General features: G+C 34.5%; 3 protein-coding genes and 1 long non-coding RNA gene across 6 annotated transcripts; 2 read left to right on the top strand and 2 right to left on the bottom strand.

The window, feature by feature from the left end:
* The first annotated feature begins 51 nt into the window (after nt 1–51).
* Nucleotides 52–458, top strand: LOC145820954 (uncharacterized). The gene is made up of 3 exons (XR_014362996.1): nt 52–107; nt 197–253; nt 346–458. It is a non-coding gene; the product is annotated as an uncharacterized LOC145820954 (long non-coding RNA).
* Nucleotides 459–11,586: 11,128 nt separating this feature from the next.
* Nucleotides 11,587–12,459, bottom strand: LOC145821426 (protein FAR1-RELATED SEQUENCE 5-like). Its single transcript, XM_082917941.1, has one exon. The coding sequence runs from the start codon at nt 12,457–12,459 to the stop codon at nt 11,587–11,589; it is 873 nt and encodes a 290-aa protein (XP_082774067.1).
* A 6,440-nt stretch (nt 12,460–18,899) lies between these two features.
* LOC114305699 (uncharacterized) lies at nt 18,900–23,876 on the top strand. Of its 3 annotated transcripts, none has more exons than XR_014363761.1 (7): nt 18,900–19,039; nt 20,049–20,151; nt 20,887–20,972; nt 21,111–21,195; nt 22,124–22,259; nt 22,498–22,668; nt 23,559–23,875. XR_014363761.1 is itself a non-coding variant. In XM_082919521.1 (7 exons), exons 2-5 carry the CDS (start codon nt 20,648–20,650, stop codon nt 22,148–22,150), a joined length of 324 nt encoding a protein of 107 aa, XP_082775647.1. In that variant the 5' UTR covers nt 18,900–19,039; nt 20,049–20,647; the 3' UTR covers nt 22,151–22,259; nt 22,498–22,668; nt 23,559–23,876. The 3 variants fall into 3 exon arrangements, 1 of the variants encoding a protein (XP_082775647.1); XM_082919521.1 differs by having other exon boundaries at nt 20,049–20,773; nt 23,559–23,876; XR_014363762.1 differs by lacking the exon at nt 20,049–20,151 and having other exon boundaries at nt 23,559–23,872.
* A 3,023-nt stretch (nt 23,877–26,899) lies between these two features.
* Nucleotides 26,900–49,129, bottom strand: LOC114262883 (acyl-coenzyme A oxidase 4, peroxisomal-like). The gene is made up of 13 exons (XM_082919519.1): nt 48,890–49,129; nt 46,387–46,491; nt 45,961–46,067; nt 44,979–45,056; nt 44,771–44,894; nt 44,562–44,635; nt 44,393–44,452; nt 44,128–44,237; nt 35,656–35,815; nt 35,104–35,180; nt 34,501–34,672; nt 28,264–28,356; nt 26,900–27,252 (listed from the first exon to the last, which is right to left on the bottom strand). The coding sequence occupies exons 1-13, from the start codon at nt 48,915–48,917 to the stop codon at nt 27,121–27,123; spliced, it is 1,320 nt and encodes a 439-aa protein (XP_082775645.1). The 5' UTR covers nt 48,918–49,129; the 3' UTR covers nt 26,900–27,120.
* Nucleotides 49,130–72,089: the final 22,960 nt, after the last annotated feature.

The raw sequence follows: 72,089 nt of genomic DNA, 5'->3' as shown, positions 1-72,089 counted from the left end.
TTTGTTTTGTTGTTAGAATTGAAAGTAGTTATTGATTTATTTGTGTTATGCAGAAATATAATATAACAAGCAAACAACTTGACATGTTGCCTAAATATGGACAAAAGGTAATAAATAATATTTGTACACATAACAATTTTTTTAAAAATAATTCATTACAAATGAACTTAGTCACCGACTGATTTATGTTATACAGGAAGCTACAATGAAAAATAAACAAGTTGTTGTGTTTCCTGAACAACATTCGATAAAGGTATACTTATGTTTTCTTATAGAAACTCATTTTTAGGAGAATATTCAATTACATACTTTATGAAAATGTTATTAATTATTGGTTAAAAATAGATTTCTGAGTTGTTGAGTATGCCAACTCCCATGAAAGGATTTGATTTGCCACCGCTTTCAGTTGAGGATAAATTGATAAGAGACTATTTGTTTCATCGTAGTAAATTGGAAAGGTTCTATTGCTTTCAAGAAATATTTTCTTTTATGTTTCATGTATTTATATTGTCACATTGACATGTATCACTTAATTAATATGATAGTGAAATTCTTATTAACTTTGATATTCAATGTGTGGGTGATTTTCTGACCACACTGCCCGCTTAGTAACCAGCTGGAGAGCACTGGCAGAATAGATGGCACCTGACTGACCTGCAACAGAAATATAAGAATCCCGCGGTGGTTTCGACCACCCGGGGGCACTCCGACGATCAAGTCAGTATATCTCTCAAAGATAAATCAAGTACTAAACTCACAAGCTTGAGTATCAAAAAACATACCTTAGACCCATGGGGGTGCCTCTCTTTTATAGCCAATACAATCCTAGTCCCAAAAGGAGCCTGGCCCTAATGGACGTAGGATTACTGCTAATCTGGGACTCCCAGTGGGATAAGGATAAACTCTCTAAGAGTCTTATCTTTACCCAAACTGAAGTCTTCTCCTAATTTAGGACTCTTGTCCATATCCAAGTTGAGTTCCCTCTTCATTCTAGGACTCTTGTCCTTTATCCGCTTATCTCGGATTCCGATATCTTCGGAGGCAACCTCGGCCTAGCCGAGAGGACCTCAGTACAACGACCAAGACACGTAGCACCTCGGCTGACACGTCGGCGTCACCTTGCCACGTGTTGGTACTCAGAAAATATATCCCCACAACTGCCCCCTAGGTTCTATTACCTCGGCATTCTGAGGTGATGGAACCGACACTGTTCGTTCATCTGTGCCCCTCTATCCGAGATCAAACTCGCCGACCTCAAAGTTCCCTGGACTTTACTGTCCACTGGTGTCAAGAATTAAGTTTCATGCTTTCCAAGCTGCTTGAAATCGCACCTCCTAGCCGAGGTTCTGGTTCCATTAATTCGTAAACTCCAAGAGCTTTGCAACTGCTCTACTCACACTCTCTGGTGAGTTCCCGATTCCCAGTCACCTATTTGACTCCGACAATTTTCATATCGGCGTTCATTTCACTTTGTAGGTTCATAAACTCTTACTTTTTTATTAAGCTCAATCTTTCATAACTTTTCTGATTTACTTTGAATCTGTTTATTTGCCATCTGTTGCCTTCCATTTTCGTCTGTCTTTAAGTTTTTGATTTCTTATTGCTAAAATGCCTGGAACTGTTCTTTGTCATATCCGCTTTCTGTTGCTAGCATCATGTCTGGCTCATTACTTTCTTGTTCTTCACATACTTACTTAGTGCCTGTGCACTTGGCTTTATTCTTGAACTTTGTCGTCTTCTTGACTATTTTTCTCTTTCATTTAATCCTCTGGCTTCTTCTCTTTCTAGCTCTTTTGCTTAAATCTGTCATTTGTTCCAAGCTTTCAAGCTTCTGCAACTGCCTTCGTTTCTCTCCTCCGGTAAAGCTTTACGTCATTCTGTGATTGTTGTCTGACTTCGGCAATTCTCATTCCGGCTTCCCTCTTTCTGGTAAGCCACTTTTCCTCCTGGTTTTACTTCTTATTGCTTTCCAAGAAGCTCTGCTTCATTGTTAACCACCATTGTTGTTTTACCCGTTGTTTCCAAATCATCTTCTTGAATATACACTGTTCACATATCTGTTGATTTCTGCCACTGTTCTTGGCTTGACACACTTGTACAATCTTTTTGTCTTGATTTCCTGATAGCTTCATCACCATTTTTGATTTACGAATTACATTCTTGTTTTTGTTTTCTGTGTCTTTTCCCAGAGTTTTGCTTTCAATCCTTGCTTTCAAAATGCCGAGGTGCCAATCGCCGAGAAAAGCTTTGATCAGACTCTTCAGGAGATTGATGCTGAGCTCGTGGCTGAGAAGGCTGCTGAGAAGTTCTTTCCAACTGTCTTCTGGGGGTGAGACACAACCTGCTGCTAATGCCGAGTAGTTTGCTTCTTTCTTGAAATTGATGCCGAGGTAACGGTAGAGAAGCTCCTCCGACTGACTGCCGAGGTTGAACCATCGTCGTCTGTCGAAGCAGATCAGTCCGACGTTATTGCTTTCAGTCCCTAGTTCTTTAAGGTCTTCATTTTTGTACTTGCCAACCTTCTCATCTCTTAACAAGCTAGTTGGTCATCTCAGATGATCATATCTCGGACACGTCTTTCAGTGTTTATCTCAGCTATACCAAACTTGTAAATTGCTACAAATTTCAACAAGTGGTAGACTTCATAATCTTGGGTTAACTCATATTGTAATTTGCTTAAAAATTTCAACAAGTGTTAACATTCCTTGCTCCTTAATTATCATTCCTTCCCCCTGCACCTTCTCCCTGCCCCTAATGTGAACATAAGTTGTACTAAGGATCACATTAGGGAAGTTGGCTTCGTGCCGTAGTCACAGACCTGATGTGTTCTGCTTTCACCAATGTATTAAAACTTCTGGTATTTAATGCACCCCCTTTAGACCCTCTTTCTCTTGGCCTTTGCAAACTATCATCGCTGTTTCTTGAAACATTTATTCCTTTCACAATTCTGGTCACCATTTCTGGCGTGCACTTAGTGGTTCTGTTCTAATCAAAACGACGTTTAACTCCGGCGAATCTTTTGCCGACATTTAACTTTGTGCACTCTCAGAATTTCAACAAGTGTTAAACATCATTTCGCTTTAACTTCGGTTTAAACATCATCTCGGCTTAGCTTCGGTTTAAGCATCATCTCCGTTTAACTTTTGGTTGAACATAATCTCGGCTTAACTTCGGTTAAGCATCATCTCAGTTTTTGAAGTTTTTCCTTTTTTGTCGCTTGTACTCTTGTACCTTTTTGTTTTTTTAGACAATGTAAGCTCCGCATATGGCCGATGTGCCTCCTTGTTCTTGAATATCTAATGCAACTTTCCTTCTCTGAATGCTTATGCCTTTGTCTTTTCTTGACTGCCTTTGCATGATTCTATACTTAAAATATTTTGCGTGTCTTTAGTATGCTCTTCCTTCTTTATGCAACCTTCTCGGGGTGACATACCTCGGGTATACAAACTGATGATTTACCTCAGCAATAACTTGTCTTGTAAACTTTGCATAAATTCCAACAGATATAAAACACATACTGTTTTAATTTCAACCTATAAACTTTCCTTGAGTTATAACAAGTGTTAAATAATGATCTACTTGTAAATTGCTACAAATTTCAACAAGTGTTTAAACAATATACTTAGCTTTTACTTCAACCTGTAAATTGTTGCAAATTTCAACGGATGATCATATGTCGGCTTAACGTCATCTTGTAAATTGCTACAAATTTCAACAAGTGTTAAGAATCTTCTTCGGGTTAACCAACTTGTAAATTTCTACAAGTGTTTAACCAATAACATCGGCTTTACTTCGGCTTGTAAATTGCTACAAATTTCAACAAGCGAAGAGAAACAGTAATCTCGGCTTAACTTCAACTTGTAAATTGCTACAAATTTCAACAAGTGAAGATAAGGAATCAGCTTAACTCCAACTTGTAAATTGCTATAAATTTCAACAAGTGAAGATAAGGAATAATCTCGGCTTAACTTCGACTTGTAAATTGCTACAAATTTCAACAAGTGAAAATAAGGAATAATCTCGGTTTAACTTCACTTGTAAATTGCTACAAATTTCAACAAGTGAAGATAAGGAATCAGCTTAACTCCAACTTGTAAATTGCTACAAATTTCAACAAGTGAAGATAAGGAATAATCTCAGCTTAACTTCGACTTGTAAATTGCTACAAATTTCAACAAGCGAAGATAAGGAATAATCTCGGCTTAACTTCACTTGTAAATTGCTACAAATTTCAACAAGTGAAGATAAGGAATCAGCTTAACTCCAACTTGTAAATTGCTACAAATTTCAACAAGTGAAGATAATGAATCATCTCGGCTTAACTTCGGTTAAGCATCGTCTCGGTTTAACTTCGGTTAAATATCATCTGGGCTTAACTTCGGTTAAGCATTATCTCGGCTTAACTTCAGTTAAGCATCATATTGGTTTAACCAACTTGTAAATTGCTACAAATTTCAACAAGTGGTAAACGCACTCTTCTTCTCTCTGCCTCCCAGTGTGAACTTAAAATCCACTTGGGTTCTCATCATACATGTAGCTTCGACCTTGTCGCCGAGGTTTAATTCAAGCCGAGGTTGTCGGCCTTGGTTTCTCTATTGATCTTACTTGGCTCCAACCTGAGTTTGATTTTCGGCCTCGCATCGGCGAGCCGTTTCTCTTTTCTTGTTTCGACGCCTTTGTTCCCGGCATGTCCTCCTCGGCCTTAGTATACTTCTCAATTCTGGCCAACTTTAGTCTGATCTTGTGTGTTTCCTTTTTATCTTCTGGGATCTGAGATCTGCTCATTGTGCTCTTCTCTTCTCGGACTCAGGTGCCGAGATCTTATCTTCTGGAATCTTGGATTTGCTCACTTAGGTTGAGCTCTCGTCTTCTTGGGCTTACTTGTCTAGGCTGAGATCATGTCTTCTCGGATCCGGGATCCATGATCTGGAATCCGGGATCTGCTCACTCAAGATGAGTTCTTCTATACTTGAATGTTATCTCCTTGGGAGCACTCATGCCCCCTGTCTTTGCATCTCTTCTGGAAGGGTTTTCGTTCCTCCGCAGGTATCTAACCTTCCATACCTGGAGGTCGTCTTTGTTCCTTCGATTTGTTGTCTTTGGTCACGAGTTTCTGTGTTACTATTGTCCCCTTCAACGTCGAGGTTGATAGATCTCCCATTCCCGACAGGAGCGTTGTCTCCAGTCTGATTCTTTTGTCTGTCATTGGCCATCTATTCTTCTTTCTTTCCCACAGACGGCGCCAAATTGTGTGGGTGATTTTCCGACCACACTGCCCGCTTAGTAACCAGCTGGAGAGCACTAGCAGAATAGATGGCACCTGATTGACCTGCAACAGAAATATAAGAATCCTGCGGTGGTTTCGACCACCCGGGGGTACTCCGACGATCAAGTCAGTATATCTCTCAAAGATAAATCAAGTACTAAACTCACAAGCTTGAGTATCAAAAAGCATACCTTAGACCCATGGGGGTGCCTCTCTTTTATAGCCAATACAATCCTAGTTCCAAAAGGAGCCTGGCCCTAATGGACTTAGGATTACTGCTAATCTGGGACTCCCAGTGGGATAAGGATAAACTCTCTAAGAGTCTTATCTTTACCCAAACTGAAGTCTTCTCCCAATTTAGGACTCTTGTCCATATCCAAGTTGAGTTCCCTCTTCATTCTAGGACTCTTGTCCCTTATCCGCTTATCTCGGATTCCGATATCTTCGGAGGCAACCTCGGCCTAGCCGAGAGGACCTCGGTACAACGACCAAGACACGTGGCACCTCGGCTGACACGTCGGCGTCACCTTGCCATGTGTTGGTACTCAGAAAATATATCCCCACATTCAACATGGAACGCGCAAAAACATATGGACATTAGATCATGGTTGTTGGCTTGATGGTCAAGTAAGTAGTAAACCATTGCACAAATGAATTTATAATGTACAAGATAATTGCATTTATTGATGAGTTGTTGTTTCTTAGATAATTACTTTAGTTGCTTTGCAATTTACATTAAAGCAAAAGGATTGTATCCCAGATGTGAAATATCCAGCGTGGTATCTACCTACATATTTTTCGGTAATTTACTTATGCATTTTATAATTAAAAGCATTTGACTACGTAGTTTGTGTTATTGATATTTATACTAATTTTTATGAGTTGTAGCAACATATTTTGCAACACAAGGTTCATAAGCCAAACATGCTCAAGTCTTATTTTGGAACAAAACGGTACACGGGAAAAATTGAATCATGTGAAAGGGTATTGGTTGGTTATTATCTCACTTTACTTTTGTTTAATATGTTAATGAATATGATAGTGTTGATTATTAATTTAATATAGGTGTACATTCTAATTAATGATGCGGGTGAACATTGGTATATGTGTGTGGTATACATGCGACAACAAGTGGTATATATCCTTGATCCGTATATATCAAGAAGAAGTAGAACTCGGCCAACTCAAGTAAAAAAAGTGGTATACATCCTTGTACAATGTTGTTATTTGTATTTTGTATTGCATGTTTTCCTACTAATTAGTTATGTAAATAACAGGTTGAAGTATTACATGACTTATTGGGAATTCAGTACAAGAATGCATATACAAATAAAATCACCGAGTTTCCAATTAGAACACTTGAATGGCTTCCACAACAAAGTAATGGCTATGATTGTGGAATGCACGTCATCAAGTATTTTGAATTGGTGTAATTTATTGATTTCGAAGCTTGTTTGTTTCAATTTGACTCGTGGGATGCTAGACAAAGATTAGCACTGGGCTTAGTTCGAGATGCAAACAATAAAATTGGGTCAAGAGTGATAGAATTGGCTTGCGATAGATAATTGTCATGTATCATTGATGTTGTTGCATGTTCATACTTGAATTATGTGAATTTCAACTGAATTTGTTTTGGGGAGGATGTAGAGCAAATGGATTTTAGTCGTATGATTTTTTTCATTTTTTAGTAATTTGGATTTGGATTGTACATGGGCAGGGTTTGAATTAATTATGACTGACCACTTTATTATACTTCAATGACTCCATTTACTATTTCATTATTCTTTACTTACCATTTTATTCAATCATACTTACTAGTTAAAAAGACTCTACTTACTAGTTTATTAGACTTAACTTACCACTCAAATAAGTCTCACATACTACTACTCAAATAAATTTCACTTACTACTTTATTACTCTTTGCTTACCATTTTATTCAACCATAGTTACTACTTAAAAAGACTCTACTTACTAGTTTATTAGACTTAACTTATCACTCAAATAAGCCTCACTTACTACCACTCAAATAAATTCCACTTAGTACTTTATTACTCTTTGCTTACTATTTTATTCAATCATACTTACTAGTTAAAAAGACTCTACTTACTAGTTTATTAGACTTAACTTACCATTCAAATAAGTCTCACTTACTACCACTCAAATAAATTTCACTTACTATTTTATTACTTTTGCTTACCATTTTATTCAATCATACTTACTAGTTAAAAAGACTCTACTTACTAGTTTATTAGACTTTATTACTCAAATAAGTCTCACTTACTACCATTCAAATAAACTCCACTTACTACTTTATTACTCTTTACTTACCATTTTATTTAATCTTACTTACTAGTTAAAAAGACTCTACTTACTAGTTTATTAGACTTAACTTATCACTCAAATAAGCCTCACTTACTACCACTCAAATAAACTCCACTTACTACTTTCTTACTCTTTGCTCACCATTTTATTGAATCATACTTACTAGTTAAAAAGACTCTGCTTACTAGTTTATTAGACTTAACTTATCACTCAAATAAGCCTCACTTACAACCACTCAAATAAACTCCACTTACTACTTTATTACTCTTTGCACACCATTTTATTCAATCATACTTACTAGTTAAAAAGACTCTACTTGCTAGTTTATTAGACTTAACTTTACTACTCAAATAAGTCTCACTTACTACTACTCAAATAAACTCCACTTACTACTTTCCTACTCTTTGCTCACCATTTTATTCAATCATACTTACTAGTTAAAAAGACTCTGCTTACTAGTTTATTAGACTTAACTTGCTACTCAAATAAGTCTCACTTACTACCACTCAAATAAACTCCACTTACTACTGTATTAGTCTTTGCTTACCAGTTTATTCAATCTTACTTACTAGTTAAAAAGACTCTCTACTTACTAGTTAATATTAGACTTAACTTATCACTCAAATAAGTCTCACTTATAACCATTCAAATAAACTCCACTTACTACTTTATTACTCTTTGCACACCATTTTATTCAATCATACTTACTAGTTAAAAAGACTCTACTTACTAGTTTATTAGACTTAACTTTACTACTCAAATAAGTCTCACTTACAACTACTGAAATAAACTCCACTTACTACTTTCCTACTCTTTGCTCACCATTTTATTCAATCATACTTACTAGTTAAAAGACTCTACTTACTAGTTTATTAGACTTAACTTATCACTCAAATAAGCCTCACTTACAACCATTCAAATAAATTTTACTTACTACTTTATTACTCTTTACTTATCATTTTATTCAATCATACTTACTAGTTAAAAAGACTCTGCTTACTAGTTTATTAGACTTAATTTACTACTCAAATAAGTCTCATTTACTACTTTATTAGTCTTTGCTTACCAGTTTATTCAATCTTACTTACTAGTTAAAAAGACTCTCTACTTACTAGTTTATTAGACTTAACTTATGACTCAAATAAGCCTCACTTACTACCACTCAAATAAACTCCACTTACTACTTTATTACTCTTTACTTACCATTTTATTCAATCATACTTACTAGTTTATTAGACTTAACTTACCACTCAAATAAGCCTCGCTTACTACCACTCAAATAAATTCCACTCACTACTTTATTACTCTTTGACTATTCACATGTGACTCATATAATTCACATGCGACTACTGAAAATGATTGATCATGACACTAGTACATATGACTATTGACCATTCAAATGATTGAACATGATTGACATGACATTAGTACATATGACTATTCACATGTGACTATTAACAATGATTAAAATAATACTAATAAATCACATGTGACACCCTTATTTAACCTCACTTGTATACATCACACTTCACTACAAGCCTAAGTACTCAAAATGCCTAAAGGAAAATTTGAAAATATTGCATCATTTAGCTCTACATTTAGTCATGGTAGTGATGATGATTTTCAGACACCTCCAACAATAGGTTCCTATATTGATCCATTAGGAAAGACATGGTATGGAACCAAACGTCACTTCCATAATAAACCTCTTTTCATACATGATCCATGGCAATCAAATGTGGGTCATGTAATTGTTGGTCATGCATACGATCATCCACCACACAGGGTCAATGTTGACAGAAACAACTTGCAATGGCAAGACCTCTTCGAAAAACGTTGTGAACTTGAGATATATTGTCGATGGCATGGGCTACGGGTTCCAAGGGCACGTTCAGCTGAACTATGCAGAAACAAATCATGCAATGATGCAACAGTCATATCAAGGCTACAGAGAGAGAATACACAGATGCAACGAAGATTGGATAGATTTCATTACATTGAATATGCCAAGAAAAAATCTCATTTTGATTGTGACAATGCTATCACAACAATCATTGAAGATCTATTGCTAGTTTCTGATCCAGACATTTCAGACTTCTCTGATGATAGTGATGATGACTTTGTAAACTATTTGCCAAATAGTTTATGTGTTCGTGGAAAACCATTTTGTTGTTACGAACATGGTGAATAAAATCGTAATGGTAATTATTGTGTTGATAAATGGTAAGTAGCATAAGAACAATTAGTAAGCATTGCCTTATAGATATAAGTCATACAACTTTTTACATTTCATTTACTATTCAAATAAACTTTACTTACTACCACTCAAATAAACTCCACTTACTACTTCATTACTCTTGGCTTACCATTTTATTCAATCATACTTACTAGTCAAGAAGACTCTATTTACCAGTTTGTTGGGTTTGACTTACCACTCAAATAAACCTCACTTACTACTACTTAAAATAGACTCCACTTACTACATTACTTACCATTATGTTGTTATGAATATGATCAATGAAATCATAGTGGTAAGTATTGTGTTTGAGAATAGTAAAAGTCTTACACTATCATTTGTCTTATACATATAAAAAGTTACATGCCTTATAAATATAAGTCTTACACAAACGAGTAATGTCACACAAAAAATCAAAATATAAGGCTGATTGCTTTGATTGTCTCGAAGATTGTTACAATCGCTTTGACAAGTCAATTGTCCCTCCTACGACGACACGGCCATAAATGCTGTCAGGAGTTTCTGAGCATGTACGTACCTACATAATGTAACTAATAATTAATAAATTCTGAAACATAAATTTTGTGAATACAAGTTAAATAAAAAATTATTACCACAAAGTTAGGATAGATATTGGAATCGCATCCCATTATATTGTAGTCAGTTCCAACAAAAGTAGGGTGCCCATTGGAACCATATCCCATTATATTGTAGTCACTATTAGTAAAAGTAAGGTCGACATTGAAACCACCTTCTTGGTGCAACATGCTTGCCCCTGATACATAAGTATCTTGTGTAGGAAAAGAATCAATATTCTCATTTTCTAGTTTTGGACACTTATTCCTCGTATGACCAGTACCTCTGCAACAAAACACACTACACTTAGGATATAAATTTAATTATAATTCAATACACTTACTAGATAAATTAAATTGTTAGATACCTGCAATGACCACATTTTCTTGGCTTTGAAAAATTATCATTTGCAATAGAACAACTTCCCTTCGTCTTTGTAAAGGGAGGATCACCAACACCAAAATGTAAACATGTCCCTTCAACATTGGCTTTTCCTTTTGTTCCATTTCCTTCAACATGTTGGACATACAAATCTTTCATTCGACATGTTAACTTTGTCATTGTATCTCTAGCTTCTTCGTATCCATTGGTTAAGTGCGAAGCATAATAGCACATCTCAGTACATGCACTTGACAATGCACTGAACCGTGTTGTTTGCGTAACCCATTCTGGAAAAGGGGTCTTACCAAGTAAAGTGGAAGACTTGACATTTTTTGTTCACCTTTGTAATATATAGCTAGAGGGAATTTCTTTTAAATGCTCCATTTTCATGATTGATACTATATGGGAACATGGAATTCCACATTATTCAAAATACAAACAAGAACATTTCATGGCATGATCACTTGGTCGATATTGTACATTCCATGTGGATTCTGGATGTGTATACATAGACAAATAGTATACGTGAATATTTTCTATATCAGTTTTTCTTGACATAAATAACACTTTCTCGGATTTTATTTGTTCGCGAAATTTGAAAAATATGGCACGAGTAAATATATCAGTTGCATGTCTTTCAATCCTTTTCATACCTGTAGAAAGAATAGGAATGGTATTCTCAGTTTCGGATTGTGCCTTAGCTTCGTTATGGCGAAGTCTTGCAAGTGCTCTATCATATGCCCTTACAAATTCAAAGAGCCTTAGGCGCACCTTTAGGAATCGATTCAAAAATGCATTCATACTCTCACAACGTTGCGTGCTTAGCAAAGAAATGTCCATGGAGGTATGCTTCAGCCCATAGAGTACGCTTGCAATATACATCTGCAATCCACTTGTTATTATGAAGGCCATACTCGTCTACAAGGTTCTTCCACTCTAATTCAAACATTTCTTGTGTACATTGCATTGACATGCATTTTTCAAAGCTATGAAGAAATCCCTCTATGTGGATATTGGAAAAAGCATTCATTTTAAGATGCCATTTACATAATCGATGTCGAGCAGTAGGCATAACTGTTTTGATTGCTCTACACATGGCCTTATCCCCGTCAGTGATTACGGACAGAGGCATCTTGTGATCCATCGCATCAAGAAATTTCTCTAACACCCAAATGTATGTCTCTACTGTCTCAGAAGCTAACAGTGCACACCCAAAAATAGTCGTTTGAAAGTGGTTGCTCACAACTTGTAGTATCACAAAAGGTTTGTTGCACGCATTTGTCCGATACGTAGTATCAAACATCAACACATCACCAAAATACAGATAATCTGTTCGAGATTTACCATCAATCCAAAACAAATTATTTAATCGATTTTCTTTATCTACATCATATTTATAATAAAACATTGAATCTTGCTCTTCTTTATCACATAAGTAAGCCAAAGCACCTTCTGCGTCACCATCGACAACTTGCGCTCTACGCTCAGTCCCAAAATGGTTGTACATGTCCTTCTGTATGAACCCAACATTCTCATAACCACCTGCTTGTTGTGCAACAAAGTCCATAATGTGACTTGTCCTCATACCAATATGATGCATTGCATTGCCTTGTGCCTTGTCGGCACTTGTAACATTCCGGTGTGAGCGAAGAAATTGAACACCAAGAGGCCCTATCATGGAATGATTGTGCTCCTTGAAAAATTCATTCACTTCATATTTGGAAGTACTCCGATTGTATTTGATACGAAAACATGCACGACAACCAACTCTAGTTAATTGTTTTGGTTCTCTTTTACGTTCTTCAACCTCAAGGTATTTGGATTGTCTATATCCTACTTACTACTTTATTAAACTTGACTTATCAGTCATTTAAACAACACTTACTACTTAATAAGACTCTACTTATTATTTTATCAAACTTAACTCATTTAAACCACACTTACTACTCAATGAGACTGTACTTACTACTTTATCAGAATCACACTTACTACTTAATGAAACTCTACTTACTACTTTATCAAACTTGACTTATCAGCCATTTAAACCACTCTTACTAGTCAATGAGACTGGACTTACTATTTCATCAGACTTGACTTACCACTCATTTGAATCACACTTACTACTCAATGACACTATCCTTGCTACTTTATCAGACTTGACTTACTATTCATTTAAGCCACACTTACTACTCAATAAGATTATACTTACTACTTTATCAAACTTGACTTATCACTCATTTAAACAATGCTTACTCAATTAGACTCTACTTACTGCTTTATTAGACTTGACTTATCAATCATTTAAACTAAATTTAAGACTACATTTACTATTTCATCAAACTTGATTTTTTTTTTTTTACCACTTGAATCTCATAATTTTTCTTTTAACTAATTGAAATATTATTCCAACAAAACATAAAAATTTGTAAATTCAAAATATAATGGAAGTGAAAGTAAAAAGAGAGAGACTTACCTAAGGAGTTCCAAATCAACAACAATTCTATCTTAAAATCTCATAAAGTTTTAGAAATGAACATCCTTGACTTATCAATCATTTAAATTAAACTTAAGACTACATTTACTACTTCATCAAACTTGATTTTTTTTTCCCCTTACTACTGGAATCTCATAATTTTTCTTTTAATTAGGTGAAATGTTGTTCCAACAAAACATAAAAATTTATAAATTCAAAATATAATGGAAGTGAAAGTAAAAAAGAGAGAGACTTACCTAAGGAGTTCCAAATCAACAACAATTTTATCTTAAAATCTTCGAAAGTGTTAGAAATGAACATCAAATTTTGTTTATGGAATCCTCAAATGAATTTGAAACTTTTCTATATTTTGTTAATCATATTTCTCATTAATTGCATTTATTGTGGTAGATGAAAAAGATACTAAGTTTCATTTATTGCCATTCATTGCCATTAAGTACATAAATAAATAAAAAAAATTATATTCCATAAAATGTAAAAAATTATAATAAAATTTATAAATTTCATATTTGTTTTGTATATATATATATATATATATTTTGTTTACATTCTATTTTATAAATTTTATATTTATTTTAGAGGTTAGGTGCATTTTATTAATGTTTGAATGGTAAGTGTAGTTATGTGGAATAATTACAACTATATCAAGTAGTAAATGTGTTTTGTTGTAATAAATTGAAAAACACTCATTTAAACCATACTTACTATTTTATCAGACTTACTTACCACTCATTTAAACCACATTTACTACCCAATGAGACTGTACTTATTACTTTATCAGACTTGACTTACTACTCATTTAAATAACACTTACTATTCAATGAGATTCTACTTACTACTTTATTAAACTTGACTCATCACTTAAACAACACTTACTACTCAGTTAGTCTCTACTTATTACTTTATCAAACTTGACTCATCATTTAAACAACACTTACTACTCAATGGGACTCTACTTACTATTTTAGTAGACTTGATTAATTAATCATTTAAACTAAACTTAAGATTGCACTTACTATTTCATCAAACTTGATTTTTTTTTTTTTACCACTTAAATCTCATAATTTTTCTTTTAACTAGGTGAAATGTTGTTCCAACAGAATATTAAAATTTATAAATTCAAAATATCATGGAAAGTTAATGTAAAAAAAGAGGTAGAGACGACAGAGACATAGATTCTTACCTGAGGAGTTCCAAATTAACAACAATCTTATCTTTAAATCTTCAAATATTCAAAAATTTTAAAAATAAACATAAAATTTTGTTCATGGAACCCTCAAATAAATTATAAATTTTTCTATATTTTATTACTTATATTTCTTCATTAATTGCATTTATTATTTTCAAGTGTGATAAATGAAAAGGAAATTAGGTTTCATTTATTCCTATTAAGTAGATAAATAAATAAAAAATCATATTTCATAAAATGTAATAAATTATAATAAAATGTTTAGAATTCAAATTTATTTTGTATATTTTTTTCTTAAATTCTATTTTATAAATTTTATATTTATTTTAAAGATTTTGAAAATTTATTATAACTTAATTTTTTAAGTTTACCTGTTACCTGAATAGCAGGTTAAGTGTATTTTATCAATAATTGAATGGTAAGTATAGTTATTAATAATAGTAGGTATAATCACATCAAATAGTAAGTATACTTAGTTATTGTGGTAAGTTAAAAACCACTTTTTGGTTTCAAAACCATTAAAAACTACCTTATTTTTTACGAAACTATCTAGATTTCTTAACCTGATTTTAATTATTATCAATCAATGGTTAGATTTAGTTTACTTTTAGATCTAATGGTCCAAAATTATTTATGTATAGTACATGAAAATCACCTTCATGTATCCACTACAAGAATTTACACAATTGCCGACCACTTTTGCTGACCAAAAAATTTTGGTCACAAAAAAATAACATTTGGCGACCAAATATTAATTAGTCGCGAATGATCATTATTTTTGGCGACCAAATATTATTGGTCGCAGAATGTTATATTTTGGCGACCAAAAAATGAGTTGGTCACAGAAAGTGATATACTTTTGCCGACCAACTACAAATTTGGTCGCAGAAGGTCACATTTTTTTGGCGACCAAAAATTTGGTCGCCAAAAACTTATTTTCAGTAACCAAAAAAAATTAGTCGCCAAATTAGTACTTTTAGCGACTAATATTTTAGTTGCCGTTGATTGAGATTTGGCGACTAAAAATATTTGTTGGTGAAGGTATTTTTTTTTTTGCGACTACTATGGTCCTTTGGTCGCCAAAAACTTATTTTCAGCAACCAAAAAAATTAGTCGCCAAATTAATACATTTAGCGACAAATATTTTAGTCGCCGTTGATTGAGATTTGGCGACTAAAAAGATTTGTCGGCGAAGGTACCTTTTCTGCGACTAATATTTTCGTCGCCAAATATTAATGAAATTTTTTTACTTTTGATCTTTGCCGACAAAAAATGTGGTCGGCAAAATACTTATTTTTAGGGACCAAAAAACATTTTGTCGGCAATAAAGTTAAACAATTTCAAAAACACAGATTCATGTTTTTTGTGGGAATACACTCTTACATTACCGCCCAATTTATTTTCTATCAATATGTATATAGACCCAAATAAGTTCAGTCTCTTGCTCTCTCTATTTCTCCACTACTACAAAAATAGTTAAAGATCACACTTTGATAAAAAAAAAAAGATCTCATTTTTATTGGAAGTGTGATAAAAAAAATTAGATTGATATTTTAATCACACTTAATTTGATTGAGTGTGATAATATTTATTTTTTATGTCACTTTTCAATTAAGTGTGATTATATATATATATATATATATATTTTTAATCACACATTCTAATTAAAGTGTGATTATATATACACTACTACTTTTAAATCACAATTTTTAAACAAGTGTGATTATATATATATTTTTTAATCACACATTCTAATTAAAGTGTGATTATTTATATATTTTTTAATCACACATTCTAATTAAAGTGTGATTATATATACACTACTACTTTTTAATCATACTTTTAAAATAGGTGTGATTATATATATATTTTTTACCCACACATTCTAATTAAAGTGTGATTATTTATATATTTTTTAATCACACATTCTAATTAAAGTGTGATTATATATACACTACTACTTTTTAATCACACTTTTTAAATAAGTGTGATTATATATATATTTTTTAATCACACATTTTAATTAAAGTGTGATTATATATACATTACTACTTTTTCATCACACTTTTTAAATAAGTGTAATTATATATATATATATATATATATTTAATCACACTCCCTAAATAGGTGTGATTGTATAAAATATTTTAATTTGATTTTTATATAAAATATACAATTCCCAAATCCGCGCCTCTATTCTACCCATGAATGATAGAGACAACTTACTACTAGAAAAGGAGACTTTAGACACGGAACTTTTTCACCCATTTTTTCATCTTCCTATCTCTCTGTCTCTGTCTCTCTTCTCTCTCTGTCTCTGTGTCTCTCTCTCTCTCTCATCACTCTTCTCTGTCTGTCTGTCTGTCTCTTTCTCTCTGTGTCTCTGTCTCTCTTATTTTTTTCTCTCTCACTCATCACTCTTCTCTGTCTGTCTATCTCTCTCTCTCTCTCTCTCTCTCTCTCTTTTTCTCTTTGTGTCTCTCGTCCATCTCTCTTCTGTCTATTTCTCTCATCTCTCTTCTCTCTTTGTCTCTCTTCTCTATCTCTCTTCTCTTTATCTCTCTCGCTCATCTCTCTCTGTCTCTCTCTCTCTCGTTTATCTATTTTCGCTCTTTTTTTCTCTCCTCTCTTTATCTATATCTTTTCACCCGTTTTTTCATCTTCCTCTCTCTCTCTCTTCTCTTTCTCTCTCTTACTCATCACTCTTTTCTTTCTGTCTATCTGTCTCTCTCTCTCTGTGTGTCTCTCACTCATCTATCTCTTCTCTCATCTCTTTTCTCTCCCTGTCTCTTCGCTCATCTCTCTTCTTTCTATCCCTCTCATCTCTCTTTGTCTCTCTCGCTCATCTCTCTTCTCTCTATCTCTCTCTCTCCCTCTCGTTTATCTCTCTTCTCTCTATGTCTCTCTCGCTCATCTCTCTTCTCTCTATCTCTCTTTCTGTCTCTCTCGTTCATCTCTCTTCTCTCTTTGTCTCTTTTTCTGTCTCTCACTCCCTATCTCTTTATCTTTTTGTCCTTCTCTCTCTCTTCTCTTTCTTTCTCTCTCTCTCCCACTATGTTGGCGTTGCTCACTCTTTCCATTCCGTCTTCTCTATTTACTGAGCTCCCTCTCGATTTATCTATCAACTACAAGAAAATGCACTTTTAGCGACCACTTTGTCTCTCTCTCGTTCATCACTCTGTCTTTGTCTCTCTCTCTCTCTCTCTCTCTCTCTCTCTCTTTCTCTTCTCTATCTGTCTCTCACTCATCTCTCTCTCTCTCTCACCACCCATCTCCTTTACCACCTTCACCACTACTGCAAACGCCATTCTACTACCACCATTACTACCACTGTCGCCACTTCATCTCTACGACTACCATTACTACTACCATTGCCACCACTACCACTACTACTACCATTACCTCTCCTTCACCATTGCCACTTCATCTACTCTACCACTACCACAACTTCACCACTAATCTCCTTCACCACCACCACCACCACCACCACCACCACCACCATCATCTCTTATCCACCACCTTCACCACTGCTACCACTACTACTACCATTACCTCTCCTTCACCCTTGCCACTTCATCTACTCTACCACTACCACAACTTCACCACTAATCTCCTTCGTCGCCGCTACCACCACCACTTTCACCACTACTGCCACTCCCTCTCCTCTACCACAAAAAATTAGTTCATGATTTTTAATAACAAAAAAAAAATGGGCCGTAGAAAAATATTTTTCATTGACCATAGAAAATTAACTTTTATTTTAGTGAAAAATATTTTTCATTAAAATATTACCCCTACTTCTACCAAATAAAAAATAATAATATTTTTTTCATTAAAATAAAAATGAAACAAATAAATTTTCAATCTTAGTAACTAAAAAAAAGAATTTTTTTAAAAAAATTAATTAACTACAAAAAATATATATTTTAACAAAAAATAATTTTTTTTGACGACGGCAATCCCCGTCGCAAAAAAAAAAAAAATGAAGTTAAACGACATTATTTTGTTATTTAAATTTCATTTCTGACAAAAAAAAATTTATTTTTTACCGCTACTTCTACCAAATAAAAAATAATAATATTTTTTTTTATTAAAATAAAAATGAAACAAATAAATTTTCAATCTTAGTAACTAAAAAAAAAAGATTTTTTTAAAAAAAATTCATTAACTACAACAAAATATATATTTTAACAAAAAATAATTTTTTTTGACAACAACAACCCCCGCCACAAAAAAAAATAAAAAAAGAAAATTAAACAACGTTATTTTGTTATTCAAATTTCATTTCTGACCAAAAAAAAATTATTTTTTATTTCCACCCCTTTTTGTTTTTCATTCCCGCTCCCTTCCCCACTTTTTTTTTTTTTTTTTTTTTTTTTTTTTTTTTTTCGTTCCCGCTCATTCCCCCCCCAAACAAAAAATCCCCAATCTCAAATCCCTAATCTCTTCTTACCCTCCCCTCTCTCTCTCGATCGACGACGAGCGGCGGAGGAGCAGCCGAAAGGGCAAACGAGCCCTAGCCGTTCGCCATTGCACAGCTCTTAATCTCTCTCTCTCTCTCTCTGTTCTATCCAGGTAACATTCTCTTCCGTCATTCCACTATTTCCTCTTGCCATTGACTTTTATCAGCTAAAAAATGTTCACCCGTTGTGTTGAATCCGAATACATGTCTCTGCAATGAAAATACTAATAGCTTCTACTTTTAAATTATGAATTTTTAACTAAACTACACCAAACGCTATTTATTGTATTGTTGTATCTCCAAATAGCTCTGGCTATATACAATGTAGAAAATGTGTTACTCTTGGTTCATATATCTTAACTTGTATGGATTGGTATAATGCTTGTTTATATAATCCGTAACTGTGGTGGTTTTTCTTTACATCCAAGAATCTCTGACATCAAACTATCCTAAGAGGAAGGATGGAGAGCTCTAAAAAAAAAAAAAAAAAATTCGGCAATATTATAAATTCAGAATTTATTTAAAAATAACAATTAATGATTTAAATTTATTTCACTCGTGGACCTCACACTTCATGAATTTATCTCCACCATACATCCCTATTCTGAGTAAATTCTGAGACCCTAATTATGATATCTCAAACTTCTCCAAAAACATTATAGCAGATCCTTTTTGTTAATGTGATCCACCAAGAAAAGAAACAAACCAAATGAGGAGAAACCAACAAAATACAAACTATTTGGATGGGTCATGTGATCCTTGAGACCCTGTAACAAATGATTCCACCTGCCAATAAAAGTAGGAATTTCATTCTTCTTATATATTTGCTTCCAAAACAAGCCCAAGCCTTAGCCGGAGCCGGAGTACAAGATTTTTTAAGTCATGATCTATATTATATGAATTCTTTAAAATAAATCAAAAAATTGTATCGGACACTATAGTATGAGATATGTATCCGATACTTCATTAGACACTTCTCATATATTTGTGTCTAACATTATCTTATACGTATGATGTATCATTTGTTGTGTAATTACTATAAAATATATTTTTATTTTTTTATTTTTTATATTGTAGGTTAATAGATTAAAAATATAAAAATATAATTCTTTTTTGGTTTAGAGACCAGATCCTTTACAGCAAAGTAGCTTGAGCTGGTTTTCTGTTGCTTCTGATGGTCCTGGATCTCTCTCACCTCCCATCTAGTGGCTTCTGTTGAAAGGAGGTGAAAGTTAGTTATTAATAGATGTGATTTGTCTATTTTACCTTTTGTGTTTTTTGAATTCATAAGTTTGTGCAATTAACATCGAGTTTGTAGCATGATATATACATAAAATATTTGTAAGTCTATTTTCATTTCATCCCAATTAGTTGGCAATTTTGGTTCTTGGAATGTCAAAAGGACAAATTATTATTAATGGATCTTATATTTACTTCCTTTTTTTTTTTTTTTCTACCACCTGTTATCTATGCCAATTTTGAGAATGAGAGCAGGTAGGTACCTCAGTCTATTGTGATGTATTATTGGACAATAAAAAAGATTGTCCCTTCTAGTGCTACATAATAGTGAGACTCCGTCTGGTAATTTTTTTTTTCCAATAACACTATGTAGCAACAATTTCATTGACTACCAATTGATTTAAATGATATTCTTGTGGTTTTAGGCTGATGAGCGAGAAGTACATCTAGGGTTGATATATCCTTGTTTTCTGGGTGCCAGAATGCTAGTAAGCACAGTTTTTCCATGGTTTTTCAGTGGACCATTATCTCTTCGTACTGAGGATTGCCTGGTATATGTGTTCATAGTAACGGGTTTTGTTTTGTCCATAGTGGCCTACGATTATCAAGTACTGAAACTTCTAATTATGATTGTTTGAAGAACACTCTTTCTTATTTTTACCTAATATTTTGTTTTTGAAAATTGGATTTGAACTTTTATAGTTTGTACTTGTATGTGCAGGAAATTGGAGTTCTTGTAGCACTATTCTGCTTATTTCATGCTTGTGTTGGCCTTCTTTTACCTTCACTTGCCAGATTGAGGACTATGTAAATTATACTAGTGCTTCTTTGCTTCTAATTACTAGTTGGTTGTGGCTTTTACTTGTTGGGATGTTATTGTATTCATTTATTTGTTTATTTGAGAGAAACTTTTGATATATCCTCTGCTGCTTGTTCCATACACAGGTATATACCAAATGAGTTGCGTGGAGGAATGATGAGCCTTTCTCTAGCCCCTGCAAATGCAGCAATTCTATTTGTCCTATTGCAGGTATGTACCTTTATTTGAAGTAGGAAATAAATTGAAGTTTTGGGTTTTAGAATTTCTAAAACTAAAAAGTTTTAAGGATGAGGGATTAATAGGCATAAATTTTCTTTACTTTATTTTATCATTCGATTCCCAGTTATTTCTTCAAACATGCAATGTGTTTCCATGCATCTCTATGTCATTGACACTTGTGTATCCTAAGTATCCAAAACATGTCTTTTGAAAAAAAAAATTAAAAATAATAAGATAGGACACATCTTGGGGAGTGTCGACAAGTGTCGGTGGGTGTTTCAGTGGAATGTGATGTAACGATAACTATATTAATATACTATTTTAGCTTTTTATGTTGATTGAGGGAGGACCTTGAATACTTTGTAAAGACGAAGGTTGCAATCTGTAAGTGTAGTTGTAGTAGAATGTTTTGATGATGGTTATTGAGGACATCTGATTGTTAGGATTATTATAGGATTCCACGGCAGAAATTTCAAGGAAATTATTATTTTTTCTTTCAATAAATCCTGGACTCATCCTACATCTCCGTTGGACTTAAAAAAATAGATAAAATAAAATAAACAATAGATACAAAAATTGCTTACCTGCCAACCCTTCGTTAAACCGACCCAGTTTTTGAGGTTAGGGTTCAAATAGGTGAAGACTGGTTTGAGATTATACACCCCAACTGTCAGTCAGTCGGTCAGTTAGTGTTAAATTTTCAGATCTAATGGGCCATTATGTTTTTCATTTATTAGGTTGTAATGCCATAGTACATTAATAGAGTTTACTCTGTTGACATGCCTTTTATCCTAGTTCTTTTGGAACCACACTTTTATATAGACATGGTTCACAGTCCTGCTATTCTAAATTGTTGACTAGGTTTGACATGAACAGAGTAATTTAAGGAAAATTTAATCTTGATATGATACATGACTAGGTTTCAGTACATGGCTATATCGGATGAAAGGCAAAGGATCATGCCAACGCCATAGGACCGTGAAGCTGGCCTAGTCCTTGACTACCCTGAAGCTGTTCTGTTGACAAATCCAAGCAATCCAGAGCTCACTGGGGAGGTAAGCTTGACCATTTTTCATTCACCTACTAGTTATTGCTAAGACAGTCCTATTTCCTAAGTTTTGTGGGAATGGTTTTGTGAATTGACAAAAATGCCCTTTTGTGATTCATCAAGAGTGTTAACTTCTTGATATTTTTGTTCCTTCATGAAGACTTGACAATCACAAGAGGAAAGATTGCATTTGTGTAGTTAGATATGCTAGTTTTTTTTTTCTTTTTTGATGTTGTGTTATGTAGGTGGATGATAAGTACCAATATTCATGTGATGACAAAGACAATTGGGTTCATGGGTGGATATGCTCCAACCCGGCTGTTGGATTCTGGATGATCACACCCAGCGATGAGTTCCGTACAGGTGGCCCTATCAAGCAAGATCTCACCTCGCATGTTGGCCCAACCACCTTATCTGTAAGTATCCGATATTGTTCCCTTTGCACAATCCTTTGCTATTAATCACTCAGATATCATGCTTTGCAAGAGAGCACACTTTCAAATGGCATCAATTTTACTCATTGGCCCAACACAGTGGCCCATTTACAAAATGAATTTCATGACAAGAACAAAAAAAAAAAAAAAAAACGAAGAAAGTAATATATGTAGATGCAAATTCTTGACCAATTCCCACTTCCCAAACGAAGCCTAAAAGAACAAATATCGTTTTGTATTATGATGATGACATCCATAGGAAAAACTAGATTTTAGTATGCCTCTTGCTTGTTGGATGCATATGGTTTACTTTATAAATTGCTTAAAGCATTAAACATAAATGGAGAGAAGTTATTGGAAATATAATAGAGGTTGCAAAAGTGTATAGAAAAGAATGACTATTGACTACTGCTTTCCAATTGGCCGTTTTTGCACTAATTGCTATTTCATCAATCTTACTGATTAATGTGCCCGTTGTATTTGTTTAGAGTTATTTTGTTTGGGTGAATAATTTGCTTGGAGTTATTATTTGAATCTTAAGATAGAAGCATCCAAATCTGAGGATTAGAACATTTAATTATCCAGTTTAAAAAATCTTCTACGTACAAATCAGAAAATATGGCACTAGCTTACGCTACTGTCATAGATCAGTACTCCGCAAGATTTCTGGATTTCAGAAGTTTGAATATATGGCATGTCTAGAATGACTTTTGGCGAGGCATAGTTTCGAGTTTCAACAGTTTGTATATTACAATTTTTTTCTCCAAAGTTGTTGCAAGACTATTGGCACCTTTTTTTTTTTTTTGTGTGTGTGTATATTTCTCTTTTTCCCTGTAATGTATGCTCTGAACAGACTGGACTTTTGATATCAGGTAATGACAAATCAGGAGGCAGTGGAGTGCATTAGGAACATAAAGGATGCTAAAGCAGCTGCTAAGCACCTTACTTGTTGATAGCAAATATTAGTAGTTTTATTTGTTGATAGCTGCGCATGGATAACAAATAGTTATGTTTCAAATTGTTATGCTAGATGGATGTGACTTGTGAATGAAAACTTAGAATAGTTGTATTGTGTTGAATGTTAATGAATTATGTGTTGTATCGAATGTTAATGATTCAGTTAATTTGAATGATGCTTTAAAATTATAGGTTTATTATGGATTGAATGAATTATTAGGAATTATAGGTGTATTGTTTTCTTGCTTTGGCGACCAATTTATTAGTCGCGACAAATAAATAATTTTTTTTTCGCTAAAAATGACAATTGCCGACCAAGAGTTTTGGTTGCAAAAAATACATCTATTGCCGACCAAAACAACTCTTGGTCGTGGAAACTCACTTTTGCCGACCAAAAGTTTTGGTCGCGAAAAGTAACAAATGGCGACCAAATTTTTTGGTTGTGGAATGTCACAATTGGCAACCAAACTTTTTGGTTGTTGAATGTGATAATTGGCGACACTACAACATTTTCTTAGTTTAGTGACATTTGAAAGTGCCACAAAACTATTCTTCTAATGACATTTTTTGGCCTTGTGGCATTTTGAACAAATGTCACTTCTATCGGTGCCACGGTAGATACGAGTGCCACGGTAGATACTTGCAAGTGCCACTGCACCATCATGGCTGAAAACTTTCAATGACATTTTAATGTCATGGTAGATATTATTTGTGGCACTATCAAGTGCCATTAAAAAAAGAGTTAGTGACATTTGTAAGTGTCATTACACCATCAAGACTAAAACTTTTTAATGACACTTTAATGTCATGGTAGACACTATTCGTGACGCTATCAAGTACCATTCATGACAATAATTCGTTGTAGAACAATTTGATCCGCTCTTGCGGAGACTCGAACCGCCAACCTTCCGCACCATAACCTTATACACCACACTCTTCCCACTACACCTCTATAGAACCACATGATTATATATGCAACATATATTATTTATATAGTGCATACATCCATATTAATATAAAAGTATATGTATAAACATAATTATTTTGTTGAACATAATTTATGTAAAATAAACTATTTACTACCAAAATAAAAAAAGACCACTTTTGGCGGCTAAAAATATTTTTTAGTCGCCAATTCTATACTTTTGGCTACTAATTGTTTTTTAGTTGCTAAAAAACTTAACTTTTGTCGACCAAAATCGGATTTGGTCGCCGAAGATGCACTTTCAGCTACCAAAATTTTGGTCACCAAAAAATTTTATTCCCGTCTTAGGATTTTAGTTCTCCCGCGCTAAAAATGACCACTTTTGGCGACTAAACTTATTTTTTAGTCGCCAATTGTAGACTTTTGGCTACTAAAATTTTTTTCGCACCAAAAAGCTTTACTTTTGGCTACTAAAATTTTTTTAGTCGGTAAAACCCATATAATCAGCCACCAAACTTATTTTTAGTCACCAATTGTAGACTTTTGGCCACTAAATTTTTTAGTCGCCAAAAAGCTTTACTTTGGGCTACAAAAAATTTTTTAGTCACTAAAACCCATATAATCAACGACCAAACTTAGTTTTAGTCGCCAATTGTAGACTTTTGGCTACTAAAATTGTTTAGTCGCCAAAAAGCTTTACTTTTGGCAACTAATGCTGTTTTGGCTTTCAGCGACCAAATTTTTTTGGTCAAGAAATTTAGTCACCGAATATGCTTTTTCCTGTAGTGTATATTGAGTTTAATTCATTTATTTTAAATCATTTACTGCATTTTAAAAATTTAGAAAATATATTGGCATTTTTTGTTTTTTCAAAAATGTCATTATAAGCTTGGAAAGTTTTTGGCTTAGTGGCATTTCTCAAAATGCTATAAAATATTTGTTTATGACGCTTTTCACCTAAGTGCCATAAAAAGTAATTTGCACCTACCTAGTGTCCTGACATTTTTTAAAAAATGCCATTGCAAATATTCATAAAAAAATTTTGTAGTGACATTTTTGTTGTAGTGAAGTGACACTTTTTTTAATTGAAATGCCACTAGAGCCTTGTATGTTTGTGGCTCTATGACATTTTTCTAAAAAATGCCACCAAATATTCTTTTTGTGACATTTTTTAAGAACATGCCACTAGTATGGTGTCACTAAAATATGTTTTTGTTGTAGTGTTGTGACACTTGTTCATTGAAATGTCACTAGAGCCTTTTATGTTTGTCGTTTTGTGGCATTTTTCAAAAACGTGCCACTAAATATCATTTTTTGTGGCATTTTCTAAAAACATGCCACTAGTGTAGTGCCACTAAAGTATATTTTTGTTATAGTGCGACCAAACTTTTTGGTCGCGAAATGTGTCAATTGGTGACTAAGATATTTGGTCGGGAAAATATCACTTTTCGCGACCAAAGTGTTTTAGCAACAAAATGAATTAGTCGCGGTAATTAAATATTTAGCGACCAAAAAGTTTAGTCGGCAAATCCAACTTTTGCCGACCAACCAAAATTTTGGTCGTGAATTACTTTTGCCGACCCTCAATTGGCGACCAAAGTAGCGACCAAAAAAATTGGTCGCAGATAACTTTTGCCGACCAAAAATGGGCTTTTAGCGACTAATTTTTTGGTCGGCAAAAGTGTTAATTCTTGTAGTGATCATAGAAAAATCCAAAGTTGGTACGGTCAGAATCATTTGCTTTTATTTTTGTGCACTCTTTCACCCTCTCCATGTGGATTTGTAAAAATTATTACATAGATTCAGTATATGACGTTATTGCGTGCTTGTCTAACGAGATTTTTGAGATTTTTTTCATTAAGTTTCTTATTTTTCGAACCATAGCCTCTTGTTATTTGGCAGGCAAATTGTCAACTTAAAATTATCGAAATACAGAATAATTACTCATAACTTTGAGCATCAATTAGTCTCATGCAAGAACAGTCCCAAATCCAAGGATGTTGAGTGTGCCAAGCTAATACCAAACCCACAAAACTCTCTTTGTTTATCATTGTGTTCAACACTATCTGTATAGTATAATTATGCTAAAATGATACAATTTGTTATACTTTTTCAAATTTTAGAAGTGGTGAACGTAAGTTATCCAAAAATAAATAAAATAACATAAGCATTTTAAGTCGGTGTAATCAAATGCACGTGGCCTTGTGGTATGGAGGCAGCACTTAGATACTTATAAGAGAGAAGCTGGGAGTTCAATCTCCCCCAAATTAATAATCTAACAATTGATTTTTGCTGATAAAAAAAATTAAATAAATTTAAAAAAGATAGGTGTAATCAAACAACTGTTTCTTTATTTGATTTATGTAGCTCCGCCCCTAGCAAGAAGCAAGACATTTTATTATAGCTTATTTTGGAAAGTGGGTTAAAAGTCACTAACCAACTTTTAATCCACTTCTTCTTTTACATAAAAAAGTCAAAAAGTCAAAAGACAAACTTTTAACCATCTTTTCAAAATATTTATGTATCAGCTAAAAGAAAAGTATTCTACAACATTATAGGCGACTCTGTTGGGTCAATGCGGCTACCTTGAAACTGGAAATCCCGGTGATTTCCCTGCCTGTAACCAATGTGTTGATGTCATAAGTGCCTTCGCCTGTGTAAGTCGGCTCCAAGTCACAGAATGCCTATAAAATATCCGACAATGAGACTGTTAATGTTAATGTTATAGGTCAATGGTTCGTTAAAATAGCCAACAAATTAGAATGGAGCCAAAGGCAATAGTACATAATACGAACTAAAAGCAAATATATATTGTATATATGTATATTGCTGGCCTACCAAAAGTAAGCTAGAAATGACATTTCATAGAATCATTTTGAAACCGATAAATATTATGCAATGTACGGATGTGAAGCATGTAAAGTAATAATAGATCACAGTGAATACTCAATTGTTGAAGAACGACCACATTAAAAGGAGCTGCTCTCTGAATCAATGCAACAAATCCTTCAACTAAAAAAAAAAAAAAAAAAAAACCTAATGGGAAGAGGTTAGCCATTAAGTTTTTTTTTTTTTTAATCAAGAAATTGTTGAATTCATAGGGTCCCATCATTCTTCCTCTACATTAATTGTTTAGGGAATTAGGGTTCTTTTAGGGTTATAGTTGATGGCTTCTTCTAAAATCCATCTCTATTCTCTACTATAAAATCGGGCATGAGAATTTCTTCCTATCCACCTTGTCAGGAATAAAATAACTAATATCCTCAATCCAAGGATCATTACATGATAAATTAGACAAAACTATTCTCAATCCAATGATTTGAATTATGTGCAAAGGATTCCTAAAATAAAAACACATTCTCTATACATTGCATCATTCTCCTACAATAGGTTTGGCAACATCATTTGATTTCATATTCTTGTCGGTAGTAATAAGCCAATAAGATTTAATAAACAAGTATGAATTCAGATCCTATTTCACTTTTGGATTGGATATCAATAAACACATAACTTTAGAACCTATTTCTTTTTTGTCTGTTCTTTTTTTCATGAAGTGTCTAAGATCTTATTTTTTATCATTCAAGGAATCTTAGCTATAAAAAGGCACTAAACAACACAATCTAGAAAAGTCAAAATCCAATCCTTCACAGCTCAAGTTAAAGGGAAATATATGAAATTAAGATATGTTTGAAAACCTTTGCAACATGGAAGTCCGTCAAGATTCCATTGCCACCAAGCAACTCTCGCCCAAGAGCTACAGTCTCCCTTGCTTTCAAGCTAATCCAAGACTGAACAATGTAGAAAATTTGTCACTAGTGCTAAATCAAGCAGAGTACCTCCTCAACATAAAATAGGTAAATTATACTTTTCACCCCTAGAATAATTTAGTCCCTATATTTTTAATATTGCTTCAATTTGGTCCTTATGTCAAGTTGAAGGTTCAAATTAACAATTTTAGGACATTTGTCAATCTCCTGAAGTGTATACACAAAAAAAATTAACAAAAAATTTGATGGAAGGACCAAATTGAAATTTGACTAAATGTGTAGGTGTTAGGTTTTTATTCTTGGCAACCCCGTTTGACAAAACTCCTTTCAGATGTATTTATTTTCGCACTTTTATTTCAGTAAGGCTATGAGTTTATTAGATGCGAATCCAAACCCGAATCGAACCATGCAGAGAAGTTTGTGATGTTAATGCTTTTAAGATTGCCACTTCGCTGATTATTACGGGGGTCGAGCTCGAGCCAAGGATTGCGTCGTCAGCTCGCGGCCGAAGCAAAATGCAAAATTGCATTCAAAATTGCATGTCCGTCGTTTCTCGCTCGAGCCAAGGAGTTCTCGCTCGAGCTAGGTCTCGCTCGAGCCAAGGAATGCACGCTCGAGCCAAGGATTGCGTCCATACAAAAACCTGAAAGAGTGTATTCCTCGCTCAAGCCAAGGATCCGTCGCTCGAGCCAAGGCACTAGTAGAAATCATGAAAAATACACTGCTCGCTCGAGCCAGAAAAGCTTCGCTCGAGCGAACCTCAGAATCCGGATTTCTCAAGAAGTTTGTTTTCTTCCCAATCTTGGATTACTTTTGGTTCTCTATAAATACTTGGTTTTCTCCCAAAACTAGGTGATTGATTGAAGTCCTTCAGATCTTCTTTTTTGGTTCTTAAAGTTTATATCTGGGGATATTTTGTTTGCTTTCTTTGATGTTTTTATTGAGTCTTCAACTCATGATTTAAAGAGAGTACATCAAAGGTTTGTTTGTTATATACAAAAGAGAGTGTTGTTCTTCAGTTGTGTATTCTGAAGAATTCGAGCCTGAAGCTGTGGTGGAATCCAGAGTGGCTCATCAGAAAGACAATTCCGTGGTGAAGATGGGGTTGGAAGAGGCACATAAAGGTTGGTTCAATTAGGCGTTGTGGATTCGCTGGGTAATTGAGAGTATACCTGTGTAATTCCTTTAATTCTTCTTAGTGGATTGTCTTGTGGCTGTTGCCCGTGGTTTTTGATCACAGTTGGAGGTGTCCAATTGTGGTTTTTTCCACGTTAAATCGTTGTGTCTCTTTGTCTTGATTGTTTGATTGTTTGATTGTTTGATTGGGATTGTTATATTCTGCTTAAAATTGATACATAATCACAAATCAACATCTAGGGGATTTCTAGATTTTTCAATTGGTATCAGAGCAGGTCGTTCTATTTTTTTAAAAAAAAAAAATTTCTTTTAGAACGAGATCTTGTTTGATTTGTGATAATGGATACAATTCGTGAAGGAAATTCTATGGTTCGACCACCCCTACTTGACGGATCCAATTATTCTTTTTGGAAAGCTCGGATGAGATCTTTTTTAAAATCTATTGATGAAAAAGTTTGGCAATCCGTCATGAATGGGTGGACTGAACCAACAATTACCGTTGATGGAGTTACAATCCCCAAACCAATTGATAAGTGGGACACAACTGATTACCAAAATAGTAGCTGGAATAGTAAAGCTATCAATTCTCTCTTTTGCGCTGTCACACCTGAAGAATTTAGTCGTATTTGTAATTGTGAAGTCGCAAAAGAGGCTTGGGATATCTTACAAACTATTCATGAGGGCACTCCTTCTGTTAAACGCTCAAAACTTCAAAGGCTCACTTCTAGTTTCGAAAACCTTTCAATGAAAGATAGTGAGACCTTTGATGAATTTTATGCGAAGTTGAGTGACATTGTAAATTCCAGCTTCAATTTAGGTGAAAAAATTCCAGAATCCAAAATTGTGGGAAAAATTTTGAGATCCTTGCCCGATCGGTTCCAACCAAAAGTTACGGCTATCGAGGAGGCTCAAGATGTTGACAACCTCAAGCTGGATCAGTTGGTTGGAAATCTCCAAACTTATGAGGCACATAGGAATTTCAAAAAGAAACAAAAAGATATTGCTTTTAGTAGTACTCATAAAGTGGAAGAGGATTCTGATGAGGATTGCGAGATAGATTCCAAGATTATGGCTGCTTTTGTTAAACAATTTAAAAAATCTTTTTTGAAAAAGAATCCTAATCTTTTGGAATCTACTCATTCTCATAAATCTAAAGGCAAAGATAAACTCAAAATTAATCCTATAGCCAAGAAGGAGAAAGGAAAGATACAAGGGAACTCTGAAAGTTTCCAATGCTATGAATGCCAAGGATTTGGCCACTTTGCTTCAGAATGCCCCACTCGTTTGAGGAAGAAAAAAGCCCTTGCTGTCACTTGGGATGATGAGTCAGAATCTGATGACGATGACAATGACAACGATGATCAAGGCGAAGAGGGACATAAGCAATTCCTTGCTTTCATGGCGGCTTCTGAAACTGTAGGACAAACAGAGTCTCCGAAGATGTCAGTTGAGAACACCAATGATAATGAATCCTCGGAGAGTGATCATGAAGAGCTTGAGGAAGCTTATGAAAAGCTGTACAAGGAGTCTCTTAACTTATTCAAGTTGAATGACAAACTCACAAAGAAACTCAAAGCATGTGAAAGTGAGAATGTCAAACTTAAGGAAGAGATTTCCGAGGCCAGGATTAATGCCATCAAGGCAGCTGATGATCGACAAGTTCTTTGTGGAAAATTGTTGACTTGTGAGACAAAGAGGAATGAGCTGCTGCAAACCCATGTCATGTATGAAGAAAAGATTGAATCTCTTGAGATGTCACAAGTTGCTTTGGAAGAACTAATGATCAAGAAAGAGAAAGAGCTCAAGTGTGCTATGGCTACCATTGGTCTTTGGAACAAAGGATCAAAGACTTTGGAGGATATCATTGGGTCTCAACACATGAGTTGTGACAAGAGTGGCATTGGCTTTGGTGGTAAGAAAGAGCAAAAACAGAGTGCTTCAACATCTCATGATACAAGAACTCAAGGAAAAGGGGGACAAAAGATTCAACAAGAGGAAAGACTTCTCAAACTCCCTAGGGTTGATAAGGTAAAAGAAAAGAAGGTACACCCTGTTTTTATTTGTCATCATTGTGGTATGCATGGTCATATTCGCCCTTATTGTTATAAGTTGGATGGGAGAGTGTCTCAAAAGGGTAGGAATTCGAATACTTTTTGGATTAGGAGACAACCTTACATGTCCAGGCAGAATACTAAGATTCATGAGGGTGTTCACAATGCCACGACATTTACCAAGACCGCTAGACCTAATTTTGTTAAGATCAAAAAGATTTGGGTGAGAAAACTTGATTTGTGTTAATTTGTTTATTTGTTTTAGTTTTTGGATTTTTGTGTGTTTTTTTTAAAAAAAAAAAAGTGTGCTTGTTCATTTTTTTTTTTGTCTTGCTTTGGTTAAGAAAAAAAAAAAAAAAAAAAAAATCCCAAAAGATTTTCTTAGTATGGTTTTGCAAGCTTGAAATTTTTGAGTGGTCCTTGGTACATATTGGAATTGATGAGAATATCCATTACATGTTAATATGTGTGTGCTTTCTGTGGTCATTACTCATTTTGGAGTGTGTGTTTTTTTGATTAGTATGTCTCATTCTGTACACACTCTTGGATTAGCAAATTTTGGAGTCTTCCGCCATAGTGATTATTTTTTTATGGACTTCTGGCATTGTATCTTTTGCTTTTCTAGAGGAATTGACCTATACTAGCATATCTTGGGTGATGTTGAGTCTCTTAACCACCTACCATCCTTTTGCATCTCCATGGCTTTCCCCTTAATTCTTTGTAGTCCAGCCATGAGGAAAAGGCTACCTCAGAGTCACCAACCAGGCCATCCTTATTATATCCATGCTTCTCTGGTTCGGTTTCCATACTCTTGAGCGTGTCAGCCACCAATGATTGTGCAAAAGAAAAAGAAAAAGAAAAAGAAAAAGCAAAAGCAAAAGCAAAAGAAAGAGAAGAAGACAAAATATGCAAAAGAAAAAAAAAATGTGAAAAAAAAAGAAAAGAAAAAAAAAAGGGAAAAGATTCATTGATTGAGGGGGAGCCTCCGCCTTTACTCACCAAATACCCCTTGATTCCTAGTGGTTTGACTTTCCTTTGTCATGCTTAAGATTCTCTTGTCGGAGGTCCGGCTTTCATATCACTACCAGGATTGAATCTAGTGTTTGTCGAACTCCAAGAGTCACACACACACTTTTATCATGGGATCTATGCTTTTCACATAATGCATCACTTTCTTGCATGAGGAATCTTCTACAGACTGTGCACATTGTGTTTTCTTGTAATGGTGCTTCTTGGATAATCTTATGTGTTTTAAGGTACTAATCTGAAATTCCTTGCTTGCTCCACCATATTATTTTTTATCGTTTTCTTCTTGTTCACTGTTTTCAGTGTTTGTGGTTGCTTTTAGTGAGGGAGAGTTTGGTTCATCTTGTTTTGGCTTGGTAAGGAAGTTTGGTTTCTCATTGCAAGAGTTTGTTTAGCATGAACACTTTGATATGTTTGGTAAGGGAGATTGGCTATATGTTTTGCATGTTACTATGCACTATTTGCCCTTCTTGTATGTTCATGGTATTTACATCGTCATATCATTGCTTGTGTGGTTTATGACCTTGCTTTTGTTGTTTGAGAGTTGTTTTTCATGAGTCTTAGTTTTCATCTATTCTTGCTTCAAGATAACTGTGTCATATGTCTATTGCTTTTTCATATACTCTTGTGGGACTAATAGTTGTTTTGGAGATTGTGGCACTAATGACTGTTTTGCAGATCATGACCTTGAGAAAGAAGTTTGTTTTTGTTGGATGTAATGGGTTGGGGTGATTAGGATTTTATTTGTTAGATGTGTTTTGTCACGGCATTGCCAAAGGGGGAGATTGTTAGGTTTTTATTCTTGGCAACCCCGTTTGACAAAATCCTTTCAGATGTATTTATTTTCGCACTTTTATTTCAGTAAGGCTATGAGTTTATTAGATGCGAATCCAAACCCGAATCGAACCATGCAGAGAAGTTTGTGATGTTAATGCTTTTAAGATTGCCACTTCGCTGATTATTACGGGGGTCGAGCTCGAGCCAAGGATTGCGTCGTCAGCTCGCGGCCGAAGCAAAATGCAAAATTGCATTCAAAATTGCATGTCCGTCGTTTCTCGCTCGAGCCAAGGAGTTCTCGCTCGAGCTAGGTCTCGCTCGAGCCAAGGAATGCACGCTCGAGCCAAGGATTGCGTCCATACAAAAACCTGAAAGAGTGTATTCCTCGCTCAAGCCAAGGATCCGTCGCTCGAGCCAAGGCACTAGTAGAAATCATGAAAAATACACTGCTCGCTCGAGCCAGAAAAGCTTCGCTCGAGCGAACCTCAGAATCCGGATTTCTCAAGAAGTTTGTTTTCTTCCCAATCTTGGATTACTTTTGGTTCTCTATAAATACTTGGTTTTCTCCCAAAACTAGGTGATTGATTGAAGTCCTTCAGATCTTCTTTTTTGGTTCTTAAAGTTTATATCTGGGGATATTTTGTTTGCTTTCTTTGATGTTTTTATTGAGTCTTCAACTCATGATTTAAAGAGAGTACATCAAAGGTTTGTTTGTTATATACAAAAGAGAGTGTTGTTCTTCAGTTGTGTATTCTGAAGAATTCGAGCCTGAAGCTGTGGTGGAATCCAGAGTGGCTCATCAGAAAGACAATTCCGTGGTGAAGATGGGGTTGGAAGAGGCACATAAAGGTTGGTTCAATTAGGCGTTGTGGATTCGCTGGGTAATTGAGAGTATACCTGTGTAATTCCTTTAATTCTTCTTAGTGGATTGTCTTGTGGCTGTTGCCCGTGGTTTTTGATCACAGTTGGAGGTGTCCAATTGTGGTTTTTTCCACGTTAAATCGTTGTGTCTCTTTGTCTTGATTGTTTGATTGTTTGATTGTTTGATTGGGATTGTTATATTCTGCTTAAAATTGATACATAATCACAAATCAACATCTAGGGGATTTCTAGATTTTTCAGTAGGCAAAATTTAAGTAAAAAATTTACCCTACAATAAAAATTCCTTTCTTACCTTTCCTAAGCTAACTTGACCAACAGTCATTGTTCCCTTCTCACACAACTTACAAAGGCGCCAACCCATCAGAATCATTCCTTGAATATTACCCAACATTTGAACTAGTCTCAGCTGGGAAATTTGGAAAGCTGCCAATGGTACTCCGAACTGTTTCCTCTCTTGCAAGTACCTGTCAATTACATAAAAATCGCATGGTCATAAACTGAAGGATGAAAATAAAATATAAAATAATGGGCCAAAGCTCTACTTCCACACAGATTATAAATAAGAGGTTTCTGACCGCAAAATTCTATCTTCAAATTTCACTTTTTAAAACTTAAAATGGGAGTTCTTTTGCTTGAAACTATATTGAAAAGAGGCATATATGTATACAAAGCTGCAGCGGCAGAATCAGGGGTGATAATTACCCCCAAACCATTACCGAGAGGATCACCCTATATGGAAATTTCACTTGCCACACTCCGCTGCTTTTCTCCACTAATTTTACTTGGAATTCACAATTTGATTTTAGAGAGGAGACAAAAAGGACTCAACAACCTTTTCAGTAAGGTACAACTGAAAAGCTGAACATTAGTGAGATCCCCCGATGCTATATCATACCTGTGACACATATCGTAGACGCCTATTGGAATGCCAATAAGTTGCCAAGCAACCATGAGACGTGCAGAAGCAAGGACCTGTATTCGAACAACAGTAAGTAGATGAGTAAATAGGCGCCAAGAACCACACATTGACATGAGGGAATAGAGAGCAGCCCCTTCCCCAACTAAAAACCAAAAATATAATAATATATATATATATTCTCTCTCTCTCACACAGGAGGGAGGGAGGGGAGTCAGGAGACTGATAGGACAATAATATAGAAATAATCAAATCTGAAAAAGACAAAATCGTAAAATATGAAATAAAGCTACTCAGTAATAAGCTAAAGCTAAATTACATTGATAAATTATGAGCCTATGGAACAACTTGAAGTACAACATGTATCAACGAGGACAAACAACTAACCCCAAAACCAGCAATGCCAATCTATCCACAGGATAAACTGCTAGCATGATAATGGACTAAAGCATCATACCACCAAGATTAATATAATAACGAAGGAATTGATACATGAAAATACAGTTAATAGAACCCCATTTGTTGCCATACCTTGTTTGTGTCCCGAAAAGAAGTGATACCAGGTAATTTGTCCTCATCAGGAACAAAAACTTTCTTAAGGAGAATATCTCCATTTTGGACCATCCGCAAGCCAATCTTATTTTCTATTTTAGTAGCTTGCAGTCCAGGGGCATCCTTCTTTACCAGAAATCTGAAACAGATGGAATAAGCACTGGTAATGTTTATGGGAGTTGCAAGAAAAAGAATCAAATACCTCAAAACCCAGAAAAATATAACGATAATGTAGTAAAACCTAGCACTGTTGAACATGTTAGAAAAAAAGAAAAAGAAAAATGCCCCGCAGGACACATCGGTGCTATAGAAAACACTATCCACTAATTCAGTTACTTCTGGAAAGCACTTGTTAGCCTGGGTTGGACACAATCAAGTGGAAATCAATTTAGTGTCTTCTAGTTTTGAACATTCAGAAAATAAAATAAAATAAAATAGGGTAAATTACATTTACCTCCCCTGAGATTTCTGACAAATACAAAGACCACCCCTGTAGTTTGAATAATTATAATAACCTCCCTTACTTCACCTGACAATATCAAGATTCTCCAAAAATTTGACAGCCGTTTATATACCTAATAGACCTTGCTGACATCATCTAATGTAAGCACTAAAATACCCATAATGCTCATAATGCACTAAAATGCCAATTAAAGAATTTTCCACAAAACCCAATCCAAACTCTATCTTCCGTAAACGAGATCAAACCAGACGAAGAAGACATAGAGGAACAAAAGCCCCACAAACCCAGTTCATCCCTAATTCGTTGCCGTTTTCATCGGTTCGCCCCGATTCTCGCCCTCCTCTCCATCTCTCTCTGCACTCTCTTCCTCTATTTCGGCAGAGACGACATACCCACCTCGGAAAACCTCATCTTAGCCCTAATTTTCATTGTCATCGCTCTCTTCTTCGCTGGCAAAAGCAAGGGTTTGATTCACCAAAGCTTTTTGATTCTCTCCAAGCGACTTGGGTTCTCGAGAACAACCACAAACCGGTCCAATGGTTTATCGGTGAGTCGATTTTATCGAAAAAAGACTGAAAATCGAAGCGAATTGTAAGAGAAGGGGTTGAATTTTACAGCAATGGTGATTTTATGAAGGGGAGTTTCACAAGGGGAGGTATAATGGGAGTGAAGTGTACAATTACTTTGTGAATGAGAGGTATGAGGGAGATTGGGTTGATGGGAGGTATGATGGGTATGGGATTGAGAGCTGGGCGAGAGGTAGTCGGTTTCGAGGATAGTATCGGCAAGGTCTCCGGCATGGTTATGGAGTTTATAGGTTTTATACAGGGGATGCTTAGGCAGGGGAGTGGTGTAATGGACAGAGCCATGGTGTTGGAATGCAGAGTTACTCCAATGGAAGCGGTTATGTTGGTGAATTCAAGAGTGGAGTCAAGCACGGCCTTGGTTCTTACCATTTTAGGTGAATTCTTCAACTTCGATTCGACTCTGTATTTGATCTGTTTTCTTACTATGTATAATTTTTTGTTTGGTGATCTATTTTCAAAAATTAAACTACCCTTTTTCTCAGAAAATATTATTGGAAGTTAGTTTGGAATTTTCAAAAATTTGTGTTGGCACAAAAATGAAAACGAAGAATAGAAGGGAAGATATACTATTTGGACATTGTTAATGATTAATATAACAATGGAATTTATTGTGTTATGTTCATGATTGTATATGAATCACAGAGACACCGATATATAATATTCCTTACTAGTAAGCTAGCATCTAACCGAAATCGCGTTACGGAATGAATCGAGGAATTAAAGATCACCGACGTCTAGACAAAATCCTGTGGATTTCCCCAATGAATTCCTCCATTTTCTTCTTGTGAAGGCGTTCTGCTTTGGATCTTTGAAGATCGATTCTCATGAGAAGCAGATTTATGCACCTTTTCTTACTGAAAGTATTACCAGAATATGATTGTTTTGATCTGTGTAATCTTGAGAGGAATACTATTTTTTTTTTTTTTTTGGGAATTGTTTTGTGATTTCAGATGTTGTTTTGAAATCAGTTTCATACAAAGATTTCGTCTTTGTTTAGTTCATGTCATTTGATGAAAGTTTCTTGATATATGATATGAGTTTTTAGTTTTTAATTTGTACCCAAGATTTCATTTTTCTTGATTTGATCTTGATGAATACAATGTAGACTTTTTAATTATAAAATATAAATAAAAAGAATGGAATTTCCTGTTACAAATCGATTGTGTTCATGCATTTACTTGTCATTGTATGGCATTTTAATAATCAATTTATGTCATCAAAAATATAGTTGTAGTAGTTGGTGTTAAATTTGTTGACTTTGTTCAGTTCCTTGATGTCATCGTGTTTGGAAAACTATTGAAGGAATTGAATGTTTTATATTTTTTTGACCCTATTTTAAAGCAGTTTAATAATGCACTTATGTCATCCAAAATATAGTTGTAGTAGGTGCTAATTTTGTGGATTTATGAAAAAGTAAGAGTAATATGGTCATTTTCAATAGGATACTAACGTCGTTTGTGCAAAATAGACGGAATGGGATAATCTTGACATTGTCAGGTAAAGTAAGGGAGGTTACTGTAATTACTCAAACCACAGGGGAGGTCCTTGTATTTGTCAGAAACCTCAGGGGAGGTAAATGTAATTTACCCAATAAAATAAGAAGAATGCAAGAATTTGAGAATTAGCCATTTTAGTTCTTGATAAATTTGAATTAAAAATTGCAGGTTAGACAAATACATTGAATTATCAATTATTCAAAATGTTGAACTGCAAAATGAGGCGATGCAAGAGGCCAGCTTCCTGTCTTGGAACTTAAGTTTCTAGTCAGTTTGAGCAACCTTCAATGGGTTTTATGTTTTTCCTTAGTATCGTCAGGGCTGGTAAGTTCGAATAACCATGTATATTTTTCAACATGTATCCTTCCTCAACATTTGGTTAATGTAGTTAGGGGTTCCATTTGTGCACTTTACGTGCATCCTGTTGGCTCCAGCCCACATGAAGGAGTAGTTAGAGGTTGGCTCTAAGTCAAGAAGTAGGAGGGGAGATGGCAGGTGGCAGCCCTCCCAATTACTCCTCTTTCTTGACTTTGTTCCCTCTCATTTGTGTATAAAATTGAGGTGATGAGACAATGATGAAACACAACACAAACAGAGCAAGAAAGAATCAAAGAGAGTGTGTGTAAATCTATAGAAAGTGAGTGCGAGTTCTGTAATCTCCCTCCGGGAAATTCTATAGTGAAATCTCTTTGTGGACGTAGACAATTGCCGAACCACGTAAATATTTTGTGTCTTTTCTTTGTGTGATTGATCTCTTAGTGTTAATCTTAACAAGTGGTATCAGAACCTCGTTGGTCGATATTCAAAAAAATAGGGTATGTTTTTTAGAAACTGCCAGAAATCAAGTTGCTTGAAATTCACTTTTGAGCATACTAGGTGGAAGCTCTCGACGAGAGGAGTCTAGAACTGCAAAGAAGAGCCCCAAACGAGGCTCCATGCGCTCTCACGTGCCACCTAAAGAAGGCGAATGAAGCCCAATTGTAGGCACGCGTTTTATGCGCCGTTGCCTGTGCCGGCGTGTCATTCCAATCGTGAACACTCGCCAGAAGCGCGGCTGAAGGAAGAAGGAGAGTGCTCTGCTCGTGATAGTGACGTCATCGTCAGCTCATCGCCACGTCAGCCTAGAGCAATGCCACGTGTCTGCCACGTTATCCCCCCAGCTGACCAGCCAACCGTCATGTTGACCCGATCCAACCCAGAGGCAGAGGGCTATCTGATGCTACGTAGCTAAGGTACATCCACAGATCTGAACCATCGAACTTATTTTTGCTAGATCTGAGCCATTTGAAGTCCAATTTTGGCGAGCCAATAGTGGTTTCCAACTATTTGGAGTATTTCGGAGAGATCCGTATAATTAGATTTTTGAATCAGAGTTTCTGTAAAAAGAAGAAGACGATGGAGTAATCCACATCAACTTCAGGATCAATGATAAAGTTAAATCCTTCCAATTATGCAATCTGGAAGCTGCAGATGGAAGACATCTTATATTATAAAGACCTGTTTGACCCTATTGCTCTAAAAGGGGTTAAATCGGAAGAAGTGAATAATGAAGACTGGATAAAGATGAACCAGAAGACTATTGGTTGTATCAAACAATAGATAGACCACAGTGTGTTCCACCATGTCGCCCAGGGGACAGATGCATATGTTCTTTGGACAATGTTAGAAGGAATGTACCAGTCAAAGACCGCCCGAAACAAAGCCTTGGTGATGAGAATGCTTGTAAATCTGAAGTTGAAGAATGGTGTGTCTGTCACCGAGTACACTAGTGAATTTAAAAATCTGGTGAATCAACTTATAACTGTCAAGATGCCCTTGGATGATGAAATGCAAGCCGTTCTACTGCTCAATTCTTTACCGGACAGTTGAAAGACGTTGGTGGTTTCTCTTAGTAACTCTGCACCAGAGGGGAAGCTGACCATGAGCATGGTCACAGACACCATGTACAATGAAGAGACAAGGAGGAAAGACATGGGAGGTAATCAGTCCCATGCTTTTGTTACAGAAGATAGAGGTAGAGACAAAGGTAGAGGTAGAGGTAGAGGTAGAGGTAGAGGTAGAGGAAGAGGAAGAGGAAGAAACATGAGTAGAGGCAGATGGAACAACATGAGTAAATCCAAAGACAGTAAAAGTCAAGGTAACTCTAGCTTCACTTGCTTTCACTGTGGCCAGGAGGGTCACATAAAGAGGAACTGTCCAAGCCAAAAAGATAAAAGCCAAAGTAGCAAGTCAAAGGGAGATGAGAACAAGACAGCTACAACAACTGATGAACTACTTCTTGCAGTTAGTGAAGAAGAGGATTGCCTTCATGCCGGCCCATAGCTATACAGAGTGAGTGATAGACATAACTGCATCCTATCATGTCACTTCCCACAGAGAAACTCTTTAGCTCGTACAACGTTGGAGATTTTGGCACTGTTCGAATGGGAAATTCTAGCTATTTGAAGATTGTGGGCATTGTAGACATTAGTATTCAGACTAATGTCAGACACAAGCTGGTTCTCAAAAATGTGAGGCATGTTCCAAATTTGTGCCTCAGTCTTATCTCCGGAAGCACCTTGGACCGACAGGGCTATACAAGTACATTTGGAAATGGTCGTTGGAAGCTGATAGGAGGAGCTTTGACAATCGCCAAAGGAAAGATGTCTTCAACACTGTACAAGACTCAAACGAAGATCTGTTTGAGAAGTCTTAATGCAGTAGAAGACAAGGAGTCACCAGACTTATGGCACAGAAGACTGGCTCACATGAATGAGAAAGGATTGCATCTGTTGGCAAAGCAATCCAAGATACCCTTATCCAAAGGGAGTGCCCTGAAGCCATGTGACCATTGCTTTTATGGCAAGCAGCATCGACTATCATTCAGTTCAACGAGCAAGAGGAAAACATAAGTGCTCATATGGTATAATCGGATGTTTGTGGCCCAATCGAAGTGGAGTCACTTGGCGGCCGGAAGTATTTTCTAATCTTCATTGATGATGCATCAAGGAAGTTGTGGGTGTATTTCCTGAAGACGAAGGATGAGGTATTCTAACACTTTCAGGAGTTCCATGCAATGGTGGAAAGAGAGATCGAGAAGAAGTTGAAGTGTCTTCGCACAAACAATGGTGGCGAGTACACTTCCAATGCTTTTGAAGCATATTGTGCTAGCAGAGGTGTTCGGCACGAGACAACAGTTCTTGGTACCCCACAACACAATGGTGTGGTAGAAAGGATGAACCGCACTATTGTTGAAAGAGTCAGATGTATGCTCAGAATGACAAAGTTGCCAAAGTCATTATGGGCTAAAGCCACCTGTACAGCCTGTTATCTCATCAACAGGTCGCCTTCAGTTTTGTTGAATTTTGCGATACCTGAGGAAGTCTGGTTTAGAAGAAAGATATCATATTCTCACTTGAGAGTCTTCAAGCATAAGATGTTCGCACACATCTCCAAGGAAAACAGACAGAAGCTTGATGATAAGTCCACACCATGTATATTTGTAGGCTATTCAGTTACAACATTTGGGTACAAGTTGTGGGACCCAGTGAACAAGAATATGTTCAGAAGTAGAAATATTGTGTTTCACAAAGACCAGACGGTAGCAGATTTTGAGAAGTCTGCAAAGTTTAGAGATGTCATCACTCCAGACTTGTTCCCATCTCCCGAGCCATCACAAAATGCTAGATGTGATGATGTGCAACAAGAAGTGCCAGAGTTGCAGAATCCTATGACAAAAATTAAGGATTAGAAGGAAAGAGATGAAGACTCGGATGAAAAGGGTGTTGAGCAGAGGGAGCAACCCCCTTAACTAAAGGTGACTGGGCCTCAGTTTTAGAGATCTGGAAGAGCTGTCGTGTTATCAACCAAATATCCCACTTCTCAGTATATTCTGATTGCTGATAAGAGGGAGCCTAAGAGTTTTTCGGAAGCAAAGAGTTATACAAAGGAAGATTGCTGGATGCAAGCTAGGAAGGAGGAGATGAGTTCTTTACAGAAGAACCACATTTATGAGCTTGTTTCACTTCCAAAGGACAGGAAGGCATTGAAAAACAAATGGGTGTACAAATTGAAGAAAGATGGCAACGGTAAAATATTGCAGCATAAAGCTCGCTTGGTGGTCAAAGGTTTTGGACAGAAGAAGGGAATTGATTTTGATGAGATCTTCTCTCCAGTAGTAAAGATAACTTCCATTCAAGTAGCTCTGGGATTAGCAGCTCGCTTGAATCTTGAGGTAGAATAGATGGATGTCAAGACTGTCTTTCTCCATGGTGACTGGAGGAAGAGATCTATATGGAGCAGCCAGAAGGATTTGAAGTTAAAGGAAAAGAAAATCTAGTCTGCAAACTGAAGAAGGGTTTCTATGGCCCGAAGTAGGCCCGAGACAATGGCACAAAAAGTTTGATTCATTCATGGTGGATCACGAGTACGCAAGAGTGGTAGTAGACTAGTGTGTATATTTTTGAAGGTTTTCAGATGGAAACTTCATCATCCTACTGATGTATGTCGATGATATGCTAATCATCGAATAAGATACTGCTATGATCAACAAGTTGAAAAATGACTTGTTGCAGTATTTTGCCATGAAGAATTTAGGCCCAGTACAGTAGATTTTGGGCATGAAGATTGTTCATGACAAGAAAGCCAAGAAGATATGGCTGTCACAGGAAAAATATGTTGAACGAGTGATTGAAAGGTTCAACATAAACGATGCCAAGCTAGTCACTACTCCATTGGCTAACCATTTTAAGCTGAGCAAGAGTTCTTGTCCCTTATCTACAAATAAAAGAGAAGAGATGGAGGCAATTACCCCCTCATCTGTAGTAGCGAGTTTGATGTAATCAATGGTGTGTACCCGGCTAGATATAGCTCACACAATTGGCGTTGTGAGTAGATTCCTTGCCAATCCAGGAAAGGAGTATTGGGAGGCAGTCAAATAGATTCTTCGGTACTTGAAGGGAACTTTAAAGATGTGTCTATGTTTTGGGGGAGCTGAACCAATTTTGGAGGGTTTTTATAGATGCCGATATGGTGGGTGATCTTGATGGTAGAAAGTCTACATCAGGATTTTATTCACCTTTGCAGCGGAAGCTATTTCACGGCAGTCCAAATTATAAAAGTGTGTTGCTTTATCTACAACAAAAGCAGAGTACATTGCTGCCGCAGATGCTGGAAAGGAAATGTTGGGGTTAAAGCGATTTCTCCAAGAATTAGGTCTACAACAGAAAGAGTACAAGGTACATTAGGATAGTCAGAGTGCAATTGATCTGAGCAAGAATTTCATGTACCACTCACGTACAAAGCACATTGATGTCCGGTATTATTGGATATGAGAAGTGATGGAAAAGCATCTGATGAAGCTGGTAAAGATTCACATGGACAAGAATCTTTCTGACATGATGACCAAGGTTGTCACCAAAGACAAACTGGAAGTTTGCAAGAATCTGACCAGAATGGACTTCAAGTAAGAAGTTAGTTATCCACATGGGCATAGAGGGGGAGAATTGTTGGCTCCAGCCCACATAAAGGAATAGTTAGAGGTTGGCTCCAAGTCAAGAAGTAGGAGGGGAGATGACAGGTGGCAGCCCTCCCAATTACTCCTCTTTCTTGACTTTGTTCCTTCTTATTTGTGTATAAAATTGAGGTGATGAGACAAGGATGAAACAGAACACAAACAGAGCAAGAAAGAATCAGAGAAAGTGTGTGTAAATCTATAGAAAGTGAGTGTGAGTTCTGTAATCTCTCTCCGGGAAATTTTATAGTGAAATCTCTTCGTGAACGTAAGCAATTGCTGAACCACGTAAATATCTTGTATCTTTTCTGTGCGTGATTGATTTTTGAGTGTTCTTAATCCTAACACATCCATCCTTAATGCTACACATCTTCATAATAGTACGGATATAACAACTGCATATAGATGGCTTACCCATTTATCTGATTTGTTGTTGTGTTCCTAGCAAAAATAACCAACACATCTGCAAAAGTGCTGTTTGCTATCCAGCGCTTTTGACCTTCAAGGATCCAACCACCTGCAACCTGATTATCCCAAAAAAAAAAAAAAGGCACAGCACGTGCTTAAGATGCCAAGAAGGTGTTGTAGACAGTAAATAGAATTTGGTAGCTAAAAGCAAAAAAGAAGCATGATCAACTCTACAAGATTAATAATTGTATGAAGGTTTAAGGTGCTGGACCTTTGTCGCTGTTGTTTTTAGAGAACTTGCATCACTTCCAGAGCCAGGTTCAGTCAAACCCTGTTGTGTGAATAAAAGATCAGAGTTACATGCTTGCAGCAGAGACAACTACTGACGTAATATTAGGAATCTAAACAAATGCTAAAACAAAAAAAATACAAATCCTTACCCAAGAACCTATGGTTTTTAATTGTGCCAATGAAGGTAAATATTTCTGCTTCTGTGTTTCAGATCCTGCTAGTGCTGTTGTTGATAAACCAAGAAAGTATCAGAGACCTCATCATCCATCACCCATAAGCATACAACTACGGAAAACTGTAATCTCTAACAACAAAATACTATAGGGAAAAGTAAAAAAAGAAAAGAAAAAGAACTTACCGATAGTTTTCATTGCCAAAGAAGAATGCGTCATAAGAAAAACGGAGAAGCTTGCATCAACTCTGGCAGTTTCTACCATGGTTATGACACTTGCTGTAATGGAGTGGCTTGGACACCCATAACCCTTGAAGAAAAAAACTAATTGAACTTCCCACATACCAATATAACAAGCTCAATAAGATAGATCAAAGCAAAATGCATGAAGTACCTTAATTGAGCCACCAACAACACCTAGGGCAGCAAACTTTGGAAGAACATCAAATGGAAATTCTGCCTTCTCCCAGTACTGAAAAGCAAAAAGAGAGAATTTTGTATAGTCAAGAGTTTAAAATAATAAAATAAAAGGCCATAAGGATGTGTAAGGCTTAACACACACAGGAAAACATATACAACCATTATCTATCAGACAAACCAACAAAGTTATACAACCCCTGCAGAAAGTGGCCGAGCAAGAAAATTAAATTAGGAGGGGCACTTATTAATTACAATTTTAATTTTTTTTTCATAACCAACAATAAGAAGATAATAATAATTTTTGAATTAATATTAAGTAAAAAAATTTAAATAAATTTTTACAAAAGTATTTCAAATAAAATTTTATAATTAATTTCAAGTAAAATAAAAAAGAAAGTATTGCGTGTAACTAGTGTATCATGGATAATGTAAAAAAGTTATATATTTAAGTAGTAAAATAAATTATATAATGGTAAGATCAATCAAATTTTTACCAAATTTGAATAAAAATTTCATATAATAATGATATCACGTCATTATTGACATATGATATCACCAATCAATAGTAAACAACATATGAAGGGTGAACTTCACATATAAATATAACTAACACTCTAGTAATTTTTATATATATAGAGAGAGATTAATTATATTTGCATATCAATAATGATAGATATTACCTTTATATTGAGATTTTTTCACAAAATTTTCATACATAAAAATATAATTTGTTATTGTCACTTCATTTTTAATAGAACAATCACTATTGTTTTCATAAATTTAAAAATGCCCTTGATATTTTATTCTAAATATTATTTTTGTTTAAAATTTTATTTATATATGTATGTAAAAAAATACAAAAAAAGGAGAAAATCCCAGGGGGTACGTGACCTCCTTGGTCCTCATGTGGCTCCGTCATTGCCTGTAGACAAGTTGGGCATGTAACAAGAAAATACCTTCGCCATTATTGGTGCTATTTCTTTTTCCATATACTCTCTTACTTTCATCCTGATGGACTGTTCTTCAGGAGTCAATAGGTCATGAAACTGAAAATAGTCCGAAGCTGTAATTATAGGAGTTCAAGGTAATTAGTACAAGGATTGTGGCATTGTAAGGAATTCAATAAACAACTTTTAGTTTTCAAGAAGAAAGCATTTGTGTTTTGATTTTGAGAGCAAAAACAATTAGCAACACAGTGCCGAAGTTTTGCATGTATTGAAATAGGCCTTGGAACAAAGACTATTGGTTATAATTTCAAACATACATCAGCATAATATCAACATATGTATATATGCAAGTATTCAAAAAAACATACACCCAACCTTAAACAAAGCAAAAAATATACCATAAATCTCTATAAGAAAAAAATTTATCAATCTTACTGCAAGGAGGAAAGATGGATGCCGGAGTTGCTTGGGGGAATGCAATGGGAACATCCAATGCTGGTAAGTTGAAATAAGAGCTCTTTGGCTCGTTGTGTTTCTCATCTGCATTCATTGAAGCGAAGTCTTTCAATTAAATGAACTGCCAAATCACGATTAAAGTAGAAGATGATTTCACTATCTACAAAGAAGAATACAAAACTTAAGCAGCTTGTGAAAGCCATTAAAAAGCAGAGGATGTGAGAAGCCAATACAAATTTTGCCTCACATTTTGGCAGAATTCTACTCAATTCAAACCCGATAATTCACCAAAATAATTATCCTAGAAATCCCAGAATTGACATGCCAAACAAACTAGTAGTTAATCAGTTAGCTAGTAGAGAAACTCTTTTGTTTTGATCTATTTTGCAACTACAAAACAGAGTAAAACTAGAGATCAAGTTACAACTAATTTCATTCTCTTACATGTACTAAAAGTAATATAAATAGGTGAGAGGAGTATGAAAAAGAGGTTTGTAATCTATAATTCAAATCATCAAGTTTCTCTTATAAAATATAGTGGACTTTTTTGAGCCAAATTATAGCTTCTAATTTTTGAAAAGTTATTTTGGACAATTTGGTTAAACTTATTTCAAATGGCTTATGATTCTAATAACATATTTTAACTCAAAAATGTTGATTTTGAAAAGCTGTTTATCCCCTACTTCTGATTTATCAGTTTCTGTAGTGGACATGTTAATTTACGGTTATACTCTTAGATTTTTTTTTTTTAATTTTTATAAAAATAGAAAAAGACCCAAATGGACTATAGATTATTATTATTATTATTATTATTATTATTATTTTTTTTTTTTTTTATGAGAAATGTAGACAAGTAATAAATAACAAAAAATAAAAGTTAATTGAAAAAGTTATTTCACAACTTATTTAATAAACACTACTCAGCATCTTGAATTTATAATCTAACAGTTACACCAAACAGATTAACAGCTCCGAATTAAAATCATAATTTATAATCTGTTTTAACAGCTATACCAAACGGGGCCAATAAGCCCTACACATTTGGCATAATTACACTTGACTCTTTTAGGTTTTTATTCATATAACACTTTTCCATTTTTCATTAGAAATTCATTAATCGTATGAATGAAGAAAAAAAAAATTATCATTTATTTTACATTGAAATATTTATTTTACCTTGTATATCTGTTTCTATATACCATTTGCATTAATTTGATTTAATAAAAAAGAGGTCAATATAATTATATCAAAACTACATGACTTATTATATATTTTTTTAAAACATCAGGAAGACTGTAATTTACCCTTTATTTATCGATCTAATTGTCTGGGGCAGAGAGAGATAGGGTGTTACCTTGAAATCCATTGTAGATTTCATTTCCTAATGGTTTAAAGGTTTTTTTTTTTTTTTTTTTTTTTTGGAGGGGGAGTTGAAGTAGTGGATAAGAATGGTCATTGGGCAAGTTTGCCATTCCCCACTCCCGTCTCTACCGACAAATTCTACCCCCGCCCCTGTTACGGGTGAAAATTTTCAACCCCACCCCCCACCTCCGCAGATACCCGATACCTTGGATATCCGACCACATTTCAAATAGTCAAAAAATTAATAACCATTTAAATTCTTAATACACAAAATAATTTTTTTTATTTTCATATATATAAACAGTGAGACTTTTAAGATTATTATTTATATATATTTAAACAAAATTATAAAATTTTAATATTATTTTTTTTATACCTAATTGTATTATATATATATATACATATATTATTTATTTATATATTATTAATTATATCGGATCGGGGACGCAAAATCCGTCAGCACCCCGTCTCGTTGCAAATGATCAAAATATAATCTACCCCACATAAATGTCGAGACAGTAAAACTCGTCCTATTCAAATAAGTATAAGCAGGTCCCACGAATTGATTTTAAATAGCCATCCCAAGTAGTGGCGACTTAACAGTAACAATTTGAGATCTCCATTAATTAGACTTTCACCTTATTTAACAAATGTAGATTTGGATTCAAATGGTTTCAATTTGATTGAAGATTCAACTCCGAGATTGTCAACTCTCAACTAATCCAACTATCCAAGCAATCTTCAGCGAAAATCAAAGGAAAATATTCATTTCGTCTCAAAATATTAACCTCTTATTTTATTTTTTATTATCTCAAAATATTAATTTATTTTCAAAAATCAAAAATTAAAATAATATGAATTTTTTATTTTGTCATTCTTTTAAATTTATTAACAACACAAAATATATAATTATAACAATTGATATTTTCAAAAAAAAATATACTATCAAATGATAATTTTAAAATTTTAATATTTTTAAAATGTAAAATAATATTATTAAAAAAATTTAATTTTTTTTTAAAAAAGTTATTATTTTGAGACAAAGGAGTAATCGAAATTACCAAGAAAAAATTGAATATTTAGAGAGAGAGAGAGAGAGAGAGAGAGGGGGGGAACACACCTTGAGTTTTTGGGCATTCAACAGCCATGATGATTGAGCTGTGTGTATGAGAGAGAGAGAGAGAGAGAGAGAGAGGGTTTTGATGGAAAAATCAGCGAGATCGTAAAGCGGGAACATACATTGATGCTTAAATATGTTTATTGTGTAGTAAGCGCGGAACACGTGGAACTTGAAGGCACCGGATCCTCTGATGCGATTGCTGCATGTTATCAAATTGTTCAACTTTTAAAGGAAATATCTCAGTGAATTTTTGCAAAAATAATTATAAATCAATAAATAAAAAAAAAAATTAATCGATAAGTCCTATATTTTAGATTTATAATTTATGTAGTCTTATATTTTTTTTTTTGTGATCTATTTAGTTCTTTTAAATATATAATGACCTATTTATCAGCCACATTAGAGTATCACCAAGGAGTTTTTTAGTGTCACATCAGACCCGCCACGTTGGAGTGTTACACTTGAAAAAAGTACACTAAAGAGGTTTTAATTTTTTTAGAATGTCATATCATACTTGTCAAATCGGAGCGTCACATGTTACATTTGAAAAAAATATATTAAAGAGTTTTTAATTTTTTTTATAGTACTATATCATATCTGCCACGTTATCACATTTGAAAAAAGGTACGCTAAAGAGTTTTTAATTTTTTTTAGAGTATCACATTATAGTTTTTAATTTTTTTTAGAGTATCACATCATACCTGTTACGTTGGAGTATCACATATTACATTTGAAAAAAATACACTAAGCAGTTTTTAGTTTTTTAGAGTTTTACATCATTTAGTTTTTTTTTTTTAGTGTCACATTATACTAGTCCCATTAAAATGTCACATTAATACCTGTTATACTAGAGTGTCACATCATACTTGTTACATGACTAAAATGGTATAACCATCCACCAAAACATTATCAAAATTGAAAATAAAACTACACAAAAAGAAATTTTCTACTAATAAGACTTAACAAATCAATTGAAAAAATTTAAGGCTAATTGAAGTACTTGTTTATAAGATGTGATTTATTGATAAATAACCTTTAAAAACAATTATAAATATTATTAATTTCCAGTGAATATGTACATATATATTTTGAAATACCCACCACGGTGTAATTACTACACATTATAATAAGAAAAATAAAAAATAAAAAAATACATAAACATAAAAGGGTACAAGTCAGACTTGCACCTCTATAGAATTTGAGTTGCACCCCATAACAAGATGATTTGCACCTATTATGTTTGTGTAATTTTTTTTGTACCATTATTTAGTATACTGACATGGTGTCAGTGAAAAATATTTACAAAAAATATATATTATAAATATTAATAATTAATATCATAAAAGTTTGGGTAAAGCACTATTAAATCCTAAATCAAAGAATATTGAACCATTTAGTCCCTTTTTTTTTTTTTTTTTTTTTTTTTTTTTAATGGACCGATCAATCCCATTTTAATGTTAAAGACCTTTGAGCCCATGATTTCAGTGCATGAGTAGAAAATTGTGAGGGTAAATATTTGTTTTACATGATGTTAAATTTATCAAAATGACCAAAAGCGTACCGTAGTGTTTTTTGCTTTCCCTCCTGCACTATCAAAACGGAAACGGTGAAGATGGAAAGTTCTCAATTTTGATTCTAATGTTACAGCGATGATAAACACTCAATTTCTTTGAATATTATTTAATTTGGTAATGTTAATGTTCATTTCCAAATTAACATTCCATTTCTCCCCCTAAAAAAAAATCCCAGATTGCTGAAAACCCTATTCTAGCAATAAATTAGGGCCATCGTGACGTTAGGTCATTTCGCCATTTTTGTCTAGTGGTTGACAATGAAGACCTCAGCTAAACATCGTCAGTGTCAGTGTTTATTGCTAGCACCCACGGTGACAAGTATGTATTTTGTTGATTTTTTTTTGTTTTTTTGTTTTTGTTATGAAATGGTGAAAAATGTATGTGTGACGTTATATTTTAAAACCTATTTCGATGCGATATACATTGTTATAATGTTAGATTGTACACTGCATGTTACTTTGTAATGTTAGATTGTACATTGTTGTAATGGTAGGGTGGGAATCCAATTATATTGAGGGTAAGGTCAAGTAATGGCCCTTATTATGTGGTGTTGTTTGTGATAATGTATCTAAGTGTGTTTTGCAACATGGTGTTTGTCATAATTGGGTTGTTTGTGTTGGTCTAGTTGTTTGTGTTCATGTGGGTGTTGGCTTATTTTTCCTACGAAGGAAAATATCATAAATGCGAGTAGTAAGGATTGAAAAATTCTTACAGATTAAATTCAAGCCAATTATCAAGCGATTGCGTTGATGGTTCTTTTGCCTCAACAAAGAGGTTTTCAAAATTGCCAAGTGTAGAGAAAAGGAAAATTAAAAGAAGAATGAGGGAGACAGGGAAAGACGATTGAGTAAACAATCAAAGCAATAATTACTTACCTCTCCTCTTGTGGTTCGAAAACGAAGTGCATAAAATGATTTGAAAATGAAATGCTGAAAATAAATGTTTCGAAATATAAATCTATGTTAAACAACTCCTAAGATAAGGAAAATGTCAAAAAATATTGAAATCAATTGCCTTTGATTTGAGTTCTAAATTTTTACAATGTAATCATGAATGGCTATTTATAGACAAACATTTGTAGGAAAAAATTACCTAAAACTACCTACTCTTCCACTTTCTCTATTTCATACTATATGATCTTCCATAACTTCCTTCAACTTCCACTTTATGCTCCATGTTCTCTACTTTATTCTCTATCATCTTTTCACATTTCATAACTTCTCATAATCTGCAAATAAGTAAGAGGATGCCACGTGTCCTCAATTATATAAATAATAAATAATAATAAAAATTACAGATTTATGGTGCCAACAGTGAGTGAGGGACCTTGTGAGGTTATGTTTTTAAGTGGTAGGAGTTGATGGTTTTGACACTAAAAGTGAATTTTTTTTTTTGTAATGTCTTTTGACAAACATGTTTGTAAGGTGTATGAAGTAACTTTTGATGTTGGTTGTTTGCGTGATGATTGAGTTGGTTGTGTTGAAAAAAAACCGCACAGCACGTCAATCGCATAAACTCAGAATCAACCAGCACCATTCAAATACTCATGTACAATCCTAAAGCAATATACACTGAATCCACATTAGAAAATAAAAAATCAACTGAGAAATATCAAAAACTCCCAAAACAGTCTAAGCAATCCCCTCCTAAAAAAAAAATAGTAATGTTATATATAACATTGCCATATCCACACACATCAGGGAAAAATCAAAATGAAATCACAAATAAGAGTAAATAAGTAAATTCCAAACTCAATAAATCAAACAAATACAACATACCAAAAATAAAAAGAATTAATTGGTTTAATAAAAAACACCTAGAACTAAATACAGTAACATTTTTCCATATGAGATTTATAAGTAATTTTTCCTAAAATTTTCCACGTAATTATTTTTTTACTAAACAATGATTTTCCTTTCTTAAATGTATCAGACAATAATTACTCTACAATAGATCATATGTTAATGGTTGTGGAAATTACCAATTAGGATGAAAGATAGGAAATAATTAAAAAAATATGATGGGTGTGTAACTTTTTATGTGCAAATAATTCATGTAAAAAGTTCCACCCGTCCCTTCTTGTTAGATTGTAAACATTTTTGGAAAATGTTCAACGCTTCAAAAAATTTGTTAAATTTGTAATCAATTTTTTCATATGAATGTCTTTTAAAATAAACAATTCAATTTAACTCATTGAGGGGGAAAAAAAAAATCGAGAAAACACTTTTCAGAAAATTCTACTTTCTTATTTTTCGTGTTTTTTTATTTTTACTGAATTTTTTAATATTTTAAGCATTTTTTTTTTTACTTTTTAGACACACCTAGCATAAATATACTTAAAAAGTAAAAAAATTGTAAAAAAAATCTTTTAAAAATTCACTAAATACCAAAAATATAAAAAAAATACGAAAATTCAGTACATTTTTTATGTTTCTATGTATTTATTAATTTTTTAAAATATTTTTTCACAATTTTTTTACATTTAGATACATCTAACTAAGCTGCATCTAAAAAAGTAAAAAAAATATTTAAAATTTAAAAAATATATATTCACTAAAAACAAAAGAATACGAAACTAAAAAATTCAGTTTCAAAAAAACTTAATTAAAAAAACTCAAACCAAACACAGTGGCACTTTTTTACATGATATCATGAATCAATAAAAAATTATAAATAAATTAATTGGACAAGTCTTAATTTTCATTAATCCAAAAATATAGTATTTCTTAATTCAATGCAAGATTGTTTATTGAGCTTTGATACAATTACAAACTAAAACAATTAATTATTTTACTATTCATGTGTAAAATAATTAATAATTTAATTTGTATTTATTTATTTATTAGATGATACTATTATGGGGTAATTGCACTCTAGTGAAATTTTAGAAAAACAAATTACATATTTATAAAAAATATATATAATTTTAATTATTAATATTTATAAAAATTTCTTACTGGTTTATAATTATATTTTAAAACTACACTGATTTGATATTTCTCCTATCATTATTTTATTTAATATTTAAACCTTCTTTGTAAAATAAAAAATGGATAAATTATAAATACACCCCTTAAGATTTGTTTAAAATACATATTGCCTCATATGGTTTGAAAAATTACAAATATTTCCTTGTTAGAATTTTTTTATTTAACAGAATTAACTAAAAAAATGAAATTCATAATTGCTCTCCTATACAATAATAAAATTACCTAAATTATTAATTGAAACATATTTCTAATATCAGTAAAAATTGTTAATTGACTTAATAATTTATTAATAAAATGAGGGATTTGTTATGAAATTGAAACCTCAGGAGATGGAATATAATTTCCAAAATCACAGAAGACGATTCGTATTTTAATCAAATCTCAGGAGGTGTATTTGTAATTTATCCATAAAAAATTTAACTAAAAAATCAAAATTAGTTATAAAGTCATTTTGGATAAATTACACTGATACCCTTGAGATTTCTGTTTAATATAGATCCTTCCCTCACATTTTAAAAATTACACTCCTCTCCCTTAGGTTGAAATCTCATTACAAATTACACCATGAATTGTTGATGTCATATCCTAAAAATTTTTAAACAACAATTTTGCCCTTTTTCCTTACCATTTCTTTTTTCTATCATTATGACCACATTCTACAATTTTTGACTATTAAATTCTATTTGAACATATTTTTATTGAGTGATGATATACAAACGTAAATTTTATATATAATTTTCTAATATAATGATATAGCTTAATGGTGATCTTTCACTTTAAAACAAAACACTCATTAACATGATTTATATTTATAATAATATCACTACCACAATGTTTTTAAGATATTTTTTGTATAAATTTTTATATATGAATATAATTTTTTATTTTTATTTCTACCATTGTATATAGATTATATCAATTTAATTTAGATATATTTAAAAAGTATAAAATTTTTATAAAGAATTTTTTTAAAAAAATTATTGAATACAACAAAATAAGATAATGTATAAAATTTTTGTATTTTTTTTTGTATTTGGTGAATTTAAAAAAAATTATAAAATATTATACTTTTTATGTATATCTAGATTAGGTATATCTAAAAAAAAAAAAGAATTTCTTAAAATATTAAAAAAATTAGTAAAAATAAAAAAAAACAAAAAATAAAAAAATTTAATTTTTTTTGTAAGTTAAATTAAAGAAGATGATTGTTATTTCTTTTGAAATGACATAAATAAAATATCTGTATTATTTTATATGTATAAAGGCTAAAAGATAAATATGTTATTTTAATTTGATAAAGAATAAGTGTAATTTTTTAAATATAAAAAAAATTTATATTAAATTGAAACTTTAGAAGTGTCAGTGTAATTTATCCAATCATTTTTTAATCTTTCTACAAGCCTTTTTAGAAAAATAAAAAAAAAATTAATTGCTAAACAAATCCTTATTTGTGATGAGCAATGAGATAAGATCAGGTGTCCAGTTACCATGCTCGTGAGTCGTGTTCCACGTTATAAGAGCTTAGTTTATTTGTTATTGTTTAATAAGCGCGAGGCTCACGCGGTTTGTTAAAAGAATAATGCCGGTTACCATGCTCGTCTCTTAGTTTATTTGTTATTGTTTAATAAGCGCGAGGCTCACGCGGTTTGTTAAAAGAATAATGCCGGTTACCATGCTCGTCTCTTAGTTTATTTGTTATTGTTTTAAAATATTATTTTCTTTTCAAAAATCAAGAATTAAAAAAATATAAATTTTTATTTTATTTATTTTTAAAATTTATTAATAACTCAGAAAGTATAATTATAATAATTGATATTCTTAAAAAAAATATATTATCAAAAGATAATTTTAAAAAATTAATATTTTAAAAATATAATAATTATACTACTAAAAAAAATTAAACTCCCTAAAAAAGACTATTATTTTGAGACAAAGAGAGTATATGCATTAATTAGTAAGTGTATTAAGAGATGATATAACATAATTTATATAATTTATATAAGAGATGATATGTCACGTGACACTCCAAGGCAAAAAGCATAAAGAGCCTTAGGCCATATTTGTTTGGGCGGACTGGATTAGTATTCCCATGACTAATAGTCCTATGACTACGAATCCGTTGAATTATGTATCCTATCTTAACTAATAGTCAAGTTTAAAATAATTAATCCGTACTTCAATTGTTTAACCAAATATCGGATTAATAATTTTATTGGACTATTAGTCTAATCTCAAGCTCATGTCCACCCAAACAAACATGGCCTTAATGTACTTTGTTGATATGTGGCACCCATTGTGTATGTCACGTGACACACCCTCATAAGAAGCATGCATCTAATAACATCTAAATGAAGGCATTAAGGTCCCTCAAAATATCCAAGGACTAAACAGTTTATTAGAAAAAAATTGGGACCAATTGGTTCACAAGTTTAACATTTGGGATTTATTGGTAAATCTCCCATAGATTTTTGATATTTTTTTTGTTTGGATATGAGGATTGTGAGAAAAAACAAAGAAGTTATAATTTAAATGTGACATTTTATTTTATTTTTATTTTTTAGTCTATTTTTTGTGTACTAAATAAGCCCAACCCATATCCCTAACAACTCCAAATTATGGATCTTGCTAATAAGTGTCCATAGGGCATAAATAAAAAAAATAAAATACTTATAAAACGTAATACATTTTTTACGAACTTTAATACACTTTTTTGAAAAAAAATATATATATATATTTTAATATTTTTATATATTCTCATGACACTTTTATTGTTAATGTTTGTCATTAATTATTTATCATCTTGTAGATAACATTAAAAAAGGGCTAATTTCACGGACAATCATAAATTATTAAAAAGTATCACTTTCCTCCACTAAGCCTTTGTTTGGGATATAGATTGACTTTTTAACTTTTTAATTTTTTATCTTTATGATTTTTCTCTCACGAAAGTTAAAAAAATTTAAAATCTAACCCAAACGATACTTTTTAGCCTTAAGTTAAAATAGGTAAAAAGTTAAAAAATAAAAGGAAAAATTAGTCTAAGGTCCCTTTCAAATTTTTAATAATGTAAGAGATCCACAATATTATTTTTTGATGTCTAAAGTCTTTCAACCTCACACCCATATATCACAGAGAAATTTGATATATTTCACGCCCTCTATCTCTCTCTCCCGCTGCTCTCTCTCTTTCGTTGATCTCAACGACAAGATCACTTTTGCTTCCCGTCGATCTCTACTAGATTTATCTCCATCTACCATTTTAAAACCCTAGACCTTTCCCTCTCTCCTTCCCTAGACCTCTCTCTCTCTCTCATGCTTTTCTCTCATTTTTGGCTTTTTACCGCCGCCGTCGTTGTCTCCATCATCACCTCAGATCGCTACCACCATCATCGCCTCAGATCACGATCGTCGTCGCCATCTCCATCATCGTTTCCTCTTTTCTCTTCTCTAGCCACCACTAACGTCCCTCATTGCCACTGCCGTTACCACCTCAGCTTCGCCTTTGTCGTCGCAACTCTGCCTCCGTTGCCAACAAAGAAGCAGGGGAGTGGTGGTGGGAATAACTATTCTAGCATTCGATTTTTGTTTTCTTTTTCTTTCTTGGTTTTTGTGTCAAAAGTGAAAGATCGTGAATTTACTCAAATATCGGAGAGAAAAACATAAACCCTTGTTAGTTTTGATTAAATTTGCATTTTAATTTCTGGGTCTTTGGTGGATTCATGACGAGTTGGAGATATAAAGCTGGTTTGTTCCTAATTGCTGATGTTGTTATCATCTAAGTCTCCTCTACAGATGTAACCCAGGTCACACAGTTCTTTCTTTATTTGCTTTTGCCACCCTAGGTTTTAATTTTGCATTTTAGCATACAAATTTGTATATAAAAACATGTTTGAATATGTTTTGTCTATTCAGATTTAAATGGGGAATTTTATATTTGTGTAAATTGATGACTTATTTGTGTTTGATGAATTGTGAATTGTTCTTGTTGTTGATCGATTTTGATTTTACAGAAGTAAAGGATTCTACAGAAGTAAATGATTTGATTGGTAAAGGATTTGATTATATAAATGTGTTTGTAAAAGAAAATTGATTTCAATATTAGCTGTTGATTGTTGTTTAACACAAAGATGAGGGATGAGTACGTAGTCTGGCCAGAGAAAATCACAGCGTGAGTATGTGATTTGGCCAGAGAAAATGAACAAATTTCTCTGGCCATTACACAGAGAAAACTAAAACAGAAAATTAAATAAGAGAGAATTTCTCTGGTTTGTAAGTAAATGCCATTGATGTAAAGCTCTCACTCTCTCTTACTCTCTGGGCCACTATAATGTTGAATGTATAGGTATTCCAAATGGAGCACAGTGAATTGCTTTGTATTTGTAAAGTCTAGCTTCAAAAATTAACAATTTTGTTTAGAGAAATTTCAATTTTCTTTGGTTTGATTCCAGAGTAATTCTCTGCAAGTAATGAGACAAATTTCTCTGGAAATTTCTCTGATTTGGAGAGAATTTCTCTGGTTTGCAAAGAATGTCTATGTAAAATCTAAAGAAAATTTGACCAGAGAAATTTTCTGTGAACCAGAATTTCTCTATGAAATCTAGAGAAAATTCATCTAAAGAAATTCTCTGTGAACTAGAATTTCCCAGAATTTCTCTGCGAAATCCAGAGAAAATTTGACCAGGGAAATTCTCTGTGAACCAGAATTTCTCTGGATCGAATTTTCTCTAAATCGATGTTAAGGGATCTTAAATATTATAAAAATATTGAGTATCCTTTATGCTATAAAATTTTAATACCAAGGACCTTAAAAAAAAATCTCCAAAATAAAAAGTTACTCCTCTTTCTAAACGAAGCCTAAAAACAAATGTTTTGAATGAATAATGTTGGCTTCAAATTGCCTAAATTGGATCCTTTTGGATTAGAAGGAAACATTATCCATTTTTTTAAAGAGCCATGATAGAGACTCCCTCCAATTACCACCCCCACCCCCCCCTCCCCACACGTGGTGGATGGTGATTGGAGGAGTAGGAAAAAAAAGAAAAAGAAAAAGAAAATATAACCAATGAGAGACAGAGGGGGTCAAAGGGGGTGGGGGCAAAAGGGGGCCTGAAACATTTTTGTTTTTTAAAAGAGGATAATACGGTCCACAGCATGTTATGTAATTTTATTTGTATTGACATTTAAAATTTTATATTTTAATAAATTATCTTTAATAGGGCATATATCTAATACTATTTTTGTTGTTTATAAATGTAATTTTTTAGTTCAAAATTTTATATTTTCATAAATAAACATAGAGCTCATTTGGAAAGCTGACGTTTTTATTGCTTTATTAATTTATTTAAATCATATTACTATTTTACTTTTTTACACATTTAAAAAAAAAAATAATTAATTTATAAATCATTCTAAAACAACCCATAAAATAAGTTCAGTAAATGAGATACCTCTAGCATATGGCGCCAGTTGCTTATTAATACATAAATTAACATGAAAGTGATGCTTTAAGAGAGAATTATACATCAGTGGATAATAAAAAAATATTTACAAAAAATAATAAATATTAATAATTAAAATTATTATTTTTTTTTTTTATCATTTTGTAAATATTTTTGCTCAACTCCACTGTGTTATTCTCCCATTGTTTAATTACAAAGTGAATGGTATTAAAACTTGTTATCATACCCATTTTCAACTGATACTTCTTCTTCTTTTTCTTTTTCTTTTCTTTTTTTTAAATTTTTTTTTGTTGTTAATTGTTAAGGAAATAATCTGGCAGTGATATTGGAAAAAATTAAGGGTAAAATACCAATAAATCTCAAAGTAATTTTATAAACTGTTTGGTCTTTATTTCTCTTATAGACTCAAAGATCTTATTTCAGTGTGAATTATATAAAGGATCAAGTATAAACGCACGTGTGCTATGTGTTGAGAAACAAATATAAATGTAGGTTTTTTTATAATATTAAAATTACTAAATGTAACACTTAAAAAAAATTACTTAGTGTACTTTTTTAAATGTAATATTTTAATATAACACTCAAAAAACGTAACACTCCAATGTAACATTTCAAAAAAAAAAAAAATTAGTGTACTTTTTCTTAAACGTAACACTTCAATCAATCTAACACAAACTTTTTAATATACTTTTTCTAAACATAGCATGCCAACATAACATACTACAAAACTTTTTAATGTACTTTTCTTAAACATAATAACGTAACATTTTAAAAAAAATTCATAGTGTACTTTTTTCAAACGTAACACTCCAATATAACACAATAAAAAAAAATTAGTATATTTTTCTCAAACGTAACAACGTAACATTCTAAAAAAAACTCCTTAATGCATTTTTCCTAAACGTAACACTCCAATCAATGTAACACACAAATGCTCCTTAGTATATATTTTCCAAACGTAACACTCTAATGTGTAACGTTATATAACATCATAAAATTACACTAATAGAAATATAGATTTCAACACTCAACAACTAACCCTTTAGCCACCAATCTTGCTAAAAAAAAAATCTTTCAAACCTCATATTCTCATTCCTACCACAAAAATGAATTAGAAAATTAGAAAAAAGAATCACAAAAAAGTATTTACTTAAACTCAAATGGTACCAAATCAAATAAATACAATATTTCAAAACAAAAAAGACTAATTGATTCATAAAAAAACTCTTAAAAGTAAATGGATCAATATGTCTCCATATATTTATAAGTAAATTTTCTAAAAATTAATTATAAAAATATAAAAAAATATTAATAATTATAATTATAATTATAATTTTTTTAATAATTGGTAATTAATTTTCACTGCAATCTCGCTAGGTAGCCGTAACGCCTCGAAATAAATGTCATAAATCGACTCCCAACAACATATACACAGTGACATAAACAAAATAGTAATATTCCATTAATCAGAATTGATACACAAAAGGTGACACATGCCTCATACATTCATAAATGATTCATCCTGAATCTACAACATATGTTACAAGTAGTAATAAGAAATTAAAGTTAAACAAACATTCATACGCCCTAAAGGCTTACATCTTTCTAAGGTTATGCCTGGTTACAACAAAAGTGGATACAAATCCAATACGCATAAGGGTAAACTACCAATAGGTCCTAATAGTTGGACTTAATTCCCATCATATCCTATTGAAAATAAGTTGGTAAAATTGTCGCTAAAAATAATTTTTTTGTGACAATTTTTTATATATGTCGCTAAAAATTGACAATTAGTGACTTTTCTTCGTCATGATTTTTATAAATTATCGCTAAAACTTATAATTAGTGACTTTTTTATGACAAATTTTTTCCATAAGACATTAGACAATAAGTCAACTTATTAGGATCTACACGCAAGTACCCCTACATATAAAGCCCTTAGCTTAAATCAAATGATAACATAATAAACAAAAGAAGCTTTTAGCTTCGATTCCTCCCAAGCTATTGTCTTGGCAGAGGCATGTCCCCAACACTTGAAAATGTTTTTCCCAAGTAGGGTGAGCCAAAACCCAGTAAAAACAATCTAACGCAATTTATAATTCTTAACAAAGATATAAGTATGATATGCATATACAATGTCTATGATAAAATCATTCGTATTCTTACAAGATCATAATATGCCAAATTTCATATTTCAAGCCATTTTATCTTAATTCATTTGATGACAATTCATTTCATCTCAATCCATGAGTCAAGTCCATTGTTATCCAAACAACCCAATTGAGGTTACAACTCAGTGGTTCTCTAACCAATACAATCATTACACAAACACTTCAAATTTGCCATTTTACAGAAATTTCGTCTGCGGCGGCACCCATGTATACGCGTGGTTTTCGAGACTTTCACCCTGGTCACACATGCCAACTTTATTCAATGGAGTCCATCCCATTTTTCTCCCAAACATGGAGTACATCCCATTTCTTCTCCCAAACATGGAGTGCATCCTATTTCTCCTCCCAATATCATACATATACAATGTATTTAAAACACAGTCATATTCAATGACAACAAATAAGAGATTAGTTCCAGTTTATCTAATCCTTATGCAATTTCTACAACAATCAGAGCTATTCTCCACCGATAGCCCAAAACAGATATTTCTAAATAGATATACAATCTCTAAGACAGACAAATTATCCAAATTTCCATAGATGAGAGATGATATACATCCAACTCCACTATTTATATACACATTCATCTAATTCAGATTCCTAATACCAATTTCATTATTTATACAAAATAATTATTTAAAACATTTTACGAAAAATCTTCATTTTCTTCCAAAACTAACCCATGTGTTAAAATCAACAAATATAACATAACACATCCTCATGTCTATACTCATAACCATTTTCAATACCTTCATTTGAAAACTCCTCTTTAGATTTTAAACCAAAACCCTAGGTTTGTCTAAAATCTCCCAATCCCAACATTATTTACACAATCAACAAATAACTAAGTTAAAAGTCATAGGAGAGTGTAGAAAGTCCCTATCTCAAAGTGAGAAGAGAAATAAAGCAATGGAAGAACTCCAAAGACACCGAAACCAAGGTTTATTCGGATCAAAACGTAGCCCTTGAGTTGCTCTACCTTTTCCCCAAAGACACTAGGGTAGAGAAACCAATGGATCTAGCTGAAAATGTAGAGAGAATGTGAGTTCTAGAGAGAGAAACTCAAGATCTAGGGTTTTGAAATGTTTTAGAGAGAGAAAGAGGTGAGAAAGTGATGTAAAAAGTGGCTATTATGAACTAATATACGCATAGTTCGCTGGAGCGCAAAAAGTGACGCTTGAGTGTCAGACACAATAAGTTGTTTCGCTCGAGCGCAATAAGTGACGCTCGAGCGTAGAATGCACACTTTCAATAGTTTTGTAGACAATAAACCAATCGCTTGAGCGCAAGAATGGCCACTCGAGCTTGTAGACATTCCATTTTTGACCGTCCTCAAGACTTGGATGTTCTTGCAGGGTACATCCAGCAACAAGTTGGATTGCTCGTCGAGTGCTCGACTTTCGCAATGGAATGCTCCAGGTTTGATCTTTCCACACTCTATTTTCATTCTGTCTCATATTTGGACCATGTGTTGGTCTTTGCATGGTGATGCTCTTGATGGCCTGCCGGCCATCATTAAGGGTGGTCGGCCATGGGCTTTGCCCTGCCGGCTATCAATAGGCCCTGCTGACCATCAATGAGGCCACTGCCGGCCACCACTGATGGCCGGCCGGCCACCAATGTTTCAGTAGATATTTTTGCAGATATTTTGACAGCTGTTTGCACAGATCAGCTCATCTGCATGCACGAGGATGGCTGGATTTTTTTGATGGCTCTTTTTATCTTCTATATATAGAGCTCATCTATATGCATGCAAAGGGTTACAAAGTTTGAGCTGAGCAAGATTTCTCTCTCTCTCTCTCTCTCTCTAGAATACTCTCTCTTTATATTTTGTGCTTGAAAATGATCTTTCTTTGCAAGTTTGTACTAGCACCCTTAGCCAAACACCTTTACTTAGAGTTAAGGTTCTTGGAGGCCTTGTTTGAGCTCTTTGAAGTGGTTTTGGCTCAAAAGATTGGCTGTTTGCTTGCTGTTTTAGTGTTGTGCTTCAAGGGTAAGAATTTCCCTCTTTTAAGCTTTGTTTTACTTCATTGCTTTACCACCTTTGTGTGCTACTTTAAAGCTGGTTTTAGCCTCTAAAAAGTTTTGTTTTTAAGGTCTTAAAATGTTGGTTTAAGCCTTATGTGGTTAGGGGGTGGTTACCTCCCTTGGCTCTTTGGCTTGTAAAGCCTTTTGAGCCATCTTTCTAAGCTCATGGAGCACTCTTTGTCTGGCCTTTCTACCACTAGAACTCAGAGGATTTTCAGTGGTAGAAACTTGGTTTTGAGGTCCAAAATAGGAGAGAGTGGCCTCCCCTCCTTGTATCTTGTTTGCATGTGTTGATGGCTTAACATATGTGCATGTATTTCTACCTTCTTGAGGCTCTATCTCAGCATGTCTTTGTGACCTTTTTGACATGTTATAGCTCTGTTTTGGGCTGGATGAGTCACCTCTTGCTTGCTTTTTACACTTGTAGTGTAATCATGCTTACTAGCTTAACATGTTTAATGTTTTAACCTATTATTCTAGCATGTGTTGGCTCCACTTCAGCATGTTTCTGACCTTGCTTTAACATGATTAAACTCTATTTTGAGTGGTTTTGGTCATATAAGACATGTTATGCATGGTTGTAGTGCAAAGGCCTTGACTAGCTTTGTGTTTTGAGGCCCTTAGCATGCTTTGCTTGTGATGTTTGCATGATATAGCATCATTTAGGATGTGATTTCAGAGCATATTTCTCTGTCACACTCTCGCACATATCACTCTTTCATTGTGTTTAAGAGTTGTGCGTTATGTCTTGTTTATGAGCCAATACATGAGCATGTCTTTCTTGCTTTTCATGCTACCATCTCAGCACATTTTGGCCACTGTTTTGGTATGTTTGAGGTCTGTCTAGGGCTGGTTTGGTCCTTTGAGCATGAAATTGCATGGTTCTAGTGTAAAGCTTTTCACTAGCCTTAATGCTTAAGTCTCTTAGCATGTTATGCATGAGTTGTTTGCATGTTAGAGTCTTGTGTTTCATGCCATTTCAGAACTGAAATTCTGCCACCTCCCTCATTTCTTCATTTTTCTATTTGTTTTGAGGCTTGGTTGGTCTTAAGTTGTGTTTAAGCTTGGGATTGAGGCTTATGCTTAAATGGCTTTAACCCTCTTTTGAGGGTTCCTCCTAGTCAAAGACATGGTCTCTCCTATGTCTTAAGTCATCTTTTGATTGACCTTTCTCTCATTAGAGGACTTTCACTTGGACTTAACCGGTTAATGAATGGCTTGGTAATGAAAAATGTGTAAACAAGAATTGAACCAAGTAAAACAAGCCAAGATAAGCATGTTTTTTGGGTGAGTAAAGATAAGCATGTTATGTGTGCATTGCATTGTGTTCAATCGGACGTTATCTTGAACACAAGGAGGACTGGTTCATTTCATACTTAAAGTGATGAAAATGAGCCAATCTCCTTTGTCTCCATTGCCTTTGATTATGTATGATAAGGTAATGGGCCTAGAATCTTGTTTGTCTTGCATTTATGGAATTTGTGCAAGTTGTATCCTTGGCCATCCTGCATTGAATGTTTGATTGATAGTTTTGGATCCAATAGTACCTCTCCTTTGATGTTTTGAGATGATAAGGAGTGGTACAGTACTCACATACCCTTGGAAGACCCTCCATTTTCCTCTGGTTTGAGCTTTGTTGTGGAATGGTGATGCAGCACACCAGTGGCCGGCAGTGCCCCACTGATGGCCGGCACTACTTCATCATTGGCTGGCAGTGTGCATCCTTGGGCAACAGATGGCTGGCAGCAGCTCCTCATGGCCGGCAGGCCACTAGTGCGCTCCCCAGCATTGTTTTGGTAAGGTTTAGCAGAGAGTTCCTGGAGACACCTTGCAAATAGAGCCTCTCAAGAGCAAACCGAAAGGTGTTTCGAGGCGGCAATCGAGGCATGCATGTTCAACTTCTTCAAACAGAGCTGAGGCAGTGTAGTTTGTAGTTTGATGCTTTACTTTTTAGTTAGCATTTGAATTTGTAATTTAATTAATTAGTTTGCTAATTAGTTAAGTGTTGTAATAATTAAATAGCTTAGTTTAGCTATTTCTTTATTGGTTTGTAATAATTAGTCTAATTAGTTTAATTAGATTAGTTAGCTTAGCTTAGCTTAGATTAGTTTAGCTATTATTCATTCGGACCCTCATTCGAGAGGACACAATGTTGTAATAAGGGTGCGTGCGTATGTGTATGTCTTCCAACCTCACTTCTTTCTCCCTTTTATTTAACCGCTTTCGATGGTTAGATTAGGGCATATTTCGATTAGCATACCTTATGCTTGCATGTTTGCATCATTCATTTGCCTTGCATGCACCGGGCTCGGCATATCATTTAAACTGCATCGTATTTCAATACACTTTCTTGAATACGTGTTTCAAAGCATGTTATCAAGTGTTGTATTCATATGCCATTTAGATAGCCGAGCCTATTTAGTTGCATTATTGCATGCGTTGCATTAGGCACTTAACATAGTTAGGATCATGCATATTGCTAACTAGCTTTTGTTTTGGCTTGGAGTAGTCTGTAAGTTTTACGCTTTAGCATACTTGCATGAGTGTAAGTGTAGTCATGATAGCATGCTTACCATGAGGCTATTTGCTTAAGTGATAAACTGCATGAATGCCTGTGGATGAAGGCTTGATTGCCTGAATTAGAACAACTCGATGATTGTGAGTTTTAAGCCCACTTTGTGAAGTGGCAAAATCATGTTGTTTTAAGTCCACTTGAGGGTGGCAAATTGTAACAACCCCTATCCGTAATTAGCCACTAATCCGTATTTAATGATGTTAATGAGAGGATTAAAATAAATTATGTGTTTATTTTGCACTTTGTATGATTTTGACTTTCTATCTGTTACTTATAGAAATATCTGTTTGGAATTTCCACTTTAATATGTAAATTGAAAGCCTTATTGGTATCCGAAACTGAAATTGACTACACCGATATGTTATTTGGAATTTTTAGAACCATATGGCATGTTTTATTAAAAATTGATTCAGAACGATTAATTAAGTCATGTTTGGTTAGCCTAATATTCTAATTAATGTGTGTTAGCACCATAAGCATATATATGAGCCTTAACTCATTTTTGAGCTCAATTCTTTGCTCCTCTTAGTGCAATTCTAGAGATTGAAGGTTTTGTGTTGAATTTTCCAAGATTGTGCTAGAACAAGAGTAATTCAAGACTCTAGGTAAGATTACAACCTCTAGATTGTGTAACTAAGTCATTTAACATGAAATTTCTTCAAGATTATGTGTTTAAGGGTGTGTATTGAGCTTAGAAGGAAGATTTGAGTTGCAATTCATACATGCATGTACATTTTCTTACAAATTGAGCATGATTTCCATGAATCCTCTCTTGCATATTTGCAATTCATCTTCATTTAGGGAAATCATCAAGCTTCAAGTTGTTTTGTGGTGTTTGATCATGGTTTGAGAAGTTTGATACAAGAAAAATTCATGCATGTTGTGTTCATAAACATTCTTGAAGTTTAAGTTGAAATTGTGAGTTTTTAACAAACTCTTAGGCCATGATTTTATGAAATAATTCTTAATTCATCATGTTTTACAAGTTTACTATGTTATCTCAAGTTTTGGGGCCCAAGAGATGTGTTTTGAAGGTTGGAATTTGAGTTTTGAGCTTGAAGGTGCAATCTGGAAATTTCAGAATTTGCATCTACGCTCGAGCGTGGGAGTTCACGCTCGAGGGACCACTCTGAGTGCGTGCACTCCGCTCGAGCGACCAAAAGTCCACTCTAGCGTGAATTGCAAGCTCCCAGAAGTTTCATGTCTTTTACAGATCGCTCGAGGGTAGGAATGTGTGCTTGAGCGACCATTCACATTTTGCATGTCCGCTCGAGCGAGGAAAGCTACGCTTGATCGTAGACCTTAGTTTCAGAAATTTTGCCTAAGTGTTCCAAAGCATGTTTTGGCATCCTCATTGCAAATTAGGCATTCCTAAGCCTTAATTAAGCCTTAGTAATGAGGTTATGGATTAGAAACACACTAAGAAAAGAATGCCCTAAGTTCCGAGACTGCAAATGTGTGTGTTTTAGGCAATGTGATAAGAAAGAATAAGAACCAATGTAATGAGAGCTAAGCCTTAATGGCCATTTGAATGTGTAATGATAAGACATGCTTGTGTTATGTATTTTGTGGTTATAGGTCAAGACTCGAGGGTTGATTGACCATTGCAGGAAACCACTGTGAGTAACGTTATTGTAAAGATACGTTCATATGAATTACGTTCCAAATAAAATATGATAAGTTCCGATTTCTGAAATGATATCTGTTTTCGTGAACGAATATTCCACGTTTGAAATCTATTATGGCATCCATAGATAGTCCTAAGTCATGGGGGACGACATGAAAATGTAGGTCCATGACATACAAGTAATTACGAGATCTCATTATCCACTTCATTGTGGTGATATGTGTTTAATCGGTATCCGGAACCGATTACTTTAGTCAGAAGACGTTCTGTGATGTGTTCTATGAGATGTACCATTATTATGTTCTGATATGAGAATAATTATGCTCTGGTCTGTTTTCTGCTTATGATATATTTAGATTTCGTTCACTAACCCCTTTACCTTAATGTTATTCATTGGACTTTAGCTCATTGTGTGTATATATATGTATAGGTGAGCATTCTGGAGCCTGAGCCTGAAGGCTTTTGTCTGGATCTGTGTTCTGTTGTCAGCCAACCATTGTGCCTCATGTGGAGGTTCTCGAAGTGTCTTGTGTTTAAGTTCTGTGGTTTTTGTTTATTTAAGACTTGATTTGATGTCGTTGGCTGTACTAAAAATACTGTAATGTGTGTGGATATAATGTATGACTACCGGTTATGTATATAAAGTTTTAAATATTCTGTTTCATATAAGTCAGCACAGCTCATTGGACAACTATATTTATGTATTTGCTTCCGCTAGCCCCTTAATTTTGTTAATCTGTTCAGAGGCCTTCGGTAATCCAAGGATTACTGACTGGCTACGATGCTAAACCTATAGGGGCGGGTTTGGGTCTTGACACAAATCCGCGCTTTAGCCTACTTGCGAGTAGCACTTTCAAACCATTTTCAAAAATAAACATGAGTTGTTTTGTTCTAATTCTCGTCATTGAGTCTATACTTGTATACAGTGCGCATCATATAGTAAGTTAGCTAATAACCGAAATAAGAACACATGTGTTTATGAAACAACATATCATGTTAGTAGAGGCCGATCTTTTGATCGGGCGAGCGGGGGTGCTCATTTTAGGACCTTCCTCTCTTGTACCCAAGTTCCTGAGCCGAGGCAACTTTGGTGATGATGGACACGTGGCCTTTGGCACGAGTCAGGGTTTCCTAAATTTTCTAAAAGTAAAATATTTAGGCGGTGACTCTGTAATCTGGCAAAGCAGTCCATGTTTGGCGCTTTTTCATTCAAAATTGATTTTCCAAAACCAATTGCCGGATTTGGACTCTTTGGTGTTTATCAGTCTCACATTGCACTTTGTGAGATTAGATTCAAAACCACGACAGGAGTCCGAACTGTAGAAGACCAATTCGCACCCTCTCTGAAAGGGAGGCGCGCAGAGAAAGTCAGGTCTACAGTTTCTGGCGACTCTGCTGGCAACTTAGAGAACTTGACTCGAAATGCATGATATGTTGTTTTATCTACACTTATGTGTTTCTTTGCATTGTATTTGTATTGGTGCACTTAAGTCACAGTGTTTTCCATCTGCTATTCCTGAACGGTTTGTCGAAGGCTTGCTTGGAAAAGGGTGCTATATGGCTGACCGGTTGCGGGCTTTGCTAAGATAGGAACACAAACCTTGGATCTGGATCATCGCTGTACCATTTGATCCATCTTTCACTTCTCGATGTTAGGTGTGAGAGGTATATTATGTGGTTTTGCTGAGGCACCCTTTTTGACTATTCGACCTAGTTGCATATCGGAAGCCATAGAGACCATTCCAAACTAGGACAGGTTGGTTACCCGAATGTAGGTTGTTTGAAACCGCTGTGTGCGTAGTGAAACCCTAGCTTCTGACAAGATATGATAGGGAAACCCTACCCCATTATAGGGGTGTTTTGGCTCTCACTTGCTTGACATGTGCTGCTAGGAGTGTGCCTCTACAGGGAATGTATGTATCAGTTACAAGTCTAGGTATCAATCTGAGGGCATCAGTGTTTGAGGGTATTAGTTTGGGGATATCAATTTTGAGGCAGAAATTTGGGGGGAAGAAATCAGTGTTTGAGTATAGATTGTTCAGCTTGTGATACCAACTGTGTGTTATCTTTATCTAAGCCAAAATGCTGTCCGTTTTCTTATTGTTGTTTCATTTTTGCTTTATTTATCTTTTTACAAGGTAGTATTTCATCATTGCTTCTAATGAGGCAGATACCCCCTGAGCACTCTGGACCAGAGGTAGAAGGTTTTCTAGATCTAAGGATCTTATTGACGGACAACCAGTGTTTGCTTCATTACCCCCGGTTACAAGATGGAGGGCAGTTTGGCATGTATCACCAATATAGCAGTCGCCAGTTCAGCGGTCACTATTTGATTCACCTGTGCACAGTAGGGATCAGTTTTTTGTTTCTACCTCAGAGAGGGAAAATACATTTATTCAAACAGATCAACACTTTATAGTCAGTATGGAGAAAATGATGCATCAACACCAGAAGACCATGGAGGCCATGCAGCCGGATGCTGCTCACCAAGCAGAGGTTACCGCTCGTCAGATAGAGATTGTAACCCAGCAGGTAGAATTAATTGCTAGGCTTCAACAACAGTAGCAACCACAGCAAGCCAGAGCATCTTTTTCGCATCTACCCCCACTCCTACCTAGGGTTCCAATACCCGGGGACACAGCGACCGTCCAAGAGAATACAGACGTTCTAATGGGGCCAGTCCCACCACCGGTCCTACCACAGATTTCAAAAGCATTGGCCTTCCTAACAGACACGCCGTTCAAATCTGAGTCCGATCCTACTGCTTTGAAAGTCAGTAAGCTTGAAAAGTTGTTTAAACAATCTCAGGGAGTTAACTCAATCCCTGACATAGAGAACGGTTATATGGATTCGACGGTGACATTGTCGGACAGGTTCAAGATGCCTCACATAGATCGCTTTGATGGTTCGGGCGATCCTATGGTTTATCTGAGGCTGTTTTCTGATATTCTACGCTCGATGGGCTTGACTAGACTCCAGAAACTATCTCTCTTCGGTTAAACCTTGTCGGGTATTGTGGCTATCTGGTACGCCAAATTAGAGGATTTAGTGAAAAGAAGCTAGGAGGAGATGACCGAGGCCTTCATCGCCCAATATGCTTACAACACCCAAATTGAGGTCACGACTCGTGATCTCGAAGCAACCAGGCAAGAGCCGAAAGAGGGCTTCTCTGACTTGGTCACTCGATGGAGGGCCAAGGCCTCCATGATGACAACATGGCCACTCGAAAAAGATAAAATAAGAATGGTTATGCGTAACCTGCAACCAAACATGATGCAGAAAATGATCGTCTTACCCCTCCCCACCTTTGCTGATTTGCATGAGATTGAGGTATAGATCGAAGATGCTATGAGGCAAGGTTTGATTGACTAGGAGAAGGAATAGCCCAAGAGGGCATTTACACGCCGTTTGAATGCAGCTACAAGTAGTAGTGCAGGCGCAAGAACTTCTGACGTCGGCATGGTGACCACTACGCTAAAAATAGCTACACCCTTCACCAGTGCGTCCGGAACCAGTTTGCAATCGACAAAAAATCCACCCCACGGTCAGAGGACTTTCTTCCCACTCTATATGTATTTATCATCAGCCTTGAAGGTCTTGATCAGGATGGGGCACCTGAAGCCCTTGGAACCACGCCTGCTACCAAGTAACCTCCCTTCAATACATAACCCAACCAAATATTGCACCTTTCACCAGCAGCACGGTCACGACACCGACCTCTGCTTCAGACTCCGTCATGAGATCCAAGATCTCATTGACAACAAGGTGATTGCGCCTTCCGAGAAGCCAAATGTCACCACTAACCCTCTCCCACCACATAACAACCCCCCTCCTCCACCTAGACAAATAAACCTGATCCAAACCACGGCCGTCCTGTACGACCCCAGCATATACATTACTCCCTCTCACCAACCCAAGCTGGCGGTGTTCATCCCTAAAAGCACAGACTTGTGCATGATGAGCACGCCATTAACCCAACCCAAGCCAGTGGTGGTGATTGTCAAAGACAAAGCTGGGGTGACCTTGGAGGAGAATGGGAATGTTGGTTCAGAACTTGAGGGATTTGAGGGCATAACTGAGGAAGAATACAACCCGGGCGGTTATATTGTGCCAGTTGATCAAGCTAGGCCAGTGGTGGAGTTACCAGTGGGAATGGAGGTACATGTTGTCTGGGAGGATGGGCCAAGTCAGGGGCTCGATGATTTAGCCGACCTTGAGGAGGATATCAGCAACCTATAGTTCTCTAATGAGCAGGACTTGGGAGACGTGCAGGTTGGGTGGTTTGATGCGAACAGAGCAACAGATGCTACAGGGCAGCTCAGTGACGAGCCTGATGTCGATGAAGGATCTCTACCAAGGCAGGAACTGTCAGAAACAGGAATATCTACAGTGGCCGGAACGGCTGAGAATCAGGGAGAATCGCCGGAGAGCACCGGTGCTAAGAATTTTGCTCTGGACTTGGGCAGTTTGAGTACAGCAGACGTTGAATAGGAAGCCGCATTGAAGCGGTTTGAGTAGGATAAAATTGAGAATGATAACAGGGCTAGAAAAGCCAAGGCACCCGAGGGGGTAGAAAGTGTTGAGAACATGGGAACAACTACAGCGGAACCGGACAGTTGTCTGTCGGTTACCGATGGGATGTGGTGGGAAGATGATGACTTACGTCTTGCCCATACTAATGAGGACTAGGGGCAGAATCAACCCGATGATACCTGGTACACCAAGGAGGTTGACCATATGACCCGAAGTGGGCGGTACTTCAAGCCCCCACATCTGG

This window comes from Camellia sinensis, chromosome 3 (genome assembly GCF_055761805.1).
Source record: "Camellia sinensis isolate YWXY chromosome 3, ASM5576180v1, whole genome shotgun sequence".
Classification (NCBI taxonomy): Eukaryota; Viridiplantae; Streptophyta; class Magnoliopsida; order Ericales; family Theaceae; genus Camellia; species Camellia sinensis.
Note: the sequence above shows the minus strand (reverse complement) of the source record. Positions and strands in the feature narration are given on the sequence as shown.

Excerpts from the sequence above, each read along its gene's own strand:
- LOC114262883 (XM_082919519.1), bottom strand. The coding sequence starts at position 48,917 with ATGGCTGTTGAATGCCCAAAAACTCAAG. Across the intron at positions 45,057-45,960 it reads TAGCACCAATAATGGCGAAG|TACTGGGAGAAGGCAGAATT; the intron begins GTATTTTCTTGT and ends TTTGCTTTTCAG. Across the intron at positions 35,816-44,127 it reads ACAACAAATCAGATAAATGG|ATTTCTGGTAAAGAAGGATG; the intron begins GTAAGCCATCTA and ends CATCTGTTTCAG.
- LOC114305699 (XM_082919521.1), top strand. The coding sequence starts at position 20,648 with ATGCTAGTAAGCACAGTTTTTCCATGGTTTTTCAGTGGACCATTATCT. Across the intron at positions 20,973-21,110 it reads CTTGCCAGATTGAGGACTAT|GTATATACCAAATGAGTTGC; the intron begins GTAAATTATACT and ends TTCCATACACAG. Across the intron at positions 21,196-22,123 it reads TTCTATTTGTCCTATTGCAG|GTTTCAGTACATGGCTATAT; the intron begins GTATGTACCTTT and ends ATACATGACTAG.
- LOC145821426 (XM_082917941.1), bottom strand. The coding sequence starts at position 12,459 with ATGATAGGGCCTCTTGGTGTTCAATTTCTTCGCTCACACCGGAATGTT.